This window comes from Girardinichthys multiradiatus, chromosome 6 (assembly GCF_021462225.1).
Source record: "Girardinichthys multiradiatus isolate DD_20200921_A chromosome 6, DD_fGirMul_XY1, whole genome shotgun sequence".
Classification (NCBI taxonomy): domain Eukaryota; kingdom Metazoa; phylum Chordata; class Actinopteri; order Cyprinodontiformes; family Goodeidae; genus Girardinichthys; species Girardinichthys multiradiatus.
Window position 1 is genome coordinate 31,804,793 of NC_061799.1, and position 51,716 is coordinate 31,856,508.

At 41.7% G+C, this 51,716-nt stretch overlaps 1 protein-coding gene across 1 annotated transcript; it reads left to right on the top strand.

The window, feature by feature from the left end:
• Nucleotides 1–18,754: 18,754 nt before the first annotated feature.
• Nucleotides 18,755–34,142, top strand: LOC124870396 (mRNA export factor GLE1-like). The gene is made up of 3 exons (XM_047369050.1): nucleotides 18,755–18,859; nucleotides 19,053–19,132; nucleotides 32,718–34,142. The coding sequence occupies exon 3, from the start codon at nucleotides 33,095–33,097 to the stop codon at nucleotides 34,052–34,054; it is 960 nt and encodes a 319-aa protein (XP_047225006.1). The 5' UTR covers nucleotides 18,755–18,859; nucleotides 19,053–19,132; nucleotides 32,718–33,094; the 3' UTR covers nucleotides 34,055–34,142.
• The last annotated feature ends 17,574 nt before the right edge of the window (nucleotides 34,143–51,716 follow it).

The following is a 51,716-nucleotide window of genomic DNA, read 5'->3' on the forward strand; positions in this document are numbered from 1 at the left end:
CCACGTGATGCAGCAATGAGGTCTTACTGTAGCATCCAGTCAATATTGAGAAGGCCAGTATTGGTGGTTAAATGATGATTTATTGAATCCATCCGTGTCATCAACCAACGTAAGAGCTAAACAAGAGCAAATAACAATAATTTGAAACATTTTACAGTCCATTGTCATGCATAGCCCATTACATTAGTACATTTCTTTACATTATCACTACCTTTTACATCTTTCTGCATAAACATTTTAGGTTACTCAAATACACTTTATCACATTTACAAACCTTGTTCCCCTATCGACTGAAGCTAAGCTTAGGTTGCCTTCTAACTCTTTCCGTCATCCTTTCCCTGTGTTGCCAAAGTCATTCCGGTTTTACCTTTTTGTCCAACTGAGCTGGTCCCATTACCCTACTTCCGCTCCTTAGGAAGCTATCAAAATAAAGGCATGTAGTCTTAAAAGTAGTTACTATAAACAGCGGTAACTTTACTCTGCCGGTCCTTACAATTACACCTATGTTTTTTGCATAGTTGAAATAAGTTTCAATAGGAAAACAAAAGTTTGACACCTGAGTACCAATGCTGTTTGATGGACAACTCTTATGGAAGAGTTTTTGTAGGATTTAGTTGCATTGCTTCTTTTATCAGTAACAGACTTCATGGGAAAAAAATAACCAAATTTCTTTGGAATGGTTACATTAATCCATTTTCTATACCTTCTTATACATGCCGGGTTGCTGGAGGGCTGATGGCTGTTCTCCAGGACCATCACAGGTGTTGTAATTATGAATATGAATATATTATTTAACATTTAATATTAATATTTTATTAAATAATATTTTGGTCTGTGAAGGGCTGTCCTGTGAATACCAGCCCAATAAAAAATTGAAAGGGATGAGCCAAGCTCTGACATTATTGAACAGCATAAACTCTGCACGTTATGATTTGGGGTTGTTTGGTTTTTGGTTTCTGGGTTTTTGTTGGTCTTATTCACAGTTCAAGTTTTGAATCAGGTTTCTGTTTATTTTCCTGGTCATGCTTTTGTTTTGTTGTCTTGTTCATGTTTTGTCACATTTGGTTTTCGGATCTGGTTATGCTTTTGCTTCATGTTTTTCTAGTTTGTGTTCAAGAGTCTCTGTTTTGCTCCATCCACGTTCTATTCTGTCTGTTAATTATCTTTATCCGGTTCACCTGCTTCAAACTAATCTGTCCCCTCTGCCCACGCCACTGAGGGTCTCTGCGACGCCTCAGCCTCTGCGCACGCCACTGAGGGTCTCGGCGACACCTCAGCCTCTGCTCACGCCACTGGGGGTGTCTGCGACGCCTCAGCTCGTGTTCCTAGTCTGCAGGGGTTCAGTGAGGAACTGGTCCTTGTTCTGGCTTCTGAACCCTGCGACGAGGGGTTCGAGGAGGAAGCACCGCTGAACCCTGTTCCTGAGGGGTTTAAGGAACGTTTTGTCCTCGTTCTGGCCTTTGAACCCAGAGACGAGGGTTCGCCAGGCTCTACCTCAGCTTCCGAGGGTTCGCCAGGCTCTTCTTCAGCCTCCGAGTTGCTTCAGCCTCCGAGGGTTTGCCAGGCTCTGCTTCAGCCTCCGAGGGTTTGCCAGGATCCACGCCTCCGGAGTTCCACAGAGTTTCTGGGGGCTCCTCTACTCTGCCTGGTCGCCCGCCGGAACTCTGTGCCTGCTGGGGACGACCTCCTGGTCGCCCGCCGGAACTCTGTGCCTGCTGGGGACGACCTCCTGGTCACCCGCCGAAACGTTCTATTCTGTCTGTTAATTATCTTTATCCGGTTCACCTGCTTCAAACTAATCTGTCCCCTAGCTCCACCTGGTTTACTTTCCATATATACACTCCTGTTCAGTTGTTCTTCGCGGAAACTTTTTTCATGCTCAAGTCTTGTTTTCAATTCAAGCTCATGTCCTCCTGTTCATGTCAAGCCTGTCTTGCCAGCCTGCCCATGTCAGTTTTGCCTGTGCGTTTATTGTTTTGGTTTCTGCCTCCTAGTGAGTGAGTGAGTTTTTTGTTATTAAATATTTTGCACTTATTGTCATGCTGCCTTCTGGTCTGCATTCTGGGGTCCTATATCTCACAAACCATAACAGCACACACATGGAATGAATTCACACAATTTCTTAAAATACAAGAATTTATTAACAAAAATAAGTCAAGTCAAAGTCAAACATATTTCAATCAACAAACTCTTTACTCTGCTAAAACAATCCAACTAAATGACCAAACAAAATGAAAGAATAAGGAAGACTAATGGGCTATGTACAATATGAATAAGCTGATCAAAGATGGTTTATCTTAACTTAAAAGAAAAAAACACAGAACACAAACTGAGCACATGTGCTTACAGCTAATCTGCTAGCACTAAGATGGCTGAGTTTTCAACATAAACAAAACCAAATGTCATAAAACGAAAAATGTTTAGATTATTTCACTCTGAACTACTTCTCTCTGCCCAAAACACAACCTCTTACGTGAACCGTGGCAAGGAAAAGTTGTCCGGACGACAAAGTTGTAGGAAGCATCCACAGTGAACAAAGGATTAACTGCAGCTAACCTCCGTAGCTGTGGGGTGGGGCGCCTCGTTCTGTCGGCCGGCTGAACTTCACGTTAAAGCTGTAACCACGATGATGCGGTCCTGTTGTCCTTCCTTCAGACCGGGAAAACTGCTCCACTCGGTGTCGTAGAGACAGGGTCTCTGCTGGGAACTCTCTGGAACACAGTTTGCTTCTGTAGACCTCAGAGAGAAAGTCAAGCAACGCTTGTACCTTAATTACCCCCGTCCATGAATGAATACACAAACAGCAATTCATTCCTACTTAACTTAGTGCATATAATCGCATGATCGTATGACACTCTTGGATCCAGTTTGAAGAGTTATGTCTGTTTGCCAGCAAAGAGACATTAGCGCGCTGTATCCCTCCTTCCAGTTCTGCTGGGGACCTGCGTGGAAGAGCTCAGTTTGTTGCAAAAGCGGGGTTTTTATTCAGACAGTGACGTCACGGGAAGTCCGCTGTTACCCCTTTTCTGGGTGTGCTGGAAGTAGGTTAATGCGATTTATTTTGAAAGTTCCAGAAAAGTTCTAATCATGTTGTACCCATGGCTGTGGCCCCAACAAAAGTAATATGAGGTTTGGAGGGCCTGAGTCTGGGTGTGTGTGTGTGTGCCTATGTTTGAACAAAGGGTTGCCTGTGTCAAGGCCTGTTCACTGCGGCTCTTACCGTAATCCAAACACTTACCGTTAGCACACTCCCCCCACCAATGTTACGCATAGAATGTCAGCTTTTTAATGTTTAGTAAAACATTAATTTTAATATTATTCTTAAAATTTCTTTTAAAATACCTAAAAACTCCCAATATTTTTTTTTCCATTTGAAGGATTACAAGTTAATTTCTGAATAACAAATATATTTACATCAGTCAGTGAGTGAGTCATTTTCTACCGCTTATTCCATAGTGGGTCGCGGGGGAGCTGGTGCCTATATATTTACATAATGTTTCCATTTTCCTATGAGAAACAAAATATTGTGCTTAGACACCAAAGTTAAACTGTGCATGTATTCACCAATGCTGAACCAAATGGAGAGAATTGTCCTTCTATTGTTATGTGAAGCAGTATTTAAACTGACTAAAAAATTAGTAAACCTTAATGGTTTAGTTTGACCGTATTTTAAGTTTAACAAGGAAGCAAACATGTTGACTTTGGATTCCTGGGGGTGAAGTTCACAATATGAATATGTGTACTGACAGACGAAAGTCTCTGTAAGCTTTAGTCAGTGTTATCTTTGTTCGTGATGCACACAAACTAATCTGCTTTTATATTTTTGTCTTTTATTGCCTTTTCATGCCCTCAGCTTTACATTGGCTCTTTAGGCTTTCTGCCTCTCTAGCTGCAAACTGTTCCTTGTTTCATGTATGAATTTTTTTGTCTAGATAAATAGAGTACCCCTGAGCTTTGTAGTCCTAGGCTGATGCACCCGGTAGAACCCTGGTAAAGCTTGGCAGTTTCTACAAAGCAAGAACTGTCGGACAGATATCCTCAAATCTGGATAATAGAGCAGTTTCTGGTGGATTCCATGATTGCTAAAAATACGTATTGTTGAAGTAAAACAATCCCAAATTCCCTCTTCCTCATCGTGCGGGGTGATGATCTGCATTTGTTTTTTGCCAAAAACATTGTTGATTGTTGACTGAAGTTAAGAAGTCTTGTTTCTATTTCTTTGGGTTTTGTAGTCATGTTTGTTTATTTCCTTCTGTTTCCTGATAGTTTTGTTCTCTCTCCTGCCTCCTAGTGTTTGTAGTTCTTTCTTTCCTTGCCCATAGTTCCCTTGGTGGTTGCTTTCTCATTTATTTATTACTCAGAATGGTTTTCTCCTGATTATTATTATTATTATTACAGTTTTCTTGCTTCCTTGGGTTCACTAGTTTAGTTCCCATTTAGTTTCTCTGTGTTTGTTTATGGTTTGGTTATTTGTTATTGCTGCACTCTTCTAGTTTACTAGTTTCTTTTCCCTGTTACTCCTCTTGTCATTAGTTTCCCCTTCAGTTATTTACTCAGTGTTCGTCTCCCTTTATGTTTGTAGTTCTTCCCAGCCTTATCCCTGGTTTAGTCCCTGTGTTAGTTTTTATTGTTTCAGTTCCTTCTATAGGTTAGCTTGTAGTTATTGTTAGCCACTATACGTTGTTCCACTTATTGTTTACATTTATTCTAGTCTTTGCTATCTCTGCTCCCTTCCCAGTTAGTTTCAGCGAGTGTTTGTATGGGTTTGGACCGCCGCCTCTCGCCTTTCCCCTGCATCTCCGGCGTCCCTCCTGGCTTCCGAGTTTCAGTCTGGCCCGATGCAGCGGTCCTTAGCTCAGGCATCCCAAGCCAAGGGTTCATCTCAAGTCCTCAATGATCATTTGCTGTCCCCTTGTGGCTTCCGGTGGAAGCACAAGGTATTTTCTGTCTCTGCCCTTTCTGAGGAATCTGTTGATGGCCCAGCTTCAGTTTCCACTGCGGTTCAGCCTGACGCTCCAGCACTGATCTTCGCTGGAGGTCATCTGAATGTCCAAGCTCCTGTAGCTGCTGGAGTTCGTCCAGATGTCACAGAGCCTCTTATCCAGGTCACAGAATTTCCAGAGGGGTCCAAGGATGGACCACCTCTAATCCAGTTTCCAGAGTTTCCAGAGGGGTTCAAGGATGAACCGCCTCTATTGCCTGTTCCAGAGGGGTCCGAGAACGGACCGCCTCTGATCCACGTTCCAGACCTGACCGACTGTGTTTCAGACTCCATGCCTGACTATTAAGGTGCCTGATTCACAGCCTGACTCACAGGCTGACTCCAAGCCTCCGTGGTTCCACCAAGGTCGACTTCCAGACCTAGTTTCTGGAGGGTCCTCAATGCTTCTCGGCCGACCTCCTGACCTCCAGCTCCGAGGGTCCTCTAATCGGCGCGGCCAACTTTGTTGTGGTTTTGTGTTTGTTTACTTTTCAGCTAGTTGTTTCTATTTCTTTGGGTTTTGTAGTCATGTGTGTTTATTTCCTTCTGTTTCCTGATAGTTTTGTTCTCTCTCCTGCCTCCTAGTGTTTATAGTTCTTTCTTCCCTCGCCCATAGTTCCCTTGGTGGTTGCTTTCTCATTTATTTATTACTCAGAATGGTTTTCTCCTGATTATTATTATTATTATTACAGTTTTCTTGCTTCCTTGGGTTCACTAGTTTAGTTCCCATTTAGTTTCTCTGTGTTTGTTTATGGTTTGGTTATTTGTTATTGCTGCACTCTTCTAGTTTACTAGTTTCTTTTCCCTGTTACTCCTCTTGTCATTAGTTTCCCCTTCAGTTATTTACTCAGTGTTCGTCTCCCTTTATGTTTGTAGTTCTTCCCAGCCTTATCCCTGGTTTAGTCCCTGTGTTAGTTTTTATTGTTTCAGTTCCTTCTATAGGTTAGCTTGTAGTTATTGTTAGCCACTATACGTTGTTCCACTTATTGTTTACATTTATTCTAGTCTTTGCTATCTCTGCTCCCTTCCCAGTTAGTTTCAGCGAGTGTTTGTATGGGTTTGTTTACTTTTGCAGTTAGGGTTTCCTTTATGGTTTCTTTTGTTAATTCTTATTTGCCAGGTTCTTATATCTTAGGTTGTTATAGTTTCCTTAAGGTCTGTTTCTCTGAGTTTGTTAATTAGTCCCTTCTCCCATGGTTTAGTTTTGTATTAGTTTCACCTGTCCTTCAGCCTCCCTGCTTCACATGTCACACCTGTCCCTAGTTCTGTTGATTACCTGTCTTTTGTTCCTCATTGATTTCCCTCTGTATATTAGTTGGTCTGCTTTCCTTGTTCCTCGCTGGTTTGTTGCATCACATTCTCAGTGTCTACTTCCCGTTATTGTTTCTTGTACTGTGTTTGACCTGGATTCCTGTAAATCCTTCTGTTATACCCATCCTGCCAGCCTGCCTTCTGCTTTGCCAGATATTGGATCTTAAATAAATCATCGTTTTGCTCGCCATGCCGTCTCCTCACCTGTCTCAGCACTTTGGTCCAAAAAAACCCCAAACTATGACAATAGTGTTACTTTATCATTGCATGGTGCATTAGACAATGCAGCCCCCTTGAAAAAGAAGGTAATTATTCATAGGAGGCTGACTCACTGGTTTAATTCGGAGCAGCGTACTTTAAAGCATAATGTTAGAAAATTGGAGAAAAAATGGCGCTCTACACACCTAGAGGATTCCTACTTAATCTGGAAAAATAGCCTACTGTTGTATAAAAAGACACTTCGCCAAGCCAGAACCGCTTATTTCTCATCATTAATAGAAGAGAACAAGAATAATCCTAGGTTTCTCTTTAGTACAGTTGCTAAACTTACACAGAGTCATAGCTCTGTTGAGCCATCCATTCCCTTAGCTCTCAGCAGTCATGACTTTATGGGATTCTTCTTAAATAAAATGTATTCTATTAAAGATAAAGATGATTACTTCATCCTCAGCAAGTGAGACAAAATTGGAATTAACTGTAGAACTCTGTATTTTGACTGTTTTGATCCTGTGGAGCTTCCGGAGTTATCAAAAATATTAGCTTCATCTAAACCTTCAACTTGTATGTTAGACCCAATCCCAACCAAATTATTTAAGGAAGTGTTCCCTCTGATTACCAGCCCCATTTTAGATATGATTAATCTATCCTTAGTAAATAGATATGTACCACAGGCTTTTAAGGTAGCTGGAATTAAACCTTTACTTAAGAAACCTTCGCTTGATCGAGATGACTTGAAAAATTACAGACCTATATCCAATCTTCCATTCTTATCTAAAATTCTTGAGAAAATAGTTGCTAATCAAATGTGTGAGCATTTACACAGCAATGACCTGTTTGAAGAGTTTCAGTCAGGCTTCAGAGCTCATCATAGCACTGAAACAGCTCTGCTGAAAGTCACTAATGATATTCTTATGGCCTCAGATAATGGACATATGTCTGTATTGGTTCTGTTAGATCTCAGTGCTGCATTTGATACAGTCGATCATAATATTCTCTTAGAAAGGCTGGAATATGCTGTAGGGATCAGGGGAACAGCGCTAGGCTGGTTTAAATCTTATGTGTCTGACAGATTCCAGTTTGTTCATCTAAATGAGAAATCATCTTTAAACTCCAGGGTTAATTGTGGAGTACCACAGGGTTCAGTACTTGGGCCAATTCTCTTTACTATATATACGCTTCCAATAGGTAATATTGTCAGGCAGCATGGGATAAATTTTCACTGTTACGCTGAGGATACTCAGCTTTACTTATCCATAAATCCTGATGAGACCAACCTGTTAGATAGACTACAAGCATGTCTTGAAGATATAAAAACATGGATGACTTTAAATGTTCTGCTTCTAAATTCAGACAAGACAGAAGTTGTCATCTTTGGACCGGAGTCTTTCAAAAAGAAACTGCTTACTCAATCACTTAACCTGGATGGTATTAAATTGACCTCCAGTAATAATGTAAAAAACCCCGGTGTTATTTTTGACCAGGACATGTCATTTAAATCTCATATTAAACAGGTTTCTAGGATTTCCTTCTTTCACCTCCAGAACATTGTCAAAATTAGAAATATCCTATCCAGGAGTGACGCTGAAAAACTAGTCCATGCATTTGTTACTTCAAGGCTGGTCTATTGTAATTCTTTACTATCAGGATCTCCACAAAATGCAGTTAAAAGCCTTCAGCTGATTCAAAATGCTGCAGCAAGAGATCTGATGAAAATTAAAAAGAGAGATCATATTTCTCCTACTTTAGCTTCCCTTCATTGGCTCCCTGTTAAATCCAGAATAGAATTTAAAATTCTCCTCCTCACATATAAAGCCCTTAATGATCTAGCTCCATCATACATCAGAGATCTGATTGTTCCATATATTCCTAACAGAGCATTTCGTTCTCAGACTGCAGGTTTACTGGTGGTTCCTAGAGTCTCTAGAAGTAGAATGGGAGGCAGATCCTTTAGTTATCAGGCTCCTCTCCTGTGGAACCAGCTCCCGGTTTTGGTCCGTGAGGCAGACACCCTGTCTACTTTTAAGGCTAGGCTTAAAACTTTCCTTTTTGATGAAGCTTATAGTTAGAGTGGCTTAGGTTATCTCTGTAGTTATGCTACTATAGGCTTAGGCTGCTGGAGGACATAATGACCACTTTCACTCTCTTTGCTACATTCTCATACTACTCTCCAATTTTGCATTATTTGCTATTATTTCAGCTTTTAACTTTATGGTCTCTCTCTTTTCTCTTCGTATAGCTACACCTGGCCTGACTCTGTGTCTACCTGTGACACCTTCATGGAGGGGGGCATCGTCCAAGCTTCTGCTGGCAACAACTTAATGCTCACCTTCTACTGATAATAAACTTGGCCTGTCTTTCAGTGTTTAACCTTGTCTCTCTCCTACTGACTGAGCTTTTACTGTGACTAACTGTATGTGCTCCTTCTCATACTCTAACCTTGAAAACTGGCTCAGAGTTTATCTGTTCTTTCTTCCTAGATGAAACGACTAAAGGAGCTATACTCATTAACAATTAATTTTCCTTCCCATGGAAAGTACTCCTGGATCAGTGCTTCAGCGTTCTGCTTCTGTGTTCTTTTTCCTTCTTTGCTCTGTTCTCTCAAACTCCCAGTCGGTTGTGGCAGATGGCTGCTCACACTGAGCCTGGTTCTGCTGGAGGTTTCTTCCTGTTAAAAGGGAGTTTTTCCTCTCCACTGTCGCTACATGCATGCTCAGTATGAGGGATTGCTGCAAAGTCAACGCCAGGGACTGTCCACTGTCGCTACATGCTCATCCAGGAAGAGTGAATGCTGTAAGTCACTGACTGAATGCAATCTGCTGGGTTTCCTTAGACAGAAAAACTTTTTATCCAATTTGAATAAATAACTGAATCCGACTGCACTGTTCAATGGTTAGTTATTAATTGGAATGCATGTGCCTGACCTGAAATCTGTATGATCCGATTGATATATTGTCATTATTGGTTATTATTTAATAAAGAGTGTTATACACATAATATAAGGCGACTGTATTTACCTGAGATGGAAACTATGTCCTAAATAGCATTATGTGTATGTATAATGTGCTGAAAAGATTATGAACAGCCATTCCACAGTCAGTTTATTATAGATCATGAATGGTTACTGTGAATTGTTACTCACAGAATATAAAAATGAATTATTTAAAAACACGCTGGCACTCTGTGGAAGTCCCTGACCATGAGGGTTCCAGATGGTGCTAGACCAGTGGGTGCCACAAGGGTACCACAGGGTGCTATGAGGGTGCCAGACCAGCTGTAAAAGCCAGTAAGATGCTGCCACGGTGGCTGCCGCTGTTTTACTGCACTCTAGCCAGCTTCCACTTCGAAAATGACAATCAAGTGAGCCCTCACAAAGTTTTGTTGTGCTGGAAAACATAATAAATTATGGTAGTTGCGCTTGCTCATCTTTCAAAGTAAAAGCAATATGTTTTACATGTGCTGACTCAAGGTGGTTTATGTCAATTGCCACTGGAAAATACTACTTTTGTTCATGTCTAGCCTGCCCATGTTCATACCTGCTTTGTAAGTTTTTGATCATTAATCATTAAACTTTTTTACTCACGTGCTTCTCCTGCATGCCTGTCTGCAATTATGTGGTACTCCAAGAGCCTTTCCTGATAAGGACTGCTGGAGGTTCTTCCGGTCCAATGAGGAAACAAATACAAAATTGTTATATGCAATCCAATATTAATCTGACTGCAAAACTAAATCTATATTTTGCAATTAAAACATATACTGTACGAAGTAACATCTGCAAGACAGTCAACTTGAATTGGTGCTGCTTTTGATACATTAACCCTTCAAATAAACTTCTCCAATCTGGATAGCCTAGTTCAGCTGCAAAACATCTTGAGTTGCTTCATGTAATTGCTTTCAGAGTTTCTACTACCCAGTATCAAACTGTGACCTCTGAGGTCGGAGATGTGCTTAACATTCCTTGGACATGTTTAGTTACAGAAGGGTATAGAAAACTCCTTCCATGGAGTGTTGACCAACATATGCAGGGAGTGATCAGATCAGAACCACAGAACTTGAGCTGAAGCAAAGAGAACTTTTGTAGCAGAACAATGTAGTTTTACATGGTGGGAAACTAGTGGCAATAAGAACTTTATTCATAATAAAGATTTATTGTTTCTAGTTTTAGAGCAAAATATGTAAAACCAATTTAGTTAACATTTAAAATGTCTTAGTTTAAGCAATTGATCCAAATTTTTAAAAGTTTACTGTCGTTGTTTTAGATAGAGTTGGGTTTTTTTCAGATAATCAATAACTGCAGATAAACTATTATTGGACTGCTGAGTGAACCAGCAAATATCAGAAGCTAACATGGGTGCCACCCTGGGATGCTGCAAGTGTGATACAATCCTGCCCCCATGCACCTTCTTCGAGAATTATTACCAATAATGACTGACGTCTATATATTCAATGGAGGGGAATACTACAGACCAGTTGGCCAATATAAAATGTGTGAATGTAAATGCTGCTTCAATCGCAATTAGAGAGAAAAACATGGGAGAGGTATGAGAGTGTATGAGGGTATTTCAGTGGTGCGTGTAAGAGTATTTCATTAGTGTATATGAGAGCATTTCAGTAGTGCGTCTAAAAGCATTTCATTAGTGTATATGACAGCATTTTAGTAGTGTGTAAAAGCCTGTAACATTTCAGTAGTGTATGTGAGAGTAAATTCAGAATAATGTCTCTAACAGCCCCTAATAGAGGACTGTTGCCTTTCTCTCACTGAGCTGTGTGCTCTGTTTTTAGCAAAATCAGATAAACTAAAAAATATATGTCCATTAAGTTTCAGTCATCAGTTAGGTCCATATGTAATGTTTCTGAGGCCCTTTATTTGAATCAAGCCCTGTATCTAAACCTGGTCAGTGAAAGTGGCAACTCAGATACATATTCAGCCATTATAGCTGAACTAAAGAAGAGCTCACCATAGTTTTTTGTCATTGAACCTCTCATGTCATCACTGAACTGGCAAGCTTGCAAAACCTCAAAATGGACATCTAGGGTCTAGAAGCTTCTCTGATCCAAACTCCCACCTGGGTAACCCTAATTGACTCTCTTTATATTATGCTTATTATTAAGCGGTGAAACCATAGAGGTAAATTACTTACCTTTGAATTAATAACTAATATTTTTTTTAAAGTTCTTTTTTTAAAGTTAAAATTAATAACTGAAAGTAATAACTATGCCAACTGAATCTGATTGATCATGGGCTTTGACCACTGATGATGAGCACAAATCTATATGTTATGAGAAAGGTCAAATATGCTGAAAACTTCCAATATGTACATGGAATAATTATTTAATGACAAGTGTAAAATCTGTTTTTAAAAAGCATGTCAGTCATAAAATTCCAAACTAATTTAAGCTAAATTACTTTAAATTAAGATCTAAGTTAAAAATTAAATGGTCATGTGTACATAACCATTAAATATTACACTACAGCACTGATTTGTACTTTCTTGATATTAGAAAACTTGTGCATGTACAGAATAACAATGGAATAGTATATATAGTATATTGTCAAGATGACTGATCAGAGCGAACCCCAGTGTTGGACCTTTTGTTTGCTACTATATCTCCCAGTGTCATCTGCTACTATATACCCCAGGATGGTCTGCAACCACAATTCCCAGCAGGAATTGCATCTGATAGGAAAGGGCGTTGCAGCACTGATGTCACAGTGGGCTATATAAGGACACGCGAGACGCCCCACCTTTGCTTTTTCTCCCGTTGGAAACTGAGACGCGGTTACCACGCAAAGGAGGCGCATAATTCTGTAGAAGAAACCACACGTGGGTTTTCATTAATTCTCCCCAATGGCCAAAACTCATGAGAAACTCAACGAGTTAAGCTTGCAAGGATAGGAAGACCTGCAAGTTTCACCTTACCGATCGAAGACGTGGATTCAACACGTAACCCAAGAAAAACCCACAGAGGTTTTCCAAGGAGACAAAATTTTCCTCTTTGTTTTTGTTCCAGTCGAGTGCTGACGGTCCGTCATATTTTCCCCTTTTGCCAAAGGAGGAAGCCCGGCTGTCTTTGAATTTGTTACGGACGCTTAACAAACTCCCCCCTCTCCCCCCGCTCCAGAGAAGACGACACCAAGTAATCCCGTTTTGTTTTTATTTCTATAAGAAATAGCGTGGGCAGGATAGAGTAGGATTTTAGGGCGATTTAGAATCGCCAGTTATAGTCCAATGTGTTCTAAGTTGTATGTGCATGCAATGTATCACTGAAACTTTGATTGCTGTTGGACTCTGAAAGCTGCCGTGCTTTGAAGCTGTGCGTGTCTCACTGTGTTTGAACACCTAAGCGCAGACTCAAATGAACTTAAAGTTGTATTGCTAGAACCTCATGGTGGAATATTCACTATTCCATTGTCGTCACTCTTAAGTGTTTTTCCACTGGTTGCTGCTAGAGGGTGACACGGGAGTGTATTTTCTCTCCTGTCCCATCCCGCTCCCACAGAAAAATGTCTTGTCCCATCCCAATCCCAGGCCAGCATAACGAAAGAAATCCTGTCCCATCCCACTCCTGGTAAATTGACTCCCACTCCCGTCCCGCTCCCATTCAGAACGACTCCCACTCCTGTGCTACTCCCATTTTTGTTTTCTTAATTTAGTCTTTTGGCAATTTCTTTCTTTGAAGGACCAGTTAGGTCCCTGTTTTTAGCTGTAGTAAAGGCCAGTTAAAGTAAAAAGAATAATAATGAAGAAATAATAAAATACCAAACAAGGAAACAGACCATGCCTATCTTAGTTGAATAAACAAAATGTACCTAGTTGTATTTTATTTATTTATTAAGTGATCGTTTCCTTTGAACAATGACATCACTTTTATGTTTCAAGTTGCTGGAACGACAGAAAAATGCACCTAGCAAGAGAACTGTACTTGTTGAACAAAAGGACAAAAAGGCATTACCTTCATAATTTAGAAACTGTAGCTCAATGGTTCACAGCCCTGGTCCTCAGGGACCCCTTCCCTGCAAGTTTTAGATGTGTGTCTGCTCCAGAACACCTGATTTAAATTCTGACATGACCTCCTATACAGGCATCAAGAATGGAGGGTCAAACTGGACAAAATTAATACAATACAATCATCATTAAATAAATAAATGTTGTGAATGTCCCATAAGTGAAGTAAATGTAACATGAAAGAAATGTAACATTAAATGTGCCATTACATTAAAGGTACCATTTATTTATTTAATACATCTTTAGAAACAATAAATGTACCATTATATCATGAAATGGACTATTATGCAATTAAATGTGCCACTGAATAATTAAGTATAATTTTAAAAACGACATGACGTAATTAGTGGTACACTTAATATTTAATGATGTATTAAATAAATTGTACATTTAATGGTACATTCAATTTTTTTCTATTTCACAACATATTTATTTAATATCTTCCCTTGATGAAGCCTTTCAACGAGGTCCACGAAGGGACAAGGAGGGATTCTTTTCTTTTTTGTGTCCCCACGCAATAGTCTTTGCGTTATTTCGCAATACTTTGTGGGATAGTTTCCAAACCAGATAACTGCAAAAATGAAACAAACACTACACCCACCGTTTCATCACCACAGCTATTTCTCCTATGTAAGACAGAGTTACCCAACTCTATCCATTACTTAAACATCAGGATGATGAAGATAATGATGATGCGACTGACCACTTTTCTGGCCCATACCCAGATCCATCTCTATATGATTCTGTGATTTAAATGTCAGTAAGTTCCTCTGAGTGTAATTATATTTGTGCTCATGAAAAATTATCTTACAGTTCAAAATCCAAAAGAAGTGGCTGTTTAAGTGATATGAGCAAATATAAGATAAACTGGGGGGAAATGTTGGAATAATTGTATATAGATTTATCGTATATTTTTCCTTGTCTTTAACTTTACTATTTGATCTTTATAACCTTTCATGATATATGTGTGAGTAAGGATGTGATGAGTTTGTCTGCAGTCAAGGATCAAAGGTGGAGCTGGGAAGGAAGCAGTCACAGATGAGGGTGTCATAAAGAGGGTGGCTGATTGTGCTGAGCAGAAGACACACTAATCTTAAGATGGGGGAGATTGTGGAAGTGTGTTGTTACAAGATAATGGTGTTTATGACCTGTATACGTTGCAGCTGTTTTTCCCATCCTTTAGAGAGCAACGTTTATTGTAACTAGGGAACCCCCAAAAAAAATAAAAAGAGAGGAACGGACAGATGGTTTTCAGAGGGGTAGGAGATTTGTAACAGAAAGCACATCTCTGTCCGTTCTTCTCGCAGCGAGTAAAATAACTAATTCTTTGTCTTTCTCCTCTTTTTGTGATGTTATAAGTATTTTAGGTTGTTTGAACCTGACACATGCACATAACAAATCCTGGCAACCTAACTTCGGTTATTCTGTAATTCTTTATTGGGTTTGGCCCAGTGTTAGAGTCATCCATTTTGGTCGCACAGTTGAACATGCGCAGCTCAACAGACATCGCAGCTCTGACATCACCCGGGATTGTAAAACTCACAGAAAAGAAAGTTTCGTTGCCATTTCCAGCGTGTCTCACGGGACGACGCAACGGAGGTGCATATCTGGAGAGACAAAAGCTCGCAGATGAACCTTTGCTCCACAAGGCCATTCCCGGAAGAGCCTGAAAGCTGGAAATCTGTCTGATACAAGAAGGTCAGAAGATTTATATACCCATCGAAGACCAAGCCAACACCCGGCAGGTGAAAACCCACAGAGGTTTTATTTCCAAGGAGATGAGTTTCCTCCTTGTTGATAAAGTCGACTAAACGGTTCTTCATATTTTCCCCTCCTGGACAGATGAGAAGTTTACCGTTTTTTTCTTGAGTTGATCACAGACGCGTGATCCCCCTCCCTCGTTTTTTTTCAGACCTGACCCATCCTCGACCGGTGGAGAGAAGAAATCAGCATCAAAGTAATTTTGTTCTTTTTATATTAAATTGGATAGGTACATTTAGAAGTCTGGGCAGGATGAGGCATAGTTAAGGTGATTTAGAATCATCAGTAGTTAATCCAAGGTATCAACTTGTTGCATGTAATACTGATTAAGGTGTTTATGCTGAGTTGTGTTTTGATTTGCTGTGCAAGCACTGCTGAATCGTGCGTGTACATGTTTTGTCCGGCTGATCCCAAATCAGCCAGGAGTTAGAAGTTGGACTTTTAAAAGTTTTTCATTCAAAGCAACTGCGGTCCAGGCCTCGCCTGACCATTCCTTTTTTCCAGTTTTATTACTGGAGTTTTTCCACTGAGTTCCCGCCTTAGAGTTTTATGACTCTTTGTTCGAGATTTGGGGCAATCAGCTGTATGGCTAAAGGGGCATTGCCCCACCGTTTTATCAGCTGATCGCTGCAATCGAGACATCAGCACACCAGGAGGACTTCTCTTTCCATTTAACCCAAATTACACATTTTGTCCATAAAACTTCTGGTTTGATCTTCATAGACACTCAATGCGCGTATATTTTTATTTTATTATTATTGTTAAAGCTATTAACTATAAAGCTTATAGTTAGAGTGGCTTAGGTTATCCTGAGCTATCTCCCTTATTTTTTACCTCCATCTTCCTCCCTCCCTGTTGGTTGGAGTAAGGGGGAGTCAGGTTTAGCCTAAACCGGCTCAGTTATAGTTGAGGTGCAAACACACCCTACATTTCTGCTACCTGTATGACCCCCTCTCTTTTCCAATGGTTATGGTCAATCTGACAGAGAGGTATCCCAATCGTTGTTGTTTTTAGTATAACAATGGCCGTCAGTGGGCTCTACATGAACAAACTGTCTACTTTTAAGGGTAGGCTTAAAACTTTCCTTTTGATAAAGCTAATAGTTAGAGTGGCTTAGGTTATCCTGAGCTATCTCTGTAGTTATGCTGCCATAGGCCTAGGCTGATGGAGGACATAATGACCAATAACACCCTCTTTGCTACATTCTCACACTACTCTCCAATTTTGCATTATTTGCTGTTATTTCAGCTTTTAACTTTGTTGTCTCTCTTTTCTCTTCCTAGAAGCTACAACTGGCCTGACTATGTGTCTACCTGTGACACCTTTCTGGAGAGGGGCATCGTCCAAGCTTCTACTGGAAACAATTTAATGCTCACCCTCTACCGATGATCCACATGGCCCTGTCTTTCAGTGTTTAATCCTTTCTCTCTCCTAGACATGGCAATTGACTGAGCTTTTACTGTGACTAACTCTATGTGCTCTCTTTCAGACTCTAACCTTGAAAACTGGCTCAAAGTTTATCTGTTCTTTCTTTCCAGGTGAAACGACTAAAGGAGCTACATCCATTAACATTTACTTTTCCTTCCCATAGAAAGTACTCCTGGATCAGTGCTTCTGTGTTCTTTTTGTGTCTCTGCTCTGTTCTCTCAAACCCCCAGTCGGTCGTGGCAGATGGCTGCTCACACTGAGCCTGGTTCTGCTGGAAGTTTCTTCCTGTTAAAAGGGAGTTTTTCCTCTCCACTGTCGCTACATGCATGCTCAGTATGAGGGATTGCTGCAAAGTCAACGCCAGTGACTGTCCACTGTCTCTACATGCTCATCCAGGAGGAGTGAATGCTACAAGTCTCTGACTGGATGCAATCTGCTGGGTTTCCTTAGACAGAATTTTTTTTTATCCAATTTGAATAAATAACTGAATCCGACTGCACTGTTCAATGATCAGGATTAATTGGAATGTATGTACCTGACTTTTGTGAAGTGCCTTGAGACAACATGTGTTGTGAATTGGCGCTATATAAATAAACTGAATTGAATTGTTAGGTAGTCATTGTTATTCCCTTGGTGTACAATAGTGCTTGTTAGTTAGGTAAAGGTTTTTGGACCAGAATAATGGTATATCTTCATATATATAATTAAGAGAAGTGTTTATTTCTTGCAGGAATGATTTATTTGTCAAAACAAAGTCGACGATCCCCCACCTTCGGTGAAGCGGTTGAATAAACAGTGACATTTTGTGGTTTTGGTTAATAATTTATCAATTATTAATGATGTATAGCTAATTGTAATTATTAAAGAGCTTTGAGCCCATAATCACAACACCAGAGGACATCTCTGATTTCTATTCGTAAGTAATGATTTTTGGTTATGAAATTAATTGTTTTTCAATTTATGATTTTAAATTATAATTCTTGATAAATATTCATTAATCAATAATCATAATCCTTACACCAGGATATTAAACATCTGGCATAAAAAAGAGCTAAAAACATGAACTGCGTCAATTGCAGTCTTTTCTGTTTCACAAATAATGAAACAACACATTGCTAAAACTAGCCTATGATTTCCACAGCATGACTAAGCTCCATTTCACTGCTTCTTAGCATTTGGACTAATTTGGACCAGCTGTAAAATGTGCTCCTGCATATGCCAAAAAGGGACTGGATTATCCAACAAAAAATGTAAATTCTAATGCACAATTTGTGGAATTTGGCCCCTTTGTTCTGTTTGTAAAAACTCAAAAATTAGCCCCTTTGGTGCATTGTTTGGCATTTTAACCAGACCCAGTTTTGAAATGATCATTTTTTGATCAGTGACTATGTGCATTCAGGCAATAGGTCAAAACTATTAGTGGGTAAAATGTTCAAATCAATGTCATTAAAAAACTAAATCAATGTAAAAAAAAAAAATACTGCATTTATTAAGCATGACCAGATTTTTGACTTTTTGAAAACTGAAGCTTAGACTCACACAGGCAAACAGCCATCTGCCATAAAGAGAAACCAAATACCATTTTAATTTAAGTGAAAATAACAGCATTTAATCAATTTCAAGAAAGCCCAAGCATTAATTTTTTTTATTCTCAGCAAAAATGCACTTTTCATCAAATTGATTTAAAATCCATTTATTATCGCCACATAAATATTTTGGGCTGTAATAGGGAAATGATATGCAACAAGGCTTAATTTGAAAATAAAGGACGATAAATGACATGTTAATCTTGGCACTAAAATATAAGAAATCAGGATAATTTAAGTTATAGCACGTTTTTTTTTTTTTTTGTTTGCTTTTGTATTTACAATCCAGTTTCTTTAGCTTATTTATAACATGTCTGTAGGCAATTGTAAATCATGTGAAAGTTTTTCTAAAATTTAAATATTTATAGTGTGTTTGAGAAAACTTATGTCACTGTTAAGATGTTATATAAACTAACTGCCTGTCTTGAGAGGCGTGGTCAGACCTGGCTTATCTTAAATACAGGCTTCAAACCACTCGGGGATAAGGACGAATCAATGCACCTCACAAGTATTCCTGAGAGTGTTCGCGTTCAAGTTCACTTGCGTTGTGGTCAAGACTTCTGATGAAGGTAATGTAAAACAATTGAATCGCTCTTTAATTTAATTAATCTACAGTAAGTTGGTACGACACTGTTAAGATTTTGTTCTCATTAAAAGATCAACAAGTTTATGAGGCCGTCTAAATTTGTAATAAGTAAAGTTGGGTAGAAAATACACATCCAGATATTTGCCTATGCTGATTTACCCGTTCTCTTATTTCAGTTGTTGCTGTGAAGTGTATTCAGATTACACTTTCTTAACTAAATGTTCCCTGAGCTGGCTCTGAGCCAAACCACCTGCTGGTAAGTGCATTTTTTGGCATCTTTTTAACGTCATCTATGCTCTGTAAAGTGCTTTCTCAAAATATTTTTTTATTTATTTCCTCACAAATATTCAGTGCTTTTCAGAACATCTTTCTACTCTATGTAGATCATACTTTTTGTATTCTCAATCATAAAAGCACATGATTGTTTTAGGGGTGGGACAGTGTCATGCACTAACAGACGTTTACAAGCTGCAAAACAAAGGAACAAACCACATGTAATCAAAAGACATTCCACAAAAAATTTATTATCTTTGCATTTACTTTGACGTTAGTTTTGTTCTTAAACAGTAACACCATGTTTTATTGATTTGTTCTGTAACAAAGCTTCCAGTAAACTGTAGGCATTTTATTTAAAGAAACCACCATTTCTGCAATAAAGTTTCACAACAATTGGAATGCAGATTTGCTTAACTCTGATAGAACAGAAGCACTGGTGGCCCTTGCAAAAATAATGGGCGAAGTCTTCCCTCTGTTCTCCCCCCCCCCCCCCAAAAAAGGTAGCATTCCGCTAAAAAACTAATAACAAAATAATGATGTTACACATTTAGTTTTGCATACTTTTTACAAAGTAACACCTCAACAATACTACATTTTGTGTTTCACAAATAGGATAAAGATTTCATAGGTCTGAAAATATTTTGTAAATAATTAATATTAACAATAAAATAATCCCTTTGGGGCATTAGTTGTGTAAACATGTCAGGTTTTTAACTGGAGATGGTTTAATTAAAAGCAGGCTCCTAAACAAAAGCCACTGAGATAGCCCTTTACTGAGATAGCCCTTTAAATTAGCACCAAATCACAAGCTGAGAATCTGTAACCACCTTCACAGTCATTTGCCATCCATTTGTCCAGCACCATCTTCATACAGTTTCTAAACTGTGCGCACTGCATGGTTTACCAAATATTTACATGACCAATAATAAGTTGAACCGCCACCTTAACGTGGTGGAGGGGTTTGAGTGCTCAAATGATCCTAGAGGCTATGTTGTCTGGGGCCTAAATGCCCCTGGTAGGGTCTCCCATGGCAAACAGGCTCTAGGTGATGGGTCAGACAAAGAGTGGTTCAAGAATCCCTCATGAGGACCAAAATATTGAGGCATGTGACGTCGCCCGGTACGGCGGAGCCGGGGTCCCACCCTGGAGCCAGGCCTGGGGTCGGGACTCATCGGAGAGCGCCTGGTGGTGGGGTTGCTCCTCGCGGGACCCGGCCAGGCAAAGCCCGAACGAGAGACGCGAGGCCATCCCCTAGTGGGCCCACCACCTGCAGGGGGAACCGTGAGGGACCGGTGCATAGAGGATTGGGTGGCGGACGAAGGTGGAGACCTCAGCGGCCCGATACCTGGATGCTTATGCTGGCTCTAGGGACGTGGAATGTCACCTCGCTGGGGGGGAAGGAGCCTGAGCTTGTGCGGGAGGTGGAGAGATATCGACTAGAAATAGTCGGGCTCGCCTCCACGCACAGCGTGGGCTCTGGAACCCATCTCCTTGAGAGGGGTTGGACTCTCTTCTACTCTGGAGTGGCCCACGGGGAGAGGCGGCGGGCTGGTGTGGGTTTGCTTGTTGCCCCCCAGCTCAGCTGTCTCGTGTTGGGGTTTACCCCAGTGGATGAGAGGGTCGTATCCCTGCGCCTTCGGTTTGGGGAGAGGTCTCTGACTATCATTTCAGCCTACGGACCGAGTGGTAGTGCAGAGTACCCAGCCTTCTTGGTGTACCTGTCGGGGGTGCTGGATAGTGCCCCTCCCGGGGACTCCATTATTCTGCTGGGGGACTTCAACGCCCACGTGGGGAACGACAGTGACAGTGATCGGGAGGAATGGCCTCCCCAATCTGAATCCGAGTGGTGTTTTGTTATTGGACTTGTGTGCTAGTCACGGATTGTCCATAACGAACACCATGTTCAAACATAAGGGTGTCCATCAGTGCACTTGGCACCAGGACACCCTAGGCAGGAGGTCGATGATTGACTTTATTGTCGTATCATCAGACCTTCGGCCGCATGTTTTGTACACTCGGGTGAAGAGAGGGGCTGAGCTGTCCACTGATCACCACCTGGTGGTGAGTTGGATCCGCTGGAGGAGGAGAAAGCCGGACAGACTTGGGAGGCCCAACCGCATAGTGAGGGTCTGCTGGGAACGCCTGGCGGAGCCCTCGGCCAGGGATGTATTCAACTCCCACCTCCGGGAGAGGTTCGACCAGATCCCGGGGGATGTTGGAGACATAGAGTCCGAGTGGACCGTGATCTCTGCATCTATTGTCGATGCTGCTGCCCATAGCTGCGGCCGCAAGGTCTGTGGTGCCTGTCGCGGCGGCAATCCCAGAACCCGGTGGTGGACACCGGCAGTAAGGGATGCTGTCAAGCTGAAGAAGGAGTCCTATCGGCTGTGGTTGGCTTGTGGTCGGCTGACGGGTACCGTGAGGCCAAGCGTGCTGCGGCCCGGGCTGTGGCAGAGGCAAAAACTCGGGCCTGGGAGGAGTTCGGTGAGGCCATGGAGAAGGACTACCGGTTGGCCTCAAAGCGATTCTGGCAAACCGTCCGGCGCCACAGGAGGGGGAAGCAGTGCTTCGCCAACACTGTTTATAGTGGGGGTGGGAGACTGCTGACCTCGACTGAGGACATTATCGGGCAGTGGAAGGAGTACTTCGAGGGTCTCCTCAATCCTGCCATCACGCATTCCGTGGTGGAAACAGAGGCTGGGGACTCGGGGTTGGACTCTTTCATCACCCAGGCTGAAGTCACCGAGGTGGTTAAAAAGCTCCGCGGTGGCAAGGCTTCGGGGGTGGATGAGATCCGCCCTGAGTACCTCAAGTCTCTGGATGTTGTAGGGCTGTCATGGTTGACACGCCTCTTCAACATTGCGTGGCAGTCGGGGACAGTGCCTCTGGACTGGCAGACTGGGGTGGTGGTCCCCCTTCATAAGAAGGGTGACTGGAGGGTGTGTTCCAACTACAGGGGGATCACACTCCTCAGCCTCCCTGGTAAGGCCTACGCCAGGGTATTGGAGAATCCGGATGATAGTCGTACCTCGGCAGTGTGGTTTTCGTCCCGGCCGTGGAACACTGGACCAGCTCTATACCCTCTACAGGGTGCTCGAGGGTTTATGGGAGTTTGCCCAACCGGTTCACATGTATTTTGTGGACCTGGAGAAGGCCTTTGACTGTGTCCCTCGTGATGCCCTGTGGGGGGTGCTCCAGGAGTATGGAATCGGGGGCCCTTTACTAGGGGCCATCTGGTCCCTGTACAAGCGGCTGAAATGAGCTTCCTCCGTAGGGTGGCCGGGCACTCCCTTAGAGATAGGGTGAGGAGCTCGGCTATCCGGGAGGGGCTCGGAGTAGAGCCGCTGCTCCTCCACATTGAGAGGAGCCAGTTGAGGTGGCTCGGGCATCTATACCGGATGCCTCCTGGACGCCTTCCTCGGGAGGTGTTCCAGGCACGTCCCACCGGGAGGAGGCCCAGGGGACGGCCCAGGACACGCTGGAGGGACTATGTCTCTCGGCTGGCCTGGGAACGCCTTGGGCTCCCCCCGGAGGAGCTGGAGGAGGTGTCTGAAGAGAGGGACGTCTGGACGTCTCTGCTGAGTCTGCTGCCCCCGCGACCCGGTCCCGGATAAGCAGAAGGCGCATAGGGCACATCCCTTATCATCTATACCCGCTGTTCCTTGCAGGGTTGCTGGGGGGTGCTGGTGTGTACCTTCAGCTGTCATTGGGCGAGAAGCGAGCTACACCCTGGACAGGTCACCAGTCCGTCACAGGGCAACACAGAGACACACTGCATTGCACGTACACTAACACCTAAGGACAATCTAAGCAACACCTAACACTCATGTTTCTGGACTGTGAGAGGAAGCCGGAGTAGCTGGAAAGAACCTACGCATGCATTTTTTTTGCTTTGTGGTGCCAACAACAGGCAGTTTTGTCCTAAGCAGAAATCCAAAACACTCATATTAAAAACTTCCACTGTGTGATAAATGTGTTTTAGTCTGTAGCAGCAGGGAATCCAAAAGGGTTGTAAAACGGGGGGGGGAATTTAGAAGGATCTATTATCTGTTTTACTTTATGTGATTCTCCAGAAGACCCCTTGCCTTCTGTCACCTAAGTCATCAAAATCTGAGATGTTTAAACAAGTCACAAAACTGAGAGAAAATGACCAATATATAATCAATTACATTTTATATATACACAAGAAGTATTGCAATTTTTTAGGCACAATTTTGAACACAATCCCTTTTTTCAACAAACCTCACACAATTAGCACAATCACACACCCAGAGGGTGTGGTTAGCACAAAACCCAATATTCTTTGCAAAATTCACTACTTTTGTAAAAACATATGCAAAATTTTATAGAAACTATGTTTTGTCATCATCTTAAAATACCATTGTACCAATTGTCAACACTTTTCTTTTCACAGCTTTCACACTAATTTACCTGTTCACTTGCTTAATTATTACTGCAAGTTAACTATTTAATGCAGAAATATGTATCACCACATACTCAAGTTAACTATTTAATGCAGAAATATGTATCACCACATACTCAAGTTAGTCAACATGGAAGTTGGAGAACAATCTTACTAAAGTAACAATAACTGATGGAGAAAAAAAATCACTGATTCAGATATATTCTTTGAAGTGTGCAGTCCAGTGCTTCAATAAAATTAACAATACATTGCCTCATCTCACTCAGACCAAAAATTATTCACTCTGCCGCAGTCATCACCTCTCAGTAAAATTCATTTGTTCGTGCCTTTTTAGAGGCTGATGGATTAAAGACAGAAATTGATTTTTAACAGGTGTGCTTGACATAATGTCCCGTCTGACCAATGCCTGTGTATCTGCGGAGATCTGCCTGACCAACACTCCATATGTTTTTCACATGGTTGATTGGCTTTACACAGATTTCCTTTGATGAGGTTGTCCCTTTTCTTCCTTCTACATGTTCTCTCTCATTGGGGTTGTATACAAAAACTTAAAACTTAGTACCTCGCACTCGTACTCGTCATCTTCCGCATTTTCCGGGACCGGGTCGCGGGGGCAGCGGACTCAGCAGAGACGCCCAGACGTCCCTCTCCCCAGACACCTCCTCCAGCTCCTCCGGGGGAAGGCCAAGGCGTTCCCAGGCCAGCCGAGATACTTCAACTCCTCCACTTGAGGCAGGAACTCCCCTCCAACCTGAAAAGGACAGGCACCCTTTTCCGGTCGAGAACCATGGCCTCGGACTTGGAGGAGCTGATCTTCATCCCAGCCGCTTCACACTCGGCTGCGAACCGCCCCAGTGCATGCTGTAGGTCTTGGCTAAAGGGGGCCAGCAGGACCACAACATCTGCAAAAAGAAGAGACGAAATCCTCCGGTCCCCAAACCAGACCCCCTCCGGCCCTTGGCTGCGCCTAGAAATCCTGTCCATAAAAGTTATGAACAGGACCAGTGACAAAGGGCAGCCCTGCTGGAGTCCAACATGCACCGGGAACAGGTCCAACTTAGTGCCGGCAATGCGAACCAAACTCCTGCTCCACTTGTACAGAGACTGGATGGCCCCTAGTAAAGGGCCCCTGATTCCATACTCCTGGAGCACCCCCCACAGGGCATCACGAGGGACACAGTCGAATGCTTTCTCCAGGTCCACAAAACACGTGGACCGGTTGGGCAAACTCCCATAAACCCTCGAGTACCCTGTAGAGGGTATACAGGTCCATCTCAAAATATTAGCATATTGTGATAAAGTTCATTATTTTCCATAATGTCATGATGAAAATTTAACATTCATATATTTTAGATTCATTGCACACTAACTGAAATATTTCAGGTCTTTTATTGTCTTAATACGGATGATTTGGGCATACAGCTCATGAAAACCCAAAATTCCTATCTCACAAAATTAGCATATTTCATCTGACCAATAAAAGAAAAGTGTTTTTAATACAAAAAACGTCAACCTTCAAATAATCATGTACAGTTATGCACTCAATACTTGGTCGGGAATCCTTTGGCAGAAATGACTGCTTCAATGCGGCGTGGCATGGAGGCAATCAGCTTGTGGCACTGCTGAGGTCTTATGGGGGCCCAGGATGCTTCGATAGCGGCCTTTAGCTCATCCAGAGTGTTGGGTCTTGAGTCTCTCAACGTTCTCTTCACAATATCCCACAGATTCTCTATGGGGTTCAGGTCAGGAGAGTTGGCAGGCCAATTGAGCACAGTGATACCATGGTCAGTAAACCATTTACCAGTGGTTTTGGCACTGTGAGCAGGTGCCAGGTCGTGCTGAAAAATGAAATCTTCATTTCCATAAAGCTTTTCAGCAGATTGAAGCATGAAGTGCTCCAAAATCTCCTGATAGCTAGCTGCATTGACCCTGCCCTTGATAAAACACAGTGGACCAACACCAGCAGCTGACACGGCACCCCAGACCATCACTGACTGTGGGTACTTGACACTGGACTTCTGGCATTTTGGCATTTCCTTCTCCCCAGTCTTCCTCCAGACACTGGCACCTTGATTTCCGAATGACATGCAGAATTTGCTTTCATTCGAAAAAAGTACTTTGGACCACTGAGCAACAGTCCAGTGCTGCTTCTCTGTAGCCCAGGTCTGGGGAATGCGGCACCTGTAGCCCATTTCCTGCACACGCCTGTGCACGGTGGCTCTGGATGTTTCTACTCCAGACTCAGTCCACTGCTTCTGCAGGTCCCCCAAGGTCTGGAATCGGCCCTTCTCCACAATCTTCCTCAGGGTCCGGTCACCTCTTCTCGTTGTGCAGCGTTTTCTGCCACACTTTTTCCTTCCCACAGACTTCCCACTGAGGTGCCTTGATACAGCACTCTGGGAACAGCCTATTTGTTCAGAAATTTCTTTCTGTGTCTTACCCTCTTGCTTGAGGGTGTCAATAGTGGCCTTCTGGACAGCAGTCAGGTCGGCAGTCTTACCCATGATTGGGGTTTTGAGTGATGAACCAGGCTGGGAGTTTTAAAGGCCTCAGGAATCTTTTGCAGGTGTTTAGAGTTACCTCGTTGATTCAGATGATTAGGTTCATAGCTCGTTTAGAGACCCTTTTAATGATATGCTAATTTTGTGAGATAGGAATTTTGGGTTTTCATGAGCTGTATGCCAAAATCATCCGTATTAAGACAATAAAAGACCTGAAATATTTCAGTTAGTGTGCAATGAATCTAAAATATATGAATGTTAAATTTTCATCATGACATTATGGAAAATAATGAACTTTATCACAATATGCTAATATTTTGAGAAGGACCTGTAGAGCTGGTCCAGTGTTCCACGGCCGGGATGAAAACCACACTAGCGAGGTACGACAATCAGCCGGATTCTCCTCTCCAATACCCTGGCGTAGGCCTTACCAGTGAGGCTGTGGAGTGTGATCCCCCTGTAGTTGGAACACACCCTCCAGTCACCCTTCTTATGTTGGGGGACCACCACCCCAGTCTGCCAATCAAAAGGCACTGTCCCCGTCCGCCACGCAATGTTGAAGAGGCATGTCAACCATGACAGCCCCATAATATCCAGAGACTTCAGGTACATCCACCCCTGAGGCCCTGCCACTGCGGAGCTTTTTAACCACCTCAGTGACTTCAGCCTGGGTGGTGAAAAGTCTGACCCCGAGTCCCCAGCCTCTGTTTCCACCAGGGAATGCGTGATGGCAGGATTGAGGAGATCCTCAAAGTACTCCTTCCACCGCCCAATAATGTCCCCAGTCGAGGTCAGCAGCTCCCCACCCCCACTGTAAACAGTGTTGGCGAAGCACTGCTTCCCCCTCCTGAGGCGCCGAACGGTTTGCCAGAATCGCTTCAGGGCCAACAGGTAGTCCTTCTCAATGGCCTCACTGAACTCCTCCCAGGCCCGAGTTTATGCCTCTGCCACAGCCCGGGCCGCAGCACGCTTGGCCTCACGGTACCCATCAGCCGCCTCAGGAGTCCCACAAGCCAACCACAGCCGATAGGACTCCTTCTCAGCTTGACAGCGTCCCTTATTGCCGGTGTCCACCACCGGGTTCTGGGATTGCCGCCGCGACAGGCACCGCAGATCGTACGGCCGCAGCTACGAGCAGCAGCATCGACAATAGATGCGGAGAACATGGTCCACTCTGACTCTATGTCTCCAACATCCTTCGGAATCTGGTCAAAGCTCTACCGGAGGTGAGAGTTGAGTACATCCCTGGCCAAGGGGTCAGCCAGACGCTCCCAGCAGACCCTCACTATGCGTTTGGGCCTGCCAAGTCTGTCCGGCTTTCTCCTCCCCCAGCGGATCCAACTCACCACCAGGTGGTGATCAGTGGACAGCTCAGCCCCTCTCTTCACCCAAGCGTTCAAAACATGCGGCCGAAGGTCTGATGATACGACAACAAAGTCGATCATTGACCTCCTGCCTAGGGTATCCTGGTGCCAAGTACACTGATGGACACCCTTATGTTTGAACATGGTGTTCATTATGGACTATTCGTGACTAGCACAGAAGTCCAATAACAAAACACCACTTGGATTCAGATCGGGGAGGCCATTCCTCCCGATCACGCCTCTCCAGGTGTCACTGTCGTTTCCCACGTGAGTGTTGAAGTCCCCCAGCAGAATAATGAAGTCCCCAGGAGGGGCACTATCCAGCACCCCCAACAGGGACGCCAAGAAGGCCGGGTACTCCACACTACCACTCGGCCCGTAGGCTGAAATGATAGTCAGAGACCTCTCCCCAATCCGAAGGCGCAGGGATGCGACCCTCTCATCCACTGGGGTAAACCCCAACACGAGACGGCTGAGCTGGGGGGCGACAAGCAAACCCACCCTAGTCCGCCGCCTCTCCCCGTGGGCCACTCCAGAGTAGAAGAGAGTCCAGCCCCTCTTGAGGAAATGGGTTTCAGAGCCCACGCTGTGCGTGGAGGCGAGCCCGACTATTTCTAGTCGATATCTCTTGACCTCCCACACAAGCTCAGGCTCCTTCCCCCCCAGCGAGGTGACATTCCACGTCCCTAGAGCCAGCCTAAGCATCCGGGGATCGGGCCGCCGAGGTCTCCACCTTCGTCCGCCACCCAATCCTCTTTGCACCGGTCCCTCACGGTTCCCCCTGCAGGTGGTGGGCCCACTAGGGGATGCTATCGCGTCTCTCGTTCAGGCTTGGCCCGGCAGGCTCCCGCGAGGAGCAACCCAGCCACCAGGTGCTCTCCAACGAGTCCTGACCCCAGGCCTGGCTCCAGGGTGGGAGCCCGGCTCCGCCGTACCGGGCGACGTCACGTGCCTCGATTTTGTAGTCGTCATGAGGGGTTCTTGAACCGCTCTTTATCTGACCCGTCACCTAGAGCCTGTTTGCCATGGGAGACCCTACCAGGGGCATTTAAGCCCCAGACATCATAGCCTCTAGGATCATTCGAGCACTCAAACCCCTCCACCACGTTAAGGTGGCGGTTCAAGGAGGGGAACTTAATACCTATACAAAGAAAATAGTTTGATACCATTTTTAATACCACGCCACAGGGTTCTTTCTAAAAGAATATATGACAATTTTTTTAATTTTCCAAATTAGGGCAAAACCAGTAAGTAAAAGGAGATTTAGCACACATTTACAATAACTTCAAAAGTTCCAGTTTCATGTTTAGCAAAACTGTGGAAAAGATAGTTTAGTAGAATTGGTGATTTATGTAATTTATTTTAATATTATCCTTGTCAAATATCCTGTCAATTTGATGCTATTACACAAACATTTTCCGAAAGAAAGGCTTTCTCTATTCCAAAAATAGATGCTTTGTATAGAGGAGATTTGGATCTGGTCCATACAAAAACATTTTCTACAAGGATCTGGCCCATGCAAGTGTTTTCAGCGACAGCCCTGTTCAATTTCTATATTAATAGTAATTTTGCATCATATTTTTTGTCCTGATAAACTACAGTAAACGGGGTAGATTGTTACGAGATAGGACCAGTTTCTGCTCTGTCAGCTTCAGTTTTGGCCCACCATTTATTAATATGTTCCTGTTTTGTAATTGGCCCCATTAGCAGCTAATTCTTCTATTACTGAACAGAGGAGAAATGGAGAGTAGTCTTTTTACCACTTCACATTTAGTAGCCGACCGAGCTGTCTACTGATGGACATGTTTCTGGGTTAATTTGTAAATGCAGTAGAACAGTTCAGTTGTGCGGACTCCACACTAGAGTTCTGCATTAGGATTGGTCCACGGGAATCGATGTAAATATTGTGGGAGCAGGTGTCTTAAAAAAGACACTGGGTCCCAAGATTGTTGGAAGGCTGAAGAGTACAACTGAGGTTGGTAATAAAATCAAGATTGGAGAATGGAGAAAATAAACTATATTATTGAATGACACAATCGTGAAAACAGACAAATAGCAACTTTAATATCTTTATGAAATAAAATATGATCAAGTTCATCCAAAGATGCAAAAGCAGTCATTCACAACCTTAGCTTTGACATGTAGCGCCTCAAGCCAAAAAGCCCCTCACCAAAATATCTGGTTTGCATAATAGGAGGAAGATTCCTCCAATAATTCAGGCCCAAAGTCAGAATACTTCCATTCAGGGCTGTTGCACAAACCAGTCAGAATCCTATGTAAGGAACATTCACAAAGAACGTTTACCTGTCAAGGCTTGCAGAGTTATTATTGAGTGAGTCCAGTGAGGCGTCAAAGAGAGCATGTCTGTGCACGCATTTTAGAAGAAAGCTGCAGTAGCCCAAGACCAGTCTGTCAGCAATGTACTCTTTCTGCACAGTAATCTCAAGATAGATGTCCCAGTTTCATTTTACTGTCGTGTTATTATTTATTTGTAAACTAAGGAGTGGTCTGACCTCTACAAAAGCCTTGGAATATCTGTCAGAACGAACATGAGGAAACAAACTGATTCATCTTTCATGAGTGTCTATGAGGCTGATATCATCTATGGTACGCTCAAAGACTTTGTGTCTGACTACTTTCTGTACTGGAAAGAGATCTTTGAAACACAGATTCCTCACCTCACACGAGGATTTATAATTGAGGAAAAATGTCTTGTGGCATCAAATACTCTGGATCTGCCAAGGCTCAAGAATAACGATTCCCCTGCTTGTGCTGCAGAAGTCCTCCAAAACCTTGTGGGAAGATTCCACACAGAAGACATGGGACAGAGAGAGATGTTCTTTAACGCTGTTTTTTAAGCTCTACAGTCAAATTAAAAAGATGGTACAAGCACAGAAGCAAAAATAACCAAACACCTTAAGAAAATTAGTAGAAAGGAACTTCTTCCTAAAGAGGTGTTCAGATTCTCTCCGGGTACTCCGGCTTCCTCCCACAGTCCAAAACCATGACTCTTAGGTTAATTGATTTCTCTAAATTGCCCTTAGGCATGAATGAGTGTGTGCGTTGTTGTTTTGTCCTGTGTGTGTCTGTGTGCTGCCCTGCGATAGCCTGGCGACCTGTCCAGGGTGTACCCCGTCTCTCGCCTATAGACTGCTAGAGATAGGCACTAGCTTCCCCGCGACCCACTATGGAAGAAGCGGTAGAAAATGACTGACTGTCTGACTTTATTTTGCTTTCTGACCTCAGTTTACATGAGAATTTGTGATTCAAAGCGCAGAGATTTTTGTTGAATGTATTTCATTCATTCTGCTGTTTTACAACTGCAACAAAACATCCTGTGGAAATACATTTATTGAATTATGCAGTGTATCAAAGTGGTGGGGGTGGCGGGATTAATAGCAAATATTGCAGGAATGATAGAGACAGACAGCAGAAGCAGTAATGGGCAGAGATTCAGCAAGAGCGGGATTAGAAAAATAGTCCCACCCAGGGCTCTACTTTAGGTGAAGAAGGATATTTTTTTAAATACAAATCACTACTTCCCTGAGAAGGGAGGGCCCGAGATGGTACATACACCTTAAGAAGATCATTTAAATAAGGAGGTGCAAGTCCATGAAGTGTTATATATGTTAGCAAGAGCACCTTTAAGTCAGCTCGAACCTGACAAGGAAGCCAGTGAAGAGAGGCTAACACCAAGGTAATAAGCTCATATGACCCTGCTTTGGTCAGAATATGAGCAGCGATATTTTGCACCATCTGCAGAGTTCTAAAGCTTTTTTGAGGCACTCCAGACAGCAGGGCATTAGAACAGTCCAAGCGAGATGTTAGAAATGAATGGATGAGGACTTCAGCTTCCTTGTAAGACAGGATACAGCTGATCTTATGTTTTTTTCAAATACAAGGGTCTGATCGAAAATAACACCAAGGTTTTTCATTTTGTCAGTACATTGTACAGCACAGTTATCAAAAGACAAATAAACATTTTCAAATAGATGATGCAGTTTTTGAGGTCCAAAGATCACCATCTCTGTCTTAGCAGAATTAAGGAACAGAAAATTCTCAGAGAACCAATCCCTAACAGCTAAAAGACAGACTTCAAGATTAGACAAGCTAAACCCATTATCAAAACGTAGAGGCATATATATCTGCAAATTACCATAACAGTGAAAACGAATTCCAAAAGTATTTAGTAATTGATTAAGCGGCACAAGATAGAGGTAGAAAAGCAGGGGACCCAAAACAGAGCCTATGGTTTATTGAACAGAGCCTTGTGGAACCCCTTGCCTGACTGCACAAGGGCCAAACAGAACGTCGTTTAACAAAACACTATGGCTGAGTAGGGAAGAAACAAGTAACTCAGTGAGTGTGTGTGTGCGCAAGTGCCGACGGAACACACAGTGAGGTGGGGGCTTATCATCAGCGTCATTTTGAAATTCGAAATCCCTGGTGATCCAACAAACTCGACCAGCCTGTGCAGTCCATCGTTCTTCAGGTGCTTTATAATAGTTATTTTTCGAAATAGATTTTAATGAAAAACACAGAAAGTACTGAGTACATTTGGTTGATTGATGAAAATAAATGATTAACAATTCCATTTTTGAAAGCATTCTTTGTTTACAGCATTTTTTCACACCTGCCTAAATCTTTTGCACAGCACTGTATGTATATACATATGTATGTATGTATGTTTTACAGCTTTATTTAAAAAGACAATGCTGTCTGCAAGAAAATTATTTTCTTTTTTTTTTTTCAGATGTATTTTATTTTAAAAACAACTTTCAAATATATCAAAACAGCCACTTTCTGTGTTTGTGTTAAGTCTGGAAATGGGAGCCCTCATCAGTACTTGATAATGTGTTTCTCTACTTTTTATTGTCAATAAAATCATAAAATGTAGTAGGAGTAGTTTCTGAGGACTCTTGAAAATTTATTTTCCTTTTTAGAATGACCAGTTTTTTTTTGGGGGGGTGACTTTGTAGAAAAGCTTCTGATATACTGCTGATAGTATATCACCGGACAGATAATTGGAAAGTAATTGGAAGTTAATACTTGCATTTAGATGATTTCATCTAAACATCACAAACTTAACAGAAAAGGATGCCTTTAATATACTAATTATCCAGCTTTTACTCAATGAGGATATACCAAAATGTTACAGAGTTGGAATCTAATTAATCTGAACTATATAGGTAAAGCATATATATTTTTTGTACAAGACTAGCAAAATAATGAAATTTCTAAATATGCCTGATATGCTGTTTTCTTGTTATCTTTCAGGTAGACCCCTGTTGCAGATGCTGACTACCTCATAAGTTCAAAATATTTCAGAAAAAATGGGAAACGTACCATCAGAAGCAAACATGGGCAACAGTCTTAGGTGCTGCAAGTGTAATAGAGTCTTGCCTCCATGTCATTCCTTTGATAATTTAAGACAAGACGTCATACATGGGCAGCATGTGCATGTGTTCAATGGAGGAGAATACTACAGACCAGTTGGCAATAATAACCAATATCACTGCCCTGATTGCTTTTATAAGCCAATCAGAGATGCAGAACTTAGGAGGGAATAGGAAGAAAAAAGAAGGAAAGAAGAAGAAAGAAGGCGAGAGGAACAGAGAAGAGAGGAAGAACGTAAGAGAGAGGAGGAAAGGAAAATGATGGAAGAAGAGAGGATAAAAGAAGAGGAGCAAAAGAGAAGAGAGGAGGAGAGGAGGAGACAGGAGGACCAAAAAAGAACAGAGGAAGAGAGAAAAAGGAAAGAGGAGGAGAGAAGAAGACAAGAAGAACAAAAACGGATAGAAGAGGAGAGAAAGAAAGAAGAGTTGAGTCAAAGAGTACAGGAATCAAGGGAACGAGCTAAAGAGCAGTATGAAAAACAACAGAGAAGTAGACAAGAGCAACAGTCTAAACATAATGTTATGATTGGGCTTTTGGATGAATTTGAGGCTTACTGTAAATCTTACAGTGGGAAAGATGAGCTTCTAGAAATCCTTTCTTTGAAATGTAACATTGAAGCTTCAGATCTCAGTCTCACTACTCCAAAAGCTGATCTGCTGGGGAAGATCCTGTCAGCTCTGGACAATCTTCTGTTTGATGAATGGATAAATGATCCCCCTTCCGGCAGCACTCTGCAGCATGCTCAGGTTTACATCACAGAGCTGTGTGCGCTGTCTGTGGAGATACCAGAAGAACTGTCTCGAGAAAATATCTCCAATCATGTGCAGTCCTTAGTTGAGTCCATCAGCCAATCAGCATGCAACATTTTTGAAAGTCTTGAGTTGATTCAAGCCATGTATCTCACTGTGATGCACTACATCAGTGAAAATGACAAGTCTGATGCTGATGCAGTCATTATAGCAAAAAAATGGGCTAAGGAAGAGCTTACAATGGAGCAGCTTTTTCCTCTTGACTTCCTGAGCATCCTCATTTCATCAATGCATGGTACAGTTGGCAAAACCTCTATATTTATTTTAAAAATGGAAATCCAGTGTTTGAAACTTCTAATATCCACCCTTGTCAATCTGAATGGCAAAGAAAGCCTCTATGCATCAACTGAGATTATTCTTGACCTTGTAAGAGACATTAAGGACATCCTTCAATCAAACGAGGTGTGAAAATCTTGACAGGTGGGCGGGACTTCCGGTGGCTGGGACATCCTAGGGCGGGACTTCTGGTGGCTGGGGCTTCCTGTGACGTAACCGGATATCATCATTAATCGGATGTTGTCATTAGCCGGATATCATCATTAATCGGATGTTGTCATTAGCTGGATATCATCATTAATCGGATGTTGTCATTAACCGGAAGTTGTCATTACAAGGAAGCGAATCTTTCTAATTGTATGTTTTTAGATGTTTTTTACATCTAAAAACAAAACATGTAGTTTCTCCACTTTAAAAGGTCACTCAATTTAATGCAGGCACATCACACGAAATTCTGATAAGAAGAGAGAACCTGACAGATTGTAAATTTATTTTGTTTTAACACAGGGGGTTATTTAGATGCTATTTAGAAAAGAAGGATGAATTGGCTTCTGTTGTAGAGATGATCTAAAACAGAGAAACCAATGAACTGAAAAAAATTGTTATGAGTGCTCAGCATCCTGTTTCCAAATTAGAAATGGATTCTACAGCTAAAAGACTTTGTTTGGAATTATGAGAGACTCCATTTGGTAAAATGGATGGTAATTTTACTTACCTTAAGCTTTTCTTTTTTTCATCTTAGAGCAATAGTTATTGATGATTTAGAGAAAACAGTTTTCTCCTCATTCCACGTGGGAGTCAGAGGTTGTAACCAGTATGTCTATGTAAAACGTAACAAGAAACTGAAAAAATAAAAAATAAAGGTTATAAAATCCTCAGACATGTCACTGTTTATTGAATTAAAGCAGACAACTTGTGTATTGTCTCAGACAGTCTTCACACCAACTGTAGTCAAAAGTAATCAAGTGGAAAATAGCACTTTCCTGGCTATAAGTCTCGAGCATTGTCTGACAATACACATCCACTGTTTAATGAATTAACGCGTCTGCGCTGTTGCTGAGGTGTCTCGGGGGGGTATGGCCAAGGGGCGTAACTAAGCGCGCTGAAGGTGGAGCAGTCAGTCATCCCTGGTTCTATCGAGAGATACAGCGTAATCTTTACTGGGAGATCGGCTTCAAATCTGGTAGCTAAAAGTTTATTTTTAACCAGTTACACTGAAATATTTTTAGAACACTTGTAAGGAGAAGCTGAAAAAATAAATGTCGGAAAATATTTCAGGAAACGAAGAAGGTGAACATTCTGCTTCTATCGAAAGATACAACGCAATCTTCAGTAGTAAGTATTCATCTTTAAGAATTATTTAAGTGCTTGTGAATGCTCGTTGGATAATAATAATGTTTAACTTATATTCTTTAGAACCCACGAGTGATGAGCTGGATGGTATCGTTTTTACACAGTCTGACTATGGTAATTATTAACTGCAACAACAACATCTAGTTTAGTCAACTGGTGAATGCTATTTTGTGATTTAAAAAATAAATGAGATAAATTCTACTTACAGATTTAACAAGAGACGTATTCCTGAACGTTAGAGAGGTCAGCGTTTGTAACCGTCTGCCTCCGAAAAAATCAAAGTTGAGACGGAAACTTGTCTTTAAAAAAGACAATCCGATCCCAGCGAAACATGAAATAGAGGGCGAAACCATTCATGTACCACAGTCACCAGACCGTGCGCCAGAAAAATTAACAGCTCCGGAAGAGGAGAGTAAGTAAAAAAAAAATATATATATATATATATATATATATTTCTAAGCATATGTTTTCACAAGTCTATGCGATATTGCAGACTTGTTTTAACCCCTGATAAAATATTTTACAGATATATCGAATGATTTAATCCAGAACCCAAGCCTGGATAACATTCAGCAGAACTGTAGCAGTTCAGTGCAGGAAGAGTTGGAACCGCCCGGAACTGTTCAAATACCCCGTGTACGGAGTAAGTTATAGTTATATTCAAATCTTCACAGAAACAAGATTTTTTTTTTTCAAAAGACCTGCATTGTAAGGTAACTTTATTTTGTTTCACAGAATATCTTAAATTGAGGAAAAGACGGCGACTCTGTGCTCTTTATTCCAGGGCAAGGCTTGTTAAAGGTTTATTGAATGGTAAGTTTAATTCTTCTTATACTCATTTACCTAATGAATTAATTCGCATATTTCATTAATTTATTTTTTTTCTTTATCTTTCCAGAGGCAACGTTGATGGTGGAGCAGATTTCATCGAGACCTGGACAGCAACATCGCAGACAGAGAGTTCCCCTATCCTTACGTGACCGTTGTAATAAAGCATCATGTTTAACGCTTCTGGCAGCATGTCAGACATTGTTAGTGAAACATTGCGCTGATATCAAGGAAATTTAAACTGATCCCTGGGTCTTCTTCTTCTTCTGATATTAATATGGAAAGCCAGATCACACATGTGCTGAATGAGATAAGGAATGTTGTTGCTCATCTTAATGAAAGTCCTATTAATGCTGATGTAGCAGATAACATCGGGTTAAATGCATCTCCTGCTAACAGTGAAAATGTAATAAATCAAAATCTCTACGGTGACTTTTTTAGCTCATTAGAACAGGCTGTTGAAGATTTAAATAGAACACCATCTCCATCCAGCATTCAGCAAAATGAATCAGCTGACTTACAAATTCCTTCAACGTCACACGCCGCTGATTATACTGAGCAGCATGGCGGTAATTTCAATCCAGAGGTTGCAGTCAACCCTGATCAGATTGAGGGAGATCCTCCTGTGACTGTTGAACGTGAACGTTTTAATAACATTGAAATAAGGAGACCTTTTACCATCCCGCCTCCCTGCCCTGGTCATGTTCCTGATCTTGCTACAATCTATATAAACATCATGCATATTCTCACTGAATTAGCCGATACTGCAAGATCTTTAGCCAGACGTAACGATGTGCAGCTAGAATTAGTCGGGGAAAATCTGAACCGTAACGTCACGTTTACCATTAACGATGATGGGAATATGATTCTGCCTGCTTTTGAGAATTTTCTGGATGAGTTAGTACAGTCCAACGCTGAAATGCCTGCAGATAATAACCTGGAATTTGTTCTACAGGTAGTTAATGACCCTGCAGGAGGGTCAAAACGTAAGGTTAAAGGAACGTTAGACTGTGAACTGATTAATAAGAAAAAGCGTCACCTGTATATTGTAGATAATACCGGCAATCAGTTATGCTTTGCCATAAGTCTTGCACACGTCTCTGACTCTAACCTTACTGATAATCAGGCTTAAGAGCTGGGGAGGGAGTGGCAACGCAGGGCTGGTTTAGATGATCAGACAGCAGTAACTTTCAGCGACATTGGTAAATTTGAAAACATTCTAAAGAGAAAAATTGTAGTGTTTCACAGAACCGTTACAGACTCTGCAGCTCTGTGTAAATTTGAGACCAGTTCCCTGATCGATCAAACCCTCTTTCTGCTGTTATTTCAAGGTCACTACTATGGGATAAAAAATCTCAAGGGTTTTATAGGATCGAGATACATCTGTGCATATTGTTACGGGAGCTATGAAAAGCCAGACACACACCATTGTGAAGGTTATTGTCCGGTGTGTCACTCATACCAGTGTATGCGTGAAATTAACGAACCTGTCGCCTGTGCAGGTTGTCACAGAATCTGTCGTAACTCTTCTTGTTTCAGTAGACACAGGGAACCTCGCAAAAGACCTAGTGCTGACAGGCCCATGAGTGACTGTGAGTTGGTAAAACTGTGCAAGGTGTGCAAAAGGATATACGTTATTCCAATCAGCAAGCAGGATAAACCACACGTGTGTAATGTAAAATGCCGTATTTGTGGTGAGAATATACCTGCTGATTTAGATGTGACGTGCGATGGTCATCTGTGTTACATTCAAACCGCCCAAGCCTGTAATCAGTTAGATGATAAACTGGTTTTTTATTATTTTGAATGCTTCATTGACGAGAACGGTGTGCATATCCCCTATCTGGTCTGTGTTAAAACGCTGAAAGGTGAGGAATGGCATGCTTATGGATTGAATTGCACCCAAAAATTACTTCTCCATTTCAGGAGACCGATGTACAGAGGCTTTACCTTAATAGCTCATAACGCACGTGGGTATGATAGCTACCTGATTATCACAGCTATGCTGGAGTTAGGCATTAAACCTCATCTCACCATGCAGGGAAGTAAAGTTCTCTGTTTAACCGACCCTGATTACAGGTTAAAATACATTGATAGTCTGTCCTTCATGTGTATGAAGCTTAGTGCGATGCCGAAAGCATTAGGTTTTAGTGATAAGACCAAAGGTTTTTTCCCCCACCTATTCTCGTCTGAGCAACATCTCCAGTATGTGGGGTCTTTTCCTCCTACGCTGTAGAACGCATGAGCCTTCAAGAACAACAGGTGTTTAGCAGCTGGTACAGAGGAGCGAGCAAAGGGGTCTTTGACTTTGAGAAGGAAGCTCTTCGTTATTGTAAAAATGATATGGACATTCTTTATCAAGGTTGTGTTAAATTCAGGGATGAGTTCTTTAAGGAGACAAGTGTGGATCCACTTAAATGCGTCACGATAGCCTCAGCCTGCATGAAGGTTTTTGTAACCAATTTCCTTCCTCCTAAAACCTTGGCCATCCCCTCACCTCTGGACTACAGGCGTAGTAGTAAGACGTTTTCCAGCACGTCCATTCAATGGCTTGGCTGGATTTCAGACAGCAGAAAAATTGACATCGAACATGCATTAAACATGGGGGAAAGGAAAATTGGTCCATATTCTGTGGATGGGTATGCAGAGATTAACGGTGTCAAAGTTGCGTTTGAATTTTACGGCTGTTTTTTCCACGGCTGTAAAAAGTGTTACATGCCTCATGACAAATGTCCGTTGAGAGGGGTCGCATTTGAACAGTTTTACGCAGCCACTGTTGAGAGAAGCAAGGTGCTCCAAACTGTGTACGGTCTTCGTCTCGAGGTTATCTGGGAGCATGAGTGGACTGAAATGAAAAAATCAGACCCAGGGGTGATCAGCTTTCTTGAGAAAGTTAATGCACCCGAACCGCTATCACCCCGAGATGCTCTATATGGTGGACGCACCTGTCCTATGAGGTTGAGGTACACAGCGGGGGCAGGTGAAACTGTACACTATGTGGATTACACATCTCTGTACCTCTATGTAAATGCTAGCTGCGTCTTTCCCCTCGGGCACCCCACCCTCATTTACAAAGATTTTGATGACCCCAGCAGCTACTTTGGCCTAATCAGAGCTGTGGTCTACCCACCACGAGGGCTCTTTTTCCCTGTTTTGCCTTACAGAACATCCCAAGGTAAACTGGTGTTTACTCTCTGCCGCACATGTGCTGAAATAAATAACCAGTCAGGTCCCTGCAGGCATAATGATGAGGACAGAGCTCTGACAGGTGTGTGGGTGAGTGTAGAGTTTTGTAAAGCGCTGCAGTGTGGTTATCGCCTAGCTAAAATCACTGCAGTTTGGCATTTTGAGAAGACCAGCGACACAATCTTTAAAGGTTACATTCACTGCTTTTTAAAGGGTAAGCAGGAGGCTTCAGGCTACCCATCTGAAGCGGTGGATGAGGAGAGCAGGTCAAAGTATGTCGCAGACTACAAACTTCACCAGGGTATCCAATTAGACGCAGGCAAAATCGAGGTGAACCCTGCCAAAAGACAGGTAGCGAAACTGTGCTTAAACAGCTTTTGGGGAAAGTTTGCGCAGCGAAGTGATCTGTCTCAGACCACAGTCATCACTAACCCTGATGGGTTTTTCAGCTTCATGTTCTCGAGTAAATACAGGGTTAACTATTTCCATTTCTTCAACCCTGAAATGTGTGTAGTGCAGTGGAACTACAGCAAACGTGTCATCTCTCCCCCAAGCAAGGTAAACAATGTGTTTATTGCAGCATTCACCACCTCTTATGCGCGTTTAAAACTTCTCAGCAGCATGGAGCAATTGCAGGACAGATTGATTTATATTGACACAGGCAGTTTGATTTATGTGACAAAAAGTGGTGAATTATCTGGGTGATCTTACTGACGAGCTCGCAGGAGACAGCATTTCAGAGTTTGCATCAACAGGACCCAAGAGTTATGCATATCAAACCAAAAACCAGAAAAAGCTAGTGATACGTGCTAAGGGTATCACTCAGACGCATGAATGCAGTGAGAGGGTCAATTTGGACAGCATCAAAGGGCTGGTCCAGGGCTACTTACAGGGGTCAACTGAGGGTGTCATTGAAATCCCTCAACACACGATCAGGAGGGATAAAAAGAGATTCCTCTTAAGAAATGCTGCATTTGTTAAAAGGTTTCGGTTGGTGTATGACAAAAGATGCCTTTTTTCTGACGGGACACCTCTGCCTTTCGGTTATTAGAGCATAAGAAGAAGAAGAAGAAAGATAAAATAAAAATGTTGCAATCTGCCAATTTACAGGAGGTTGATTTTGATCCTAGATTTAGAGCGCCTTTCTCATGTATGATAATAGGACCCAGTGGTTGTGGAAAAACCTTTTTTGTAAAAAGTGTTTTGCAGAACTGTAATCATGTCATGGCTGTTGTTCCAGAAAATATTGTGTGGATTTACACTTCTTTTCAACCCATGTATGCTGAATTGCAGAAGATGAATAAAAATATAAAATTTGTGGAAGGATTGCCTCATTCTTTTGAAGATGAAAACCTGTTTCCTCCTGATCAGAATCATCTGATTATTCTAGACGATGTTATCGCTCAAGCCTCAGATGATGAAAACGTGATGAAGGTCTTTACCCAGTTTCGTCACCATCGTAATAAGAGTGTTATGATGTTGACTCAGAATGTTTTTCATCAAGGAAAGTTCAGTCGCACTATTAGTTTGAACTGTAATTATATGGTGTTGTTTAAGAACCCGAGTGATAAGCTGCAGCTGAATATACTGGCCCGTCAAATGTTTCCATCTCAAAAGGGTCTCTTCTTGGAGAGTTTTGAAGATGCGACGAGAGAAGCTCATGGATATTTAATCATCGATTTTACGCCTACCTGCCCAGAACATTTCAGATTGAGAACAGGCATACTTCCTCACCAGTGGCCTGCTGTGTATGTGCCCAGAACAAAGTAAGTCATCATGTCTGCACGTATAAAAAGGAATGTACCATTATTCAGAGCCTTGTTTGAGGCCACCACGCAGAAGCGCAAAGATATTCTTGCACACTGCTCTCCCGACTTTCTTCAGGCTCTGTGCGGGATTGCTCTGAATATCCTAAAAGGTAACATTAAACTATCTCCATCTCAACACCGGAAATTGAAGAAGCAAAGAAAAATCATCAGATTGTTGGGTGATAAAAAAAACGGAATAAAAACTAAACAGCTGGCTCTCAAAAGGCAACGAGGTGGTTTTATTCTCCCCATCTTAACGGCTCTTGCTCCCTTGATAGGTGATCTAGTGGGTGGAATCATCAGGAGATAATGTCTCTCAGAACATCGCAGAAGATGTTTCTCATTTCCCCTCATCAATTCAAGCGTCTGACCCAGTCAGACACGTCCATCAGACAGATGGCGGGGGAGAATTTGGATGCTGAAATGAGAGCGATAATAAATGAACCCGGTTTGACTTCTTATGAAAAAATCAAGAAATATGATGCACTTTTCCAGAGGTATCTGACTCTAGTCAAGCAAGGTGTGAAAGAAGAACAGCGGGTAAGTTTAACGCTGCAGCGTGACACAGAGGTTCCTGAACATGAGCGGTCCCAAGAAAAACAAGGCCCAGGGCCGGACGAGGCCCCTAAGGATCAGGTTGTTACGGATGTACTGAAAAGCCTACCGAAGCATAACCGTAAAAATGTTGAGTACATTTTGATGAAATTATCCGAAAGAAGTGAGAGTTGGACTTCGCGAGGTGAATTTGTATATAAAGGGAATGTTGTAAAGGGGTCCCACATGATTGACTTGTTGAAAAATCTCATCCTTCCGTTTAAAAAATCTGGAGCATGGCTACCCCAAGGGTGGTCAGACTTTCTACATACCTTGTCAGAGGTAAACATCCCCATATCTTCAGTCATTAACCCTTATGCTCGTAATGAATATAGACGGTTCAAAACAGGGGGTACATCTATTGAAAATGGGGGTACACCACCCAGCATTAAGCAGAGAAGAACAAGAAGAAGAAGGCAGATAACTCATTCTCCCCATTGGTCGAGATCCGAGCTGGAAGATCCAAAAAATGCTGATAGGAAGTCAAAAAAGTATTTTTGTAAGACGACACTACCACCCCGATGGATTACATTTTCACCATAAACCGTTATAAGAAAATGAAACATGTAGCCTATTTCTTTTATTCAATAAAATATTTATTGATTATATTTTCAAGTCTAGCTTCGTTCTCTACTTCACACACTAACATATGATGTCATTACACAAATATTATATCATAAGAAAAAACAAACAATGGAAAAAAAAAAGACAATTTAAATTCCATAACAATCCATAAATATCTCCAAAGAGCATGTTCCGTGAGTATAAAATGTACAACTTTGATTAATGACACATTTCTGATATTTTTTCACAAAGTTAGATACCATTAAATCATTCTTAATCACATCTCCGGTGTATTTTGACAACACTTGCTGCAATGATAATCGCTCTATGACATAGATAAAAAATGCAATGGTGACCGCACACAGTGGACAGAGTGTTTAGAAGCTGATTATTATGATACAATATTTTTGAGGATCTGTCTTCTAAAAATGTTACGATGCTTGACGGGTAGAACTCGAAATCCGGAGAGAATCCATAAGAGTCAAAAAAGCTGGATTGACCATTCTCATCCAAAGTCAGAGCTAACCAGTGTTCTCCAGGCATGTGTGAAGGATGTGTATTCACGATAAAGTAGGCCGGCCCTGGGAATTTGTCAGCTAGCAGCGGGAGCTGGTCGCACGGCCACACACCGCAAAACAAATCTCCCAGCAGATGATGCAGTATGTTCTCAATTTCATGATTACTCATGTCTGATTAGATTAATAATAATCCACCAGCACACGCCTCTTTGAATCAATCTCTAAAATAGAGTCATAACAAGCGTAGATGATCAGCGTGGTGGTATGAGGCAACGGGTTTCTGAAACGCATTTCCAGTCTTAAATTCCCACTGGAAACTGGAGATAGAGCATATGTGTCCTCGCCCGGGTTAAGATTAAATGCAAATAGAGAGTATCCTTGATTAAATTCCTGACGTGTTATACTCAGTGGAAGATCTTTTAGATGTCGTCCTGTAGCCGTAAACAAGTTGTAATACTCTCTCACTGAATTACCTTGGTTAAAATTGGGCTGGAAGGTCTTAGCTGGAATTTGTCTGCCATCCTTACACAAAGCTAAATATTCCATATCAAAATGATTAAAGTCAAACGGATTGAGATTGCGTGTTCCTGTAAAAGCGTCATGATCCAGTAATGCAATCACCACATACTTAGGAAAGACGCCTAAGAAAAGATTTTCTTGGTTGAATACCCTTGAATTTTCAGGGATGGAATATGTTTTTACATTCACACGTGAAAGTGGATACAGAGCATTTGCCTTCATTAAAGCTGAAGCGTGCCCCAGTCGTACAGCTGGAGAGACAGTAACTTTTTTGATAAAAAGAGATGCTCCTAATATCCTGAGTTTGAAAGTAGAGTCTCTTGCGGCCATGAGACAAAAGGCATCGTTGGCTCTTGTAAGTTTAATTTTGAGGTCAACAGAGTTTAAAATAAGTCTTTCACAGAAAAATATGTCTGCATGCAGGGGGCCTAGGAGATGTACCTCCCTGGAATTTTCCGTAAAGCCTGCTCTGTTGTTAAGACCTTGGTTAGGGCCGTTAGTTGTAACAATAGAGTTCAGAGCCCCTGCAGTGTCTTTATAAAAAAGACCAGAGCTAAACTGGCTTTTTAAAGAATCCTCAGAAAAGTTTAACAATGTCTCAATCATGGCTCTGTATGGATGTGTAGCGCTGGATTGTGAAATCAATCGATCTCCGAGAGTGACGTCACACTGACTGAAGATGGTGTTTAACAGGTAGTTGATGAGCCCTACAGGTGCATCATCCGGCAGGTTTGTTCCATCCTCGTTAGTAATTTTCACTCTGAGATGCAACAGCGTATCGTTGAGATCTAGATACTTTTCTCCATCTCCCGGAATGAAAAACTCGATCGGGCCTCCATCGGTGATTGCTGATAAAGGCTGGATCTCGGTGTAAATTTTATCTTCAATCGATAGCTGCGTCATTGGGGCAGAAAATAAGTCCAACTCTGCCAGCGTGCACTCTGATGATTTGTTATGTAAAAGAGCCATTATTTAAATATATCAAAACTAGCGGATGACTTCCTTCCTCTTTGTTTGTCAGCTCCAACTGATCTCCTTTTTCGCGTTTGTCGTTGTTTTTTAACTGTCCTTAAACGATCACCAGGGGGTCTTGTTCTGGGTCTTTTGGATAAAACCATAATTCCTGAACCTTCTTGACCTTTGGTGCATGTAGAACCACTCATTTTACTCACGGCTCTACTGATGACATCCGAAGCGATATTTGATGCAGCCGTTTTAAGATGGGGTTTTGCAATAGCAAATCCTTTTTTAACCAGAGGGGATACGAAGCGGAATAATTTTGAAAATAATGATCCGATTCCGCGTCCGTACATTACCGGAGCCCCATAAAACCCTGGCAGATTACCGCCTGATTGACTTACATAGTAATTTACAAAGCGATTTGGATCACGTCTCAGACTTAGATGTGCCATGTTCTCTCTTGCCTGCTTGATGCAGTGTTGAAGGGCCAGGGTAATATGAATGATAATCAATCAGTCTTAGAGGTTATATATATCTCTGTTTATACAAATAAAATTTATCTCAGACTACGTTGTGATATCACCGGTTTGAAGTGTAGTCTTACGATGGTCTTACCATAGACGAAATTTACAGGAACATTTTGGTCCGATTTAATTTCTATATGGATATTTTCAATATGTCTTCTGGAAACTGGAAGGTAGTGGGCAGGGTTAAACGTCAGAGTAACCATATCACTGAAGTCGCCTTGTACTTTGACGGTCCGCAGTAAAGGCGCAAAAGTGTCGCCTACTATTTGCGGGCTGACCACGTCGCTGTAACAGTATAGGTGATAGAAACCAGTCTTTATATCTGCCGGAAAAGGAGCCAGTTTTGGTTCAGATACATGAATCCATTCCCCTGGTTTCACGCCCATCATATAAGCCAGAGTGTTGAAGAAGCGTATTTCATACGGACTGTTTGCTTGAAATGCAAATCTCTTTTGAACTTTGCTGAATTTAATGCGTATACCCGAGTTCATTTTTTGAAAAACAGTTCCATCTCTGTCTCGAGTTGAATAGCGCTGTTATAGTAGCCACTTCGGATCCTTTGCGTATTGATCTCCACATCGCCAACCTTCCTCCATTCAAATTAGGCATCATAATCCGGTAAATTATGCCATGTATGAGGGTATGAAATCTCTACTAATGCAACCATCCATTGGCCTTCTAAATCAATATGTTGAGCTAAATTTACACGGAAACTCGAACTGGTATTATTTTTAAACACTTCCATGCTAGCATTAGAGGGAAGGGTAATGTAAAAACCGTCATCCTCTGCCTTGCGTTCCATGATGCTGTATGAATCATTAGGTTTTAGTACACACCTATTTTATACGTTTCGTAGTTCATCAAACTTGATCCAACTGTTGAATTTCTCAGGCCAATTTTTCCAGCGTACAAAAACCTGTTTGACACCCTTGACGGTGCGTTGATTTAATATTTTCTCCACTTGATACATCTTGTCCTTAAATATTTTTACTTTTTGAAGTTCCTCAGCGTAAAAAGAACCCTCAATAGGTTCTCCATCCAAATCTTTGAGTTTGTATACAGGAGATTGGGGTATCCGCTCATACACTTTAAACACTTCATCCGTAAAATTCTGTTTGTATTTTTTGTCAAACACTCCACGGACCTTGGCTATTCTGACAAGATCCCCCTGTTTAAACATTGTCACTGAGTCCCTGCAATATCTGTTGGAGGTAACATCGTACAGATTCTGAAACACTTGAAAGGCATTTTCTGAGGTCACTTCCATTGGGCTCATCTTAATGCTGGTGTGGTAGCTGTGGTTGTAGCTTCTAGTTAAATTTTGCAGGACGTCAATGTACCGCCGGGTGTTGTTAGCAGTAAAATATCTCCACATCCTTGTTTTTAACGTACGGTTAAACCTCTCAACCACAGAGGCTTTTGCTTCACTTGCTGTGGCAAAATGTTCAATACCGTGTTTCTCCATTAGAAGCTTAAATTTCTTGTTAAAAAATTATTTCCCTGCATCAGTCTGAAGTTTTTTTGGGACCCGACTTTCTTTAAAAACTGATTCAAAAGCCTTTAGCACCTCTGCAGCAGTTTTCCTCTTCAAAACACGTACATACGCCCTCTTTGAAAAGATGTCAATGACTGTTAATAAATAATTGTAACCGTCATTTTCCTTGGCCAGAGCTTGCATGTCACAGAGATCGGCTTGGAACTGTCTCAATGGTCTGGTGACAAAAACTCTGTTTCTCGGGAACTTTATTTTTGCAGGTTTATGTAGTGTATAGGTATCTTTTCCCGATAAAAAATCTTTAACTTTTTCAGCCGCTACCTTCTTCCCCGTTTCATCTTGTATAACCCTCCTCAACCTTTCTAAACCCCCTAAACTTCCAGGATTTGATGGGTTGTAATATAAATTTTTCATGATCCTTCTTTCAGACATCCCAGTTTTATGCTCACTCTGACGACTACTTGTTAAATAATGAATAAAACAAACACCTGAGGGTATATTTATACTTCTTTTTTTATTTTGTACCTGTATTTAGTAGAGAAACAGAAAAAAAACACATTCAGATAATAAAGATCAATTCAAACATTGCAATCTTTTCAAAAAAAAAAAACTGTTATATATGTATACCAGTAGAAAGCTGAGAGAGAATACAGAAAAGACAAAACAAGTCATCAATCATCTGAGATCGGATTGTAGCACTCTGAGACAGAGTTAAGCTGCTTGAGACAATCATTACCACTCATCTTATCGTACATATCAGTGATTGCACTATGGAAGCCTTGTACCGATTTCAGTTCATATAAAACTGTCTCAGCAATCGTTTTCACTCTGAAGTCATCAGCTTGTATGCGTCGAAGTGTCAGAAGTTTCCGAATAGCAGGAAGGAGCTTGGGGTTTACGAGTCATCGCACGATGCGTTGAAAGTTGACTTGGTAATACTCCTCCTCCAATATCTCCAGGCACTGATGCTGTCGTTGGCTCGGGTGGTTCGTAATGCACCCATAACAGGTTTCTTTGACATAGTTCAAACAGGTTATGTTGAATAAATGAAGTATTGCTGTTTTCACCGTATTGATGAGAGCGCTTGAGATCCAGCCGTCAATTTCATCACCCTGATTACTCTCCTCCTCCTCTGGTGAAGGCTGAGGGGCAGGTATCGGGTCTGGAGTTTGTGGGGAGGGTGAGTAGCTGATGGTTACCTCGTCCTCCACGATCACCCTCTTGTCTTCAGGTTGGATATCTGTGTGCACAGACTCAGCCACGCATAGCGGTGTATAGAGGTCGGGTGAAGGCAGATGATACGATCTGAGGTTGTATCCTGTCGGTGTCCCTGAACTGAATAGGGACTCAAAGAGCTGCGACGATGAGGCGGCTGGTGAGTAGAGGTCTGGAGAAGGTGGATGATACGGCCCGGTGTTGAAGCTTTTATCATGATCAGGAGAGAAGACGGTCTCTTCTTGCTGGCTGTAGAGGTCCCAGTATGGTGTTTTCCCGTACGCTCCATACATTCTCAAGGTCTGCCGCCCGCCGTTATGAAGAAGAAGAGTCTGTGAGCTCGCAGTTAGACCCTGATATATAGCGCAGGAAGGTGGGAGGGTCCTCAAGAAGGGGAGTGGGTCCTCAAAAGAGGGTGGGTCCTCAAAAGAGGGTGGGCTTTAGATCCACAACAGGGAACGTCAGGATTCTTTTCACTGACATAACATCAATCCAGGCTTTTAGGTATTAATTAGTCAACTCAGAGGCAAGAACGATACAGTCAGTTTTACTTGCAGCAAGGGTAGTCCACTTTGCAGTGCAAACTACAAAGTGTTGACACCCCTTCTCTCTTTATTTATACGCTGGTTCAAACAGTTCAACAGACAGTTCAGACAGTTAGGGTATGTGTAAAAAGAGGAACAGCTGTTTTTAGAAGATTAGCAGATACGAGTCAGCCTCTATGTCTAGTTTCACATGTGCAGAATCTACAAGGTCTTATGAGTGATAAACACAAGATACAAGTTTTCACACCCAACAAATCTCTTATTATTATTTTGTTGCATTTAATGGCACACTATTAAATGCTACTTATTGGCCCAGTAATTATTTTATTGGGTCATTTATTTATTTGCCTATGTATTCTTAATTATGGCAGTATTGGACCGCCATATCTGGTAAACACTTGAGAGTTATGTCTCAAATGACACTGTTTTGATCAGCAGGGTGGCTTCGCAAGAAACTGAAACTGTGCCTTTTGGACCAAATACCAAAAATCATTCCTCATTAAAACTTTCATCTCCTCTTTTGTAAAGAATATGCGTAAATTGAATACTTCACACAGGTGTTTTTTTCCTACTGCTTTTAAGACATCTAAACTCCTTCTGAAGAAAATATGATGGAATATCCTGGAGGAAATGGTTGATGACAAATCAATAAAAATGAGTTAACAAGGACAATTGTCTGCCTCTCACCAACTGCTATAGAAAGTTATAGATTTGTCAGAGTGAAATATTTCTGGTGAAGTTGTAATACTGGACAGTAGTGTCATACCAGTTTTGTCCCCTGTACAAGGCATGCCTATCACCCCTTTATTTTTAGCCAATTACTGTGTTTCCAATCTTGGTCGTCTGAGAAGGAAAAGTCTAGGGCAAGGGAGGGATTGATGTGTAGAGACCTATTGCAATCCACAGAAAGAAATCTTAAACCAAAATTTGGAAATCATTTTTTCTAACTTCACATAATGACACAGAACTATTGCAGAAAGGCAGAGGATTATTCTGACAATCCCAGCACACCAACCTCCAGAATTGAGCCACCAGTATAGGATGTCCCTGGCAATTTAGGTGTCCTCATCTGCTTGCAAAGAGTTTATCTGGTGGACAACAAGAATGTAGTTGCAGCATTGATCAAAGATCAAATGACAGAGGCCTCCTTGAGAAATACAGGTCTGGTGTCATCTGGTGTTGCAAAAAGCATATTACACATGGTTTTAAGCATAGGTGTAACCGTTTCTAAATATTATGCCATGAGTGCAGTGAGGCTGTCAACAGATTTATGGAGACCATCAACAGCGAGCACAGCATAGTCACACAAATGGCCCAGCTGAGTAAGCAAACACGCAACTTTCAGGACCCTCTGCAGTTTTCTTATAGCTGTGGAGTTGGAATTGAAGTGACATAATTTTAAGAAAAATCTTAGAATTTCTTGATTTTTCTTAGAATTTTATCTCACTGGGATGAAAGTTATTAACAAAGCACCTCAGGGCTTAAGAGAGCTCCTAACGTGAGCAAACGTGAAGAGTAGCGAGGAGGACTTTAAATGAGCCTAAGAGTGTCTTAAGCAGAGAAGATGGCTGAAAGAGAAAAAAAAGAGACATTCTTTGTACAATGAACAACAGTGAATTAATAAAACGTTACCGGCTCGATTGTGCAGGGATCCACCCCCTAAACAGAGTAAATGAACACATAAACTTCTATAACAATCATACAATTATTAATATAGAGATAAGCTTAACCTTAAAAACTTCAGCAACTCAGTAAATAAATGGTACAGAAATGATTTAACCTGCTTCAAGGCAGGGATGCCATGACAAGTGATCATCTTCCAACCATTACATAAACAACAAGGGCCACTAGGATCTAAAGGTTCGACACAAGTGTTCAGCGCTCTTTGATTAAAAGGTACTACATTGAATTTTCTTTTAATTTCATTTAAAACTGTCTGCTATTTAGTTGGGTTTAATACATTTGGTAGCACATCCTAGACAAGTCACCAGTCCAACATAAATATGAAAATCCTTTTACTCCCAAAGTGATACTTAAGATAGATTTTGAATTTCCAATTAACCCAACATGCATCTGTTTGAACTGCATGAGAAAATCAGAGTACCTGGAGGAAACTCTGGAAGACAGCAGCAGTACTACTGAGTTAACAATTAGACACAAAACTGAGAGCTCTCTCTTCACCCAGTCTACACGGGGAAACTTTATTTGCATTCACTGCACAAAAACGTCTTCACCAAAATTTCCAAAAATCCCTTCCTTCTATTCTTACAAGGTGTATTTATTGAGATTCATAACATTGGTGTGTGCATGAAACCCTTGAAAAATCCAATGTAACATTTGGTCTTACGCAAATCCTTACTATGGACTCTTAGCAGAGATTCCCGGAATAATCCGAATAACACCACATGCAAGATTTCAAATCAATCTTTGTGACAGTTTTACAATTACAGTCCCAGTAATCTTTCCACTCCCACCATGTCCGAGTTGTTTTTGGATTGCTTACTTGCCATGTTGGACAGAACAAAGCTATCACATTTGTCTTTTGGCAGGAACATGCTCTCTTAAGCCAAGAATACAATTTAACAAAATAAATTCCTTCTACAAAACCCATGTAATTCAATGTTTAATTTTGTAAAAACAGTTAAGCTACTACTGAAAACCACAAATCTTTCATTTTAATGCAGTCTTTCATTTCTAAAATTTACAACTGAATATGTATATGTATATTTCTTTTTTACAATGGAGTATTAGGGCCACTGTAGATGAAAGAAAATGATTTTCCATGGAGGAAATAAATCTGCAAAAAAATTTTAATATTCTGTCAAAAGGTCATACACAGGGGCGTATTTATTTAGAGTCTTCAAAGATTGGGGGATTTAGCCCAAACCCATTTTTCTTCCCCTTCCCTCTCTAAAAAGTGTCCTTTCAACTCTGCATTTATCAATTTTTCAAACTATTATTATATTTTATTTTTAGTAATTTTATTAGTTATACTGGATAAAATTTGATTACATATCAAATATGTAAGATATTACACTATGAGCATTCACCAAATTTTTGTCAGCGGTTAAAAAGAACATTTATGAAAACCATCACCAACTGTGATATGTACTTTTTAAGTCAAATAAACTTGCTCTCAGAGTATTTGCATATTTTATGTAACAAGAGACTTAAAAATGTAACCCAGGTTCCTCTGTTATTTGCCGATGGAGAACTCTCTGAGCCGCACTAATGGATCTGTTGTGTTCTGATATATGGAGATAGTTCTGCAGAGGAAAGTAAAGCCACCAGAGCGTGACTGCAGCCAGACCACTATTTGAGCTTGATCATTCCCAGAGTTCTTTCCCCTCTTTTAGCTCCAACATCTTTCTGGTGAAAACATGAACTCAACTAAATATCAGATCACTGTTATGGAAATTTTTAGTGCCTTGCTTGATTTGCTCCTTGATACTCTACAGGAACTGACAAAAGTATTAGAACCCCTCAGGTGTTGTTCCATTCTTCTCTTATTTAGTCTTAAGAGTAAAGGTTTCTCAGAGCCACTTTAACTGGCTCCTCTCGATGTGGAGGAGCAGTGGCTCTACTCCGAGCTCCTTCTGGATGACCGAGTTCCTCACCCTATTTCTAAGGGAGTGCCCGGCCATCCTACAGAGGAAGCTCATTACAGCCGCTTATATCCAGG

Coding starts and splice junctions, on each gene's coding strand:
- LOC124870396 (XM_047369050.1), top strand. CDS start 33,095: ATGATGGAAGAAGAGAGGATAAAAGAAGAGGAGCAAAAGAGAAGAGAG.